This window comes from Zophobas morio, unplaced genomic scaffold (genome assembly GCF_036711695.1).
Source record: "Zophobas morio isolate AGI-343-1 ecotype UQ-CSIRO unplaced genomic scaffold, CSIRO_AGI_Zmor_V1 ptg000030l, whole genome shotgun sequence".
Lineage (NCBI taxonomy): Eukaryota > Metazoa > Arthropoda > Insecta > Coleoptera > Tenebrionidae > Zophobas > Zophobas morio.
The window spans coordinates 1,873,614-1,925,802 of NW_026972135.1; the positions used below are offsets into that span (position 1 = coordinate 1,873,614).

The 52,189-nt window shown below is 31.3% G+C and overlaps 7 protein-coding genes across 8 annotated transcripts; 2 read left to right on the plus strand and 5 right to left on the minus strand.

The window, feature by feature from the left end:
• Positions 1–3,970: 3,970 nt before the first annotated feature.
• Positions 3,971–4,800, minus strand: LOC135137882 (chymotrypsin-2-like). The gene is made up of 2 exons (XM_064067646.1): positions 4,749–4,800; positions 3,971–4,689 (listed from the first exon to the last, which is right to left on the minus strand). Exons 1-2 carry the CDS (start codon positions 4,798–4,800, stop codon positions 4,013–4,015), a joined length of 729 nt encoding a protein of 242 aa, XP_063923716.1. The 3' UTR covers positions 3,971–4,012.
• A 10,972-nt stretch (positions 4,801–15,772) lies between these two features.
• Positions 15,773–16,611, minus strand: LOC135138956 (chymotrypsin-2-like). The gene is made up of 2 exons (XM_064069008.1): positions 16,538–16,611; positions 15,773–16,481 (listed from the first exon to the last, which is right to left on the minus strand). Exons 1-2 carry the CDS (start codon positions 16,587–16,589, stop codon positions 15,805–15,807), a joined length of 729 nt encoding a protein of 242 aa, XP_063925078.1. The 5' UTR covers positions 16,590–16,611; the 3' UTR covers positions 15,773–15,804.
• Positions 16,612–16,866: 255 nt separating this feature from the next.
• Positions 16,867–17,697, plus strand: LOC135138957 (chymotrypsin-1-like). The gene has a single exon (XM_064069009.1). It carries the CDS (start codon positions 16,879–16,881, stop codon positions 17,602–17,604), a length of 726 nt encoding a protein of 241 aa, XP_063925079.1. The 5' UTR covers positions 16,867–16,878; the 3' UTR covers positions 17,605–17,697.
• A 3,299-nt stretch (positions 17,698–20,996) lies between these two features.
• LOC135137890 (uncharacterized) lies at positions 20,997–44,394 on the plus strand. The gene is made up of 9 exons (XM_064067659.1): positions 20,997–21,111; positions 23,807–24,235; positions 30,367–30,447; positions 30,497–31,185; positions 38,341–38,392; positions 38,446–39,132; positions 39,251–39,654; positions 43,544–43,595; positions 43,649–44,394. Exons 1-9 carry the CDS (start codon positions 20,997–20,999, stop codon positions 44,341–44,343), a joined length of 3,204 nt encoding a protein of 1,067 aa, XP_063923729.1. The 3' UTR covers positions 44,344–44,394.
• Positions 23,515–24,555, minus strand: LOC135138959 (chymotrypsin-1-like). Its single transcript, XM_064069011.1, has 2 exons — positions 24,299–24,555; positions 23,515–24,239 (listed from the first exon to the last, which is right to left on the minus strand). Exons 1-2 carry the CDS (start codon positions 24,345–24,347, stop codon positions 23,569–23,571), a joined length of 720 nt encoding a protein of 239 aa, XP_063925081.1. The 5' UTR covers positions 24,348–24,555; the 3' UTR covers positions 23,515–23,568.
• Positions 44,374–48,189, minus strand: LOC135138958 (chymotrypsin-1-like). Its single transcript, XM_064069010.1, has 2 exons — positions 47,796–48,189; positions 44,374–44,899 (listed from the first exon to the last, which is right to left on the minus strand). The coding sequence occupies exons 1-2, from the start codon at positions 47,996–47,998 to the stop codon at positions 44,380–44,382; spliced, it is 723 nt and encodes a 240-aa protein (XP_063925080.1). The 5' UTR covers positions 47,999–48,189; the 3' UTR covers positions 44,374–44,379.
• Positions 48,190–48,293: 104 nt separating this feature from the next.
• On the minus strand, positions 48,294–49,629 carry LOC135138960 (chymotrypsin-2-like). Of its 2 annotated transcripts, XM_064069013.1 has the most exons (3): positions 49,210–49,629; positions 49,089–49,155; positions 48,294–49,037 (listed from the first exon to the last, which is right to left on the minus strand). In XM_064069013.1, exons 2-3 carry the CDS (start codon positions 49,132–49,134, stop codon positions 48,367–48,369), a joined length of 717 nt encoding a protein of 238 aa, XP_063925083.1. In that variant the 5' UTR covers positions 49,135–49,155; positions 49,210–49,629; the 3' UTR covers positions 48,294–48,366. The 2 variants fall into 2 exon arrangements, with proteins under 2 accessions (XP_063925083.1, XP_063925082.1); XM_064069012.1 differs by having other exon boundaries at positions 49,089–49,629.
• Between the last annotated feature and the right edge of the window lie 2,560 nt (positions 49,630–52,189).

Sequence of the window (52,189 nt, forward strand, 5' to 3'; positions counted from 1 at the left end):
TCGATTTTCATTTTCCAAGTTTTGGTTTTTTATAATTTTTAAGTATTTTAATTTTTGATTTTCTTGTATTTTCTCACTTTTAGTTTTTTGATTTTACAATTATTCATTTCTTCAGTTATCTGAGTTTTTAACTTTCCAATTCCTAGTTTTGAAATTTTTCAGTTTTTCGATTATTCCATTTTTTAATTTTTTAGTTTTTCGAATTTTATTTTTGCATTTTTTTAATTAGTAGATATTTCTAAAAAAATAATTTTTGTTCCTGGATCATCAATTTTTCGATTTTTCAACTTTACAATTTTATATTAAAATGTTTCGTTTTATCAATTTTACGATTTTTCGTTTTCCGATTTTTAATTTTTCGGTTTTTCCATTTTTCTTTCCTTGAGATTTTCGGTTTTTTGGTTATTTTATATTCCCTCTTGCAATTTTTCAATTTTTCAATTATTCCATTTTAAGTTTTCAATTTCTCATTTTTTAATTTTGCGAACTTTTTCGATTCCTGGATTTTTTATTTTTGAATTTCTCGATTTTTCAATTATTCTATTTTTTGATTTCTTAGTTTTTCGTATCTTATTTTGCAATTTTTATAAGGTTTAGACATTTGTAAAAAACTAATGTTTGTTCATTAATTTTTCGATTTTCAGTTGCTGGATCATTAATTTTTCGATTTTACAATTTTTCAATCCTCAAATATTTAGATATTTTAATGTTTCGTTTTCCGATTTTAATTTTTCAGTTTTTCAATTAATAGGTCTTTCGATTTTTCTATTTTTCTATTTCTTAAATTTTGCAATTTTTCAATTTTTCAATTCCTCGATTTTAATTTTTCAATGTCTCGGTTTTAAATTTTGCTATTTTCTAATTTTTCATTTCTTTAATTTTAGGTATTTTAATTGTTCCTTTCTGCAATTTTTCAATTCGTCAATTAATACATTTTTCGGGTTTTCAATTTTTCTAATTCTTAATTTTTACAATTTTAGCATCTTTCGATTTTTCAATTCCTGCATTTTTTATTTGTATATTTTTCGTTCTTAAATTTTTTGAATTTTAGATTACTTAAAGTTATTTTCATAAATTTTTCAACTTTCACTTCTCGACTTTTCAAATTTACAATTTTATAATTTTTCGATTTTACAATTTTTCAATCTTCCAATTTTTAAATTTTGCTGTTTTAAAGTTTTTCGATTTTTAACTTGTCGATTTTTCAACTCCTCAAATTTTTTAGTTTTGCAGTTTTCAAGTTTTAAATTCTTGGATTTTAATTTTTCAATTGTTTGGTATTAAAGTTTTCGATTTCCCAATTTATCATTACTTCAATTTTTTGATTTTTAAAAGTAACAATTTTGTAATTTTTCAATTTTTCAATTAGTAAAGTTTTCAGTTTTTCAGTTTTTCTATTTCTTAAATTTTAAAATTTAGCAAATTTTCAATTTTTCAATTCCTGAATTTTCATTTTTCAATATCTCGGTTGTAAATTTTTCGATTTTACAATTTACAATTTTTTATTTTTTCATTTTTTCAAATGTTATTATTGTTTCCCTATTGAAATTTTTTATTTCTTCAATTAGTAAATTTTTCAGTTTTTGAATTTTTCTAGTTCTTAGTTTTTGCAATTTTGCAGTCTTTCGATTTTTCAATTCTGGATTTTTCGATTTTCAGTTCCTGGGTCATTAATTTTTTAACTTTACAATTTTATAATTTTTCGATTTTACAATTTTTCAATTCTCCAATATTTAGATATTTTAATGTTTCGTTTTATCAATTTTACGTTTTTTCGTTTTCCGATTTTTCATTTTATATATAATATTTCTTTTCTTGAGTTTTTCGATTTTTAGACATTTTAGTTTTATTTCTTGCAATTTTTCAATCCTTCGATTTTAATTTTTCAATTTCTCGGTTTTAAATTTTTTGATTTCCCAATTTTTCATTTCTTTTGAATTTTTCAGATTTTAGATACCTTAATTTTTTCTTTTGTGCAATTTTTCAGTTTTTGAATTTAGATCTTTCAGTTTTTCAAATTTTCTAATTCTTAAATTTTAAAATTTAGCAATTTTTTAATTTCTCAATATTTCGGTTTTAAATTTTTCGATTTTCCAATTTTTCATTTCTTTAATTTTAGGTATCCTGATTTTTTTTCGGTTTTCCAATTTTTCTATTTCTTAATTTTTACAATCTTGCAATCTTTCGATTTTTCAATTCCTGGATTATTTAGTTTTTCGTATCTTATTTTGCAATTTTTTATAATGTTTAGGTATTTGTAAAAAAATAATTTTTGTTCATTACTTTTTCGATTTTCCTGGATCATTAATTTTGCGATTTTTCAACTTTAAAGTTTTATATTTTTTCGATATTATAATTTTTCAATTCTCCAATATTTTAATATTTTAATATTTCGTTTTATCAAATTTACGATTTTTCGTTTTCCGATTTTTAATTTTATGGTTTTTCAATTTTTCTTTTCTTGAGTTTCTCGATGTTTAGGTATTTAAGTTTTCCTTCTTGCAATTTTTCATTTCTTTTGAATTTTTCAAATTTTAGATATCTAAATTTTTCCTTTTGTGCAATTTTTCAATTTTTTAGTCAACACATCTTTCGGTTTTTCAATTTTTCTATTTCTTAATTTTTTCGATTTTGCAATTTTTAATTTTTTTAATTTTAGGTATCTTAATTTTTTCTTTTTGCAATTTTTCAATTCGTTAATTAGTAAATTTTTCGGTTTTTCAATTTTTTCATCTCCTAATTTTTAAAATTTTACAACGTTTCGATTTTTCCATCAGTTCGTTATTAACTTTTGAATTCCTATATATTAAATTTTTTGCTTTTTCAATTATTCCATTTTTTGATTTTTTAGTTTGTATGTCTTATTTTGCAATTTTTTATCATTTTTAGATCACTTAAAGCTTTTTTCATAAAATTTTCGACTTTCACTTCTCAACTTTCCAAATTTACAATTTTATAATTTTTCAATTTTCCAATTTATCATTTCTTCAATTTTTCGATTTTTACAAGCAAATTTTTTTTAATTTTTCTAGTTCTTAATTTTTACAATTTTGAAATTTTTCAATTCCTGGATTATTTACTTTTGAATTTCTCGATATTAGTTTTTTTTTCAACTATTCCATTTTTTGACTTTTGTTAGTTTTTCGTATCTTATTTTGCAATTTTTTGTAATTTTTAGATTTGTTAACGCTTGTTCATTAATTTTTCGACTTTCATTTCTTCAATTTTTAATTTTTCGATTTTTCAGTTTTTCATTTCTTCAATTCTTCACTATAGAATTTTTCTTATTTTCAATTTTCATTATTTTACTTTAAAATTATTCAATTCTTCAATTGATAGATTTTGTATTTTTCGTTTGTTCGACATTTAACTTCAGTTTTTGGTGTTTTACCGTTACAATTCCACGACTTAATATTTTTTTAATGTTGTGATTTTTTAATTTTTGAATTTATCGATATTTGTTCAGTTGTGAGATTGTTGTGTTTCGAAATTATAATTCTTCATTTTTCAATTTTCCATTTTTCGCTTTTTACATATTTTGTAATTTTTTATTTTTATAACTTTTAGATATAAGTATATTTACTTATGTTTATTTTTCGATTTCTAGTGTCTCAATTTTCAAATTTTGGATTTTTCATTTCTACAAATCTTGGATTTTTCAATTTTTAGATATTTTAATTTGTCGTTTTTTGTTCAGTTTAAAATTTTGTAATATATTTTTCCAGTTTTCGATTTTTAGTTTTTTCAATTTTTCTTTCAAATGTGAGATTTCCCATTACCGAAATTAAATCAGTACTTTGTATATTATTGTTTCTATATAGAAACGTTTAATCAATATCTTTTTTCAACACTACCGGTTATGGATGCATTATGGACAGCCTAGATATTAAACGACATGACACTTTTTAATTATGGGAAGAGCGAATATTTGCCTACAAATATAAGAATAACAACAAAAATAAAAATACAATTTTTGTAAACTCCGTCAATATTTATTTATTTATTGATAATTTCACTTTGCCTGTATATTTTTATTGATCCAGTCAACATAAGGAGCCGTCTTAGTATAAAAATCAGGATTATCTTTCCCACAACCTTCGATAATAAACGACGCAATCCCAGCCAACTTCCCCTCACAAACCAAAGGCCCTCCCGAATCTCCAATACACAACCCTTTACCCTCCACCGAAAAAGCACAAGTCTGTCCCTCCGCCAAATCACCCCCTACAAAACTCTTACAAGTCTCAAAACTGAAAACGGTCTGCTCAACAAACTGCAGCTCTTCTGGAAATTCAACAGTGTCCGTCTCTCCCCAACCGGCAACACTACAAGTTGCGTTCACTGCCGGATCAACAAACTCCGTCGGTTGAGTGACATCGTCGAATTCGAACTCGTCTTCGATTTGGATTAAGCCGATATCGTTTATCAGTGCTGTGGGATCATAGTCCTCGTGGTTAATCCACTTGGCTACTTTATGGGTGGTACCACCGGAGTTGGCCAAGTTAGTACCTGCTATGATGGTCGTGGTGGATGTTACGACATCGACGCAATGGGCGGCTGTGACAACCCAGTTTTTGCTGACGATGGACCCATCACAGAATTGGACTGGGTCGTTGATGGACACTATGGAGGGGAATTGGCCAGGGGCGGCTGCATCACCGCCGTAAATGCGGCCCTTACGGGGTGCCCCTAGAAACGAGAGACGCTCTAATATTCAAAATATATAGTCAATAGGGTGTAGTTATTACCTAAGGTGGCACTGATTGTTATAGCTACTAGTATGAGACAATGGTGTTTCATTTTTGACTAGTACTTTATAGAGTTCTTTGTCCGATATATAGTACTAGTGGAATTTTTATCAGTCACGTGTTGTCCAAAAGTGATACATTGGACACCTAGAAGTGGCTTTTGTCATTGATAAGTGTAGGTGGTACTTAATAAAAAGTGAATATCGTATGTCGGATGTTTCGTATTTGAGTGTTAAATTTATTGCATTGTATAAATTTCACGTTCTTAAGTGGTAGCAATGTCTAGAAAATATTATTTGAAATTAAATATTTATAAATTGTTATCCACGCCACTGGTGGTGTTTCTTGACCTACCATAACGACTAGGATTAAGAACCAAAAAAGCGGTGCACTGGTAAGCAACGTGCAAAAAGACGATAAGGGCCAGTCATATAATTATTATTTGGTTGTTGTCGTGTTTTCGGTTAACGTCTTTGACAATGGTGATTTTTTCTAATCAGAGCGTGTCGACATGGTAATGCTTTACAGTGTGTCTGATTAAAAGGCCAGGTTGACCGGCATCTCCGAGATCATGGTACCTTCAACTCTCAAACTCACGATCGTGGCCATGATAGGACCGAAAGAATACTGCAATCTGAAGAACAAATTTTGGAACGCGTCGAAGAAGAGCCCGACATCAGTACTCGCAGACTTGCAACTGAAGTTGCAGTTTCACAGATTGCAGTACATCGTACATTAAAAGAACAAGGCCCAGATCCATACCACGTTCAAAAAGTGCAAGCTTTGGACCCAGCTGATTTTCCACGTCGTGTAGTTTAGCGCCAATGAAGAAGGGGTGGGTGGGCGGGGCTATTGCTTACTTATAAAAGAAAGACTCTCCAGGAAAAAGTTAAACCCCCGCCCACCCACCCGTTCTCTCATTTTTTCTACTGAAATAAGAAATAAATCTTATAGCAAATAGTATAACAACAAAATTACGATTAACGCTTTTCCTTAACAGCTTACGTTCTAGTAGTTCCATTCGCACTTTACAAAAGACCGCAGATGTTCGCTGACCGTCATAGAGTTCGGACGCTTGTCGGAACATCAAAGGCTTTACCTACTTCCGGCTAGCCGTTTGTGTTTAGCCGCGATGTCGGACGAGGAGGATGCTAGTAGCGATCCTCAAAAGTATACAAATTGCAAACTGTGCAAAAGTTATGTAGACAAAAGTGTAAGCAGAGTAAAGTGTAGTTTGTGCAACATTGTGATTCATACAAAGTGTTTTGATTCTCTATCAAAGATTGTGGCAATTGACAAAGAAAACTGGCATTGCAAAACATGTGAATCCAGCCTTGATGCTTCAAAAAAGTCTCCAACAACGTTAGTTCGAGAAATTGTATTTTTTCAAAAGCAAGTGTCCTTATTGGAAAAACTAGTAAATGAGCTAGAAACAGTCAACAAATTGCAAAAGGAAAAACTTGAAACTCAAACATCTGCACCGATACAACAACCGTCATACGCTGATTGCCTAAAAACAGTGAGTAAGAAATCAGTCGATGTTTTTATTAAGCATCAAGGTCCTGAAAAAGTAAAATTTGACAAAGTGTTAGAAAAAATTCGCAAAGATGTAAACCCTGTTGAACTGAATGTTCAAATTAACTCCACAAAAATATTAAACAGAGGTGTAGTTGTTAAATGTGCCAATGATTCTTCCTGCGATAAGCTCATAACCAAGTTAAAATCCTCGCTTGGTTCTGACTATAGTGTCGAAAAATCCCAAAAGTAGAACCCTCGTCTTTATGTTAGAGGTGCTGGCAAGAATGTTTCTACTATGGAAGACAAAGATCTAATTGACAACATCTTAATATTAAATGGTTTTGACATCGAAATGTATGCGAATCAAATCAAAGTTGTAAAAAGATTTGATTATAAGTATAATTGTAATTTCATTATTGAAGTAACTAGTGCCTTACGCAGAGAAATACTAAGTAATTGTAATTGTAGAATATATGTTGATTGGAGCTTGTGTTCATGTTCAGACCATCTGATTGTTAGACGTTGTTTTAAATGCTCCAAATTTGGTCATCTCAGCTCCAAATGTACAAGTAATACGCAAATATGTCACAAGTGCTCTGACAATCACTTTTCCAAAGATTGCAATTCTGACCACCTCAAATGCATAAATTGTATTGAATACGCGGAGCGTAATAAGTCATCAAATATCGATATCAACCACTATGCTGGAGATGAGCAGAAGTGCATTGTTTATAGGAATAGGCTAAAAGACTTACGCGACCGAATTGATTATGGTTCATAGTTCAGATCTTATTAACGATATGGGTTCAACAAAAAAAATAAATTTAAATTGTCTTAAAATTGCACATGTAAATGTAAGATCGCTTTTTACGGGGTTTGTTGAATTTACAAGCTTAATCACTTTCAATAATTTTGATTTGGTAGCTGTTACTGAGACTTGGTTGTCTGAGGATATCCCTTCTGCTGTGGTTGGTATTGATGGTTACAAATTATATAGAGCTGATCGGTCTAGAACGGGAGGCGGTGTTGGCATCTATATGAAGAATTGTTTGAATAGCGATGTAGTCCTTCATGACTACTGTGGTGTTGCTGGTATCGAATTTTTGTGTATCAGACTTCAACTAAATAAACATTCGCTGCTCATTTGTGTATTCTATAAATATGCTTCTTCTTTAAACGATGCCACCGAATTCTTTGACAACTTTTTATCTTTTGTTACTCCACAGTACGATAATATATTAATAACTGGCGACCTGAATGAAGATTTTCATTTCAATAATAAGCTAAATGATTGTTTTGTTGCCTATGGTTTTCAACAAATCATCTCTGAAAGTACCAGAGTTACGCGAAATTCTGAGACGTTGATCGATCCTATTTTAATCAATAATAATGCATTATTTCGTAGAAGTAGAGTTATAAATGCTGATCTAATATCTGATCATCGTCTAGCCTTTTGCATATTAGACATAAATATTCCTAAAATGACTCCTAAATATACTACATACAGAGACTTTAAAAACTTCTTGCATGATAAATTTATGTTAGACTTAAATAAAAAATCTTTGGATAACATTTATTACATCCTCAATATTGAAGATAAAATCAGGTACCTTAACACAACTGTGTTAGAATTATTTGACTATCACGCTCCGTTCAAAACCTCGTTCATTTCAAAGCCCTATGCACCTTGGCTCACCCCTTCTATTAAAGAATTGATGAAACAAAGAAATCGAGCATTAAGTTTATATAAGCAAACTAAATCTGCTCAGCTCTGGCTATTTTATAAGCAGCTAAGAAATTCTACGGTTGCTGCACTGAAACGGGAAAAAAAGCGTACTTAGATTATGAAAGTAATACTTCAAACAAAAAAAGACTATGGGTTGCACTAAAAAAGTTAAATATTCAAAAAAAAGTTAAAGGATGTGATCTATCTACATTCAGTGCTGATGAAATAAATGAATATTTTTTGTCAGTATTCACTCCTCCCCAAAACTGTGTTGAAGCTGTTAATAACATAAAAGGTATCAAATATAAACCAAATAGTAACTTTAAATTTTCATTGGCCACTGAGGAGGAAGTGTTTCAAATCATAAATAGCTTGAAATCTAATGCTATGGGTATTGATGGTATCTCTGCTTACATGATTAAATTATGTTGCCCTAATATAGTTCAGCCAATTACTCACATTATTAATTGCTGTCTGGAGACTGGATACTTTCCAGAATTATGGAAAGTGGCTTTAATTCATCCTATTCCCAAAATCGACGAGGTAAACTCTCCAGAAGACCTAAGACCAATAACACTATGCAACACTAAAAAAATCACAGAAAGTTCAGATAGTGTTTGAGGTTGGGTATACTCCATATACTAAAGAAAAAAATGTTTTATAGTCATATCACATCACAAAACATAGATAACGGGTGTTTTGTTTTTCTTACTTAATGGGACACTTGATTGCATTTAATCGTAAAAATATCGCTTTTATGTATCCACCCATGCTTGCAGACTTCTGTTGGTGTCTTCAGAGGGATACTGCGAGATCTGGCTACAATAGGAATGCCAATCGTTCGAAAAAAAGACCTTTTTCAATGAAAAATGAAGTATTGCTTTATTAATTTTGTATGATTTCAAAAAATTCAATAAGCACTTTTCATTTTGAAACCTGATATGATAGGTTGGGTAGCTATACTCCATATACTAAAGAAAAAAATGTTTTATCCTCATATCACATCACAAAATATAGATAACGGGTGTTTTGTTTTTCTTACTTTTTGGGACACTTGATTGCATTTAATCGTAAAAATATCGCTTTTATGTATCCACCCATGCTTGCAGACTTCTGTTGGTGTCTTCAGAGGGATACTGCGAGATCTGGCTACAATAGGAATGTCAATCTTTCAAAAAAAAAGACCTTTTTCAATGAAAAATAAAGTTTTGTTTTATTAATTTTGTATGATTTCAAAAAATTCAATAAACGCTTTTCATTTTGAAACCTGATGTGATACGATTCTTTCAAGTATAATCCTCAATTGAGTTTGAGGTAAGAAATTTTAACTACATACTGTGCATTCTGTGAATTTTATTTTTTTTTAATTTGTTGCATAGTGTAAGTATTCTTCCAACATTATCTAAAGTCTTAGAAAAATGTATCTATAATCAAATCTTTAATTTTATAGTAAAAGAAGAGATATTATCTGAAGATCAATCTGGGTTTCGCAAGGGATATAGCACAACGACAGCTCTAGCTTCTGTTATCGATGATTGCCTGATTGAACTTGACAAAAACCACGCAAGTATTGTAACTCTTTTGGATTATTCAAAAGCTTTTGATACTTTGGACCACCAACTCCTCTGCACAAAACTGGAATATTACGGGTTCGATCAAATTTCTGTTTCTTTTTTTAAATCATATTTACAAAATCGACATCAACAAGTTGTAACCGAGTCTGGTAAATCTAAAATTGGCTTAATAACATCAGGCGTACCGCAAGGCTCGGTCTTAGGCCCAATTCTTTTTACTATATATACTTCCCAATTGTTGCAGATACCTTCAGTTTCTAAAAAGAGAGCCTTTGCAGATGACACCCAAATGCAGCATCATTTCCTACCTAACGAAGTTGATATAGCATCTAACCATATAAATAATGACTTACAAAATATAGCAAATGTTTCATCTGATATTAACCTCCAACTGAATATGAATAAATGCAAAGTTATTTGCTTCGCTCCCCGAAAATTTAAAAATGTTCTTTTTGTCAATATTAATATTAAATTTGATAATATAAAACTACCAGTTTTACATACCGTAAGAAATTTGGGATTGGTGATTGATGACGATTTTCGTTTTAAGACCCATATTTCTAACATTATTAAAAAATCTTATGTAGCATTGAAACTTCTTTATTCAAATTACCTTTTACTCAATTTTAAATTGAGGAAGAAATTATGTGAGTCTCTTGTCTTGTCATATATAAATTATTGCCTAGTAATATATTACCCATGTCTTGACAGTATTGATAAATACCGTCTTCAAAAAATCCAAAATAATTGTTGTCGTTTCATTTTTGGTTTGAGGAAATTTGATCATGTGTCTCAGAAAATCTGTGAGCTTGGTTGGATGAAAATTGACAAATTGTTTCAGTATCACCTATCTATCTTTGCTTTCAAGTTATTTTCCTCTAACTCTCCGCCGTACTTGCGTTGTAAATTTCATACAAGAAAAAGTATGTTAAACTCAAGTCTTCCATTAAGGAATCTTAAAGAACTGTCAATGCCAAAGCATTATACATCTATCTTTCAGAGATCTTTCACGTACAATATTATCAAAGTTTACAATAAATTTTTATTAGAGTTTAATTCAAGTTCTTCCATCAATTGTTTTAGGAAAAAAATTAAAAAATGCTTGATTAATACTTAGGTTTAAGTTTATTATTGTGGTTCTCTTGCTTGTTGTTAACTTTTTGTTATTATTATTATTATTATTTGTATAAATTTAGTTTCTAATTATGGATTATTTAATTTAATCTTAATTTTAATTTAATTTAATTTAATTTTAATTTAATTTAATTTAATTTAATTTTAATTTCATTTCATTTCATTTAATTTAGATTTAATTAGTTTAAATTGTTTAATTTGATCATTACCTAGCTGACTCCTGTCTAGATATTTAATCCGTTTTTCTGTACAAACTGTTTGCTTAGTTTTATTTTCTTATAAATCTAAGGTTAAGTGGAATAGCCAATGGCTAGACTTCGCCTATTATTATTTAATAAAGTCCTATTATTATTATTATTAATATTATTATTAACATATATGTAATTAGCTCCGCCCACCCACCCCACCTCCATTTCATTGATTCATTTTATTTAGTCCCAATGGAAGGTGGATCTCATACTGAACACAGATAAAATCGTTAGAATGAGAACAGCGTGGATGGGTGGGTTAGTCCCATTAAGATAGAGCAATTTTTATAAACGACATACTCTTTAAAAAAATAAAGTGTGGGTGGGTGGGTGGCACTAGGATTCGCTAAGATAAGACTGATTGTGGCAAATCACATACCTTGCAAAAATAGAGGGCGGGTGGGCGGGGCTAGTTCTTGACAAGATAATACTGATTTTGGTAAATGATATATCCACTAAGAAAATAAAGGGTGGGCGGGCGGGGCTAAAACTGGCTAAGATAGAAATGAACAATATTGAGAGTAGTCACTGGAATGAAGAAGGGGTGGGTGGGCGGGGCCGCTGGTTTTTCAGTACTTGCCAAGATAAAACTGATTTTGGCAGATGACATACCCTTTGAGAAAATAAAGGGCGGGTGGGTGGGGCTAGTAAGTTGTAAAGATAAGATTGATTTTGGCAAATGACATACCTTTTAAGCACTCGCCCTCCGTTTTCTTAGACGATTTATCATTTGTCAAAATCAGTCTTATTTAGCAAGTACTAGCCGCACCCCCCTGCCTTCTATTTTCTCAGAGAGTATATCATCTGTCAAAATCAGTCATATCTTAGCAAGTACTAGCCCCGCCCACCCGCTAGTATTTTCTCAGAGAATATATTACTTGCCTTAGCAAGTACTAGCCCCGCCCGACCACCCTCTATTTTCTTAGAGTGTATGTAATTTTCCAAATTCAGTCTTGTCTTATAACAATTACTAGCCCCGCCCATCCGCCCTCTATTTTCTCAGAGAATATATCATTTGCCAAAATCACTTATATCTTAGAAAATACTAGCCCCGCCCATCCGACCTCTGTTTTCTTATAGGTTACATCATCTGTGAAAATCAGTTTTATTTGAGCAAGTACTAGCTGCGCCCACCCACCTTCGATTTTCTTAGAGAATGTCATTTTCCAAAATCAGTGTTATTTTAGCAAGTACTTTACAATACCGGATGTATTAATAAAAATCTAATTTTGGCAGATGATATATCTACTAAGAAAATAGAGGGCGGGTGGGCGGGGCTAGTACTTGCTAAGATAAAACTGATTTTGGCAGATGACATACCCTTTAAGAATGTAAAGGGCGGGTGGGTGGGGTTAGTAAGTTGTAAAGATCAGATTGATTTTGGCAAGTGACATACCTTTTAGGCACTCGCTTTCTGTTTAGAGGATTTATCATTTGTCAAAATCAGTCTTATTTTAGCAAGTACTAGCCTCACCCATTTGACTTCTATTTTCTTAGAGAGTATATCATCTGTCAAAATCAGTCATATCTTAGCAAGTACTAGGCCCGCCCACCCGCTCTCTGTTTTCTCAGAGAAAATATCATTTGCCAAAATCAGTCATATCTTAGCAAGTACTAACAACATTATGTATGTCATTTTCCAAATTCACTCTTCTCTTAACAAGTACTAGCCCCATCCACCCGCCTTCTATTTTCTTAGAAGCTTTATTATTTGCCAAAATCACACTTATGTTAGCACGTATTAGCCCCGCTCACCCGCCCCCTATTTTCTCAGAGAATATATCATTTGCCAAAATCACATATCTTAGAAAATACTAGCCCCGTCTAAAGCGAGTTTCCACATTTATAGCCCCGAAGTTCGGGAATAACAGTTTCTAGGACATCTAGGTTAGATCTTGTGAGTTATATTCTGTACTTTGACCAGAACTCTTGTACGAAGTCTTCGCCAGGCGTCTATTGACTTCCACTAATTTTTATGAGGGCTTAACTAAAGACTCTTGCAAACTTGCCGCAGTCGAGATGGCTGGGCGGGGGTTTGTCGATGTACCGTAATAAAGACAAACCATACTCAAAACAGAGGTCGGAGTAAGTAGACAAGTTTACAACGGTGGGTGGTTAACCCCTCATCAAAATTAGTGGAAATCAATAGACGCCTGAGGCGGACTCCGCACAAGAGTTCTGGTTAAAGTATAATACAGGGTTTCTTTAAATGATTATAGGGTCGAAGTAGGTCAAGGACTCACGACAAATACCAAATTCACCTGTGTAACTGGTTGCCTAAATGCTTCATATCTTATTTGAAAAAACCTTAATTTATTGCGGTTAAACATCACAATAAATGTTGAAAATGTCCACATTTTGTTCATGCTCACTCTCTTTTTAATTTCAAACATGTTCTGTAACATTCTTTCGTCAATACCCACTGATCAATTTCATGTTGCAACAGAACTCTTGACTGCTGAGGAAATCTTCCTCAGATACTGAAGGTCTTCCAGGAGATTTCCCTTTGTCCATACTGCCAGTTCGAACAAATATGTTGATTACATCTTTAATGTGGGCCTTTAACGATGTTTCTTGGATTATTAAATCACTGGCCAGATATTCCTGCTTGCAAGCGGTTACAGAATACACAGACTCTTCGTTTACGAAGTCCCATTGCGATAACAAGACTTAACGATGTCTAAAGAGTCTTGTTCAACAGAATAAACCAATTTTACAGTCTTCGTTTCCTAGCACAAAAACAATTTCCGTACTTATTCTAATTCTCACTTGAAAAACCTTAAAACAATAAAAACGACGACTTTAAATGACAGGTTACAAATGACACTAATGTGACAAGTGAGAAGTTGAGAACTGTCATAATAGTATACATAATTTCAGCTAAGCGGGGTTTTTGAAATCCATGGCGAACTACGCCCTTAGAGTCATTTATAAACATATATTCATATTCGGGCGGGAAAATTCCCTCCCAAAACTATACTTGTGTGTTTGGAGGTTAAGTTTTGTAGACTAGCGTATTTATTAAGTTCTTTAAAATTTAAGCGTGTATTGATCCGTTTCTTTCGGTGGTGGAATTGCCATGTTAAAAATTTAAAATATTTCCCCAAACGGGCACGTACAGCAATGATTGTGTAACAACGTACTTAATCGGGTGGTAATTTATGAAGATGTCTTGTGTTTTAATGAAAATTCTTTTAGAAGTCATAACAGTGCCTTTTCTGCAAAACGAATATAAAAAAAGCAATAAAAATTTTTTTCTCGTTTTCTCGTCTTTTCATGACCCCTAGAAAACGAAGAAATAGATCGCCCGTTTCCGTCATTCTGTCTGTCTGTCCATCTGCTCTCTGTCCGGATTTTTATTAGACAAATAATCTCCGAAACTACTGGACCGATTGTTATCAAATTTTATACGCTAACTTAAATTTGGATAATCATTTCCAGCAACAATTTGAAGACGTCCGCTCATGATATTGCATAATTAATAATTTCAAAACCCGCGAAAAATTCAAAAATTCAAAAATTTGGCCTTGGCTGTGATCATCTAACAAATGGAAGCCTACATTGTGTTTTTGAAAAATGACGGGATGCGTTCAGATGCAAATGGTGGACCCCAAGTTTGGAAAAGTACCGCTAACAAAATTTATGGAGGACACAAAATCATTTATTCCTCCACTGACAAAAAAAAACTGCGACTCAATTCCGCAGGTGGCACCAGAATGCTATAAGAGTGTGGTGATCGAACTATAGCAATTTCGTTCTAGACCACGAGAAAAATACCCCTAGGGGGCGTTGTAACACGAGCGAAGTTTGGGGCTCCTAATCGTGGCTGTTCTTCCATCGCGACGGTGATTCAATTCTATAGACAAGCACATGCCGCCCAGCACCCCTCTATGACCAGAAACGTACCACGCGGAAACAGGGTGTTACGGTCGCAATCTCGCGGTTGGGTCTCGACTATTGGGTCAAATCGACAGCGTCACGTCATCCAGACCTTCCCTGACTTCAATGCAAGACTGCATCTTTTGTGCAGCTCGACAGGGAACCGCGCACTCCGCTTCATGCTTCTGTCTTATTTAACTTCAATTCCATTTAAATGTTCACTTTCTCTAACTCTGATATTAAACTACAACTGAACAAGTGTCAAAGTTTCAAACGGAGCAATAAACAACATTTAAGTTCGCCATACAGTTTTGTGAAATTTGAAACACAAATAATTCTTATTTGAGATTAAAATTGGACATCAGATAATAATTCATGCAGTGGAAACATTCACCAACAAAATATATATTTACGTTAAAAAAAAAGTAGCAAAGATTTGCAAAAGCAATAAAAAGATCTGGTGTGAAGTAAAACTTGTGCAGATAAAAAGTTACGTGAGATTGGAAACTGCAGAGCATGAAAATTTACGTTCAATTTAAATTATACGGCAAAGAAAATTACTGAGGTTAAAAATAAGCATCCAGAAACTTATTTAAATTTATAAAAACAAAGGGTGTTATCCTGTCTGAGTGAATTTCACGAAATTTCCTAGCAAGTGATTTATCCAAATAAATTCCTGATTGTTAAATTCTGTTAGCTCTAGTTAACGATTAAACTCCTAACATGAACTGTGAATTTACAAACAATAAAACAAATTTACACACGGTTAAACGAGCCTTTATTATGTGACTTTGATAGAAGTATAGACAAACAAAAAACACTTCTTTACAAGTCACAAACTACCGGATTACATATACAGTCAAAATATATTCTTAAGATTTTTGTTTTAATTTTTACTTAGTTGGTTTTCATTTTGTTTCTTGTTCATTTCAAATAAAAACACAATTTTGCTGAATCCATCAGTATTTATTCAAACTTTACTTTGACTCTATATTTTTATTGATCCACTCAACATAAGGAATTGTCCTAGTGTAAAAATCGGGGTACCCCGACCCACAACCCCCGATAAAATACGTAACAATCCCAGCCAACTTGCCTTCGCAAACCAAAGGCCCACCCGAATCCCCAATACACACCCCTTTACCCTGCTGAGCAAAAGCACAAATTTGTTCCTCCACTAACTCATCCCCTACAAAACTCTTGCAAGTGTCAAAACTAAAAATAGTTTGGTCAACAAATTGTAATTCGTCGGGAAAATCAACAGTGTCAGTCATTCCCCAACCGGCAAGACTACAAGTTGCGTTCTCTACCGGATCAACAAACTCGGTTGGTTGAGTGACATCGTCGAATTCGAACTCGTCTTCGATTTGGATTAACCCTATATCGTTCGTCAGTGCTTCGTTATCGTAGTCTTCGTGGTTGATCCATTTGGATACTTTATGGGTGGTACCACCGGAGTTGGCCAAGTTGGTACCTGCTAGTATGGTCGTGGTGGATGTTACATAGTCGACGCAGTGGGCGGAAGTGACAACCCAGTTTTTGCTGACGATGGAGCCATCGCAGAACTGGTCTGGGTCGTTGATGGACACTATGGAGGGGAACTGGCCAGGGGCGGCTGGGTCACCACCGAAAATTCGGCCCTTACGGGGTACACCTACAAAACGACACTCTAATAATCAAATTATGTACAAAATATTGTGTTTTTATTACCAAAGGTGGTACCGATTGTTACAGATACTAGAATCAGACAATATAGTTTCATTGTTGAATGGTGTTTGACGGAGTTCTTTGTCCGATATATAGTAGTTTTTTATCAGTCACGTGTTGCCAAAAATGATACATTGGACACCAACAAGAAGTGGAAATTTTTAAAGTTCTAAGTACTATATCAGCAATAAAGTTGTTGACCTACTCTTATTAAACTTAGAGTATTGTGACTCATGCCACTAATTGCCCATCATAAACTATTTCTATTTTCGACAGATTATATATACAATCTTTTGTTATCAATTTGTATAAAACCAAGCTAACAATAATAATCGGAATCAATAATGAAACAGCTGTTGATAATACTTCTTGCTACCGCCACCACTTCAGGTTTACCACACCATGGGCGGATTTTTGGTGGTACCCCTGCCGCCTCCGGCCAGTTCCCCTTCATCGCCTCACTAAACAACCCCGACCAACTTTGCGACGCCTCCATCATCAACAAAAACTGGCTTCTAACCGCCGCCCACTGCATAGACCTTGTCACCAACACCACACAAGTCCTAGTCGGTACCAATTTCCAACACTCCGGTGGTACCAAATACAACATCTCCAAAGCCATTGCCCACGAAGGCTTTAGTTACAACACCTTGAAGAACGACATCGCTTTAATCAAAATCTACGGCGAGTTCCAGTTCGACAACTTGGTCCAACCCGTTGAGTTCGTGGACCCAGGAGTCAACCAAACTTGCATTGCTGCTGGATGGGGGGTTACCGAAAGCGTGTCATTTCCCGAAGAACTGCATTTCGTTGAACAAATTGCTCTGGATTTGGAGCTATGTCAAGTCATTATTGAAGATACGGAATCGTTTTTGGGGTCGGAGCAAGTGTGTGGGTTTGGGGTGGAAGGTACTGGGGCTTGTTTTGGAGATTCGGGGGGACCGTTGGTTTGTGATGGACGATTGGGTGGGGTTATGTCGTTTGTTTTTGGGGGTTGTGAGCAGAATTATCCAGATGTGTATACCAGGCCGTTGGATTTTGTTGACTGGATTAGCGAAAATATGAAGTGATGAGAGTGATATGATTCAATGTGTTTGTATTTCGTGTGTACAAGAGTTATTTTTACATTACTAATATTTCTGTTGTATTAAATTATTAAATATTACGTCTTGTGTTTCTTCGCCTTTCTTCCAAATTCTTCTTAAGTTCTTCATTAAAATGCTACGATTGCTATGGAATTTTCTGTTTGTCGGAAATTTTAGTCTGTTCTATTTTTCGATTCATGTAGAGGATATCTAGACCTAGGATTTTTTTGTTTTTTTAATGAATGTCTTTTCAATTTAACAAATTGTCACTTACAATTTTTTACACTTAGTGCAATGTTGGTTGCCTAACCTAAATGAACTTGACAATCAAATTAATGTTGTGCGTTCATTGTAGGAATTAATGAACAATTAGGAAAATTCTATCTTCATTTTTTGTTTTTAATTTTAATAAAAGAAAATCGTTCATTAAAATTCCAACCAAGAAATTGCTAAAATCAAGCGAATTGTTGGTTGCATAAACAAATTTCGATTTAAATCGAAATAACTAAATATGGATTTATACTACTTCTAATTCAAATTTAAACAGTTTTTTTCTACTGTTCACTTTTATGTAGTACAAAGAAAATTATAGTTATTTTTGGTTGGTAATAACTTTGACAGAACGAGCCAACTACAAAATGCTTCAAAACCAGCTTGTTCAAAATGGGTCTGTGTTGTGTTGTGAGTTGGATTTTTCATGGAAAAGCCGTGTTCAGGTAGGATTTTAGTTAAATTTACCATTTTCTACATAGCTTAATTAAAAATCAAATAATTTGGACTGTGTAACAGTCAAGTCTTAAAAACCTTACATCAAACTGATCTGTAGAGTTATATTTTGTAATTTGTAATAATACAAATCTTCATTTACAGATCTCTGCAACATTGTGATCTACTTGAATTTTTTTTGTTTCTAATTCGCATATATCTTTTAAAGCTAATTTCCACATCATGTTAAAATTTTATATGATTTCAATATAACTATGATGAGAAAGGGGCTATCATAGGCATGGGGGCGTCCAGGATGGTTGTAGACCAATGGTACAATACCTATCCGTACTATTAATATTAATCCCACACACAAGTGCAAACCGGACCATTCCAAAAATTGAGTTTTGACAATTAATACTAGTTGTGAAGATAGGCACCATCTCTCCACTGACGTATATCGGGTTGCCGATTTTATGCACGCAACAGTATAATTCGGTATTCATAGACCGCTAATCATTTAATTCTGAGATTACTAATTCGATTATTAACTTGCCATTTAACCAAATTATATTTTATCCTAGTCTTCAATTTTATTTATTTTTGGTTGGTAACAACTTTGACAGAACGAGCCAACTTCAAAACCAAGCTTGTTCAAAATGGTGTCTGTGTTGCGTTTTGAGTTGGATTTTTTCGCAGAAAAGCCGTGTTCGGGTAGGATTTTACTTAATTTTACCACATTTTATCGACTTTAAAACTTCTTACCGAACTTTTTACGAACCCTTTCGGTGTCGTGAATTTCAGTTTCAACAACGAAATTTCCCACTGTGTAAGTAGATTTATGAGGAATTAGGGTTAAATAAGTGTCGTTATTTTAACATTCAAACGTACTAATTTTTTATTAATGTCGTAGTAACTTCAAAAAGTTAAATATTTGGCCCATTACGACCTTGACGTATACAAATCCGTGTGATTTGTAGCAGGTGATTCAGTTGAACTTAAATCAAGTAGGTAGGATAAACGAAACGTCAAATCTAATCCCTCTGTTCCCCCCTTTCTGAAAGCTGTTTTAGTTATTCCAGTTCCAGGAAAATTGTATGTTTTATTTTAAAAGTTCAACTTTGTTTCCAATTTTTAGGCAACCAGTAATACTTACCTACGAAATAAGACAAATATTTAAAATAGCAATATGGTCAAACCGTTTACTTATCTAAAGAGCTCTCTGATTAAAGTTGATTTGAACCAACCGGTATATCTCCTTTAATTTTCTTTTAAACTCAGTTTTTACGACGTAAGTAATCTTCTAAGACAGCTAATCATGCATATTGTATTATTTACGGTATTGAGTTATAATTCTTGTTTCATATTTATTTTTGTTCTAGGTGGTCCCAAACACACAATTTTAAGTCGTCGCAGCTTTCACAGACCTTAACAGACAGCCGACTTTCACCTTTCATAATATTATTAACTAATTCATTTGCTATTTATTATTCAAACTAGCGCAATTAGTAATTAAGTTAGGTATATTAATAATAATTCACTCGTTTTCATTAATTTTAAGCTTAAACTGTGAACAGTATTAAGCAATTCATCGACTATTATAAAATCAGCTTTGCATTTGACACTAGACAGCTTTTAGTGTCACCTTTCGGTCCGCCAGACTCGTGTCCCCATCGCGGTCACAACATCTCTGCCATCGCTAGGGCTAAGCCTGGTTTAAACGTACCCTAAATGCTCGAAGTCCAGTGTTTGCCAGAATACGAGACCCACGTCCATGAGGGATCTGGACCGCTACTCGATAAACATTGTGCCTTCTCTGCAATTTATCTCCAACGGATCTCCGGATGATGGTTGTCTTGCTGGGCTATCATACCAGTCCGGGCTTAGCCCAGCTGACATTCGTTACAGAGAGATCTTGTTTAGAGCAAATCGAGGAGAAACGCATGGTGTATATCCAGTAACTGACCGCGGGGTGTATCCTACAGTTCTAGAAAATCAGTTGGGAACATCTCTCCACCTGCCTCCTTCGCGTAATGTCTGGCATAGAGTTTCATAAAAAAATACAAAATGGTCAGGTCGTGGAACTTGTTCGGATCATTTCGAGAAAGGGGTTAGTGGAGGGTGGACTCGAGCTGTGTTAAGGCTAGCAAATAATATTCTAACTCAAAAAAATATTATATTCTCATCATCCTTATTATTATTATTTTACTAGTTTTCTTATTTGTTTTAAAATTATTAATAAAATATTTCTAATATTATTATTGTTATCAATTTCCTAATTGTGGCTTCCTGTCAAGCGTCATGGGACTGTATTTGAAAGATGGTCGCTGTTGCAGTTCCTGATGATGAAGCTTTAAAGGTGAGAAATGTATCTTGGTTCTTATATTATTCTTGAATTTTACTTTATTTTTAAATATTTACCTTAACGTTTTCAATTGTCAATTTATTTTCTTTGGTATTTACACAGTATTTTTTCAGGCGGATGTTGCTATAAAAAAAGTTCAAATCTGCTTTTTCACTTTTAATCTCCCAGTGAAATTTCCTGCATGTTGTGCTTGATCATTATGCTTGGTGTAGCTGCTTGGAACACTTATTTTCATCCTAAGCACGAAATGTGTAAGTAATTTTCTCTACTTTGCTTGTGTTAAGTAAACTTAGATTGAAACATATTTATGTCAATCGTGTTTTCAAAATTTTCAGAAGCTTTGTATCTAATTTCGGTAAATTTATTTATATCTAAGAAAAATGGATGGCTTCCTCTCAAACAAAATTTTTTTGTATATATTTGTTTTAATCCCTGATATGCAACGGTGTTCGTTGTGCTTCAGAAGCGAGGGAAGTTCATTGTAAATGACTCCATAAATTTTTTGTTGCAGTTGCTGCGAAGTCGTCGATGATTCGGAATTTTCGACTTCCAAAATTTTCTATGCGATATTTGGTATTATTTATTTTTTAAATTTATAATTTGTGATTAATTGCTAATTTTAGTCAACTAAAGCACTCTTATACTGTCAATTTAACATTGGACAGTTTAAATTTGGTTCCAATGTGAAAAATTATGATTATGAACCTGCTATTTTCGATTAGATGCGTCCATTCAAAGTGTGTAAAGTTATTGTTACCAACTTTATTTAGAAATGGATATCTTTTTTAATTATTTAGGCTTAAATAGGCGGTATAACGTATTATTGACGCTGCTGTAGTTTTTATACAACTGTCCATGTTTGTAAATTTGTAGTTTGTGGAGATAATAAAGTTTCGTTGTTGTTGTTTTTTGTAAGAAGAGGAGAGCTATCGCTACATATTGTAGCAGAAGAAGAAGCCTGTAAATAGTAAGTGTGCACTTTTATTTTGTTTTCTGTGTTTTATTATTACTGTGATTGTTAACTTACTCATTCTTCCTTTAATTCTTTAATCTTGTCGTTATAACAATTTTGGCAACAAATGGTTAATTATTTAAAATTTGCTACACTCGGTCGTTTTTTATTAAGCTACAAACAATTTGTCAATAACCGCTTTTTGTTGAATTTAACTAATTTTGTGTATGTGAATTAATAATTTGATAATACAGCTATTACAAATAATTTTGATTTATCGATCACTTAACAATTTTATGTATCAAATTTTGTTAAACTGATTGGGGTTATTAAAAATTCTCAAGCTGTTATTTTATTGACCATGTGAAAGTTCTAGTTTTATAATGTTAAACTTTGTTTTACTGGTTGCCTAACGTGACAGACATGTTTATTAAATTGGTATGCAACCAACAATACTCTAACATTTCTGTCAAGTTTACTTTATTTAAATTTGTTTTACAATTCATTTTTAATTTTAAGAAACACCCTGTTAATTCAACTTTTAAATATCGCGTTAATTTAAAATCGAAATAACAAACTTTGTTAGATTGACAGGCAACCAACAATACATTGACATTTCTGTCGACTTTAATTGTTGAATAATGACACTCATTATTGATCAATTTTGAACACCAAATTTGTTCGTAATTTTCATACTAATAAACGATCGTCAAAAATATATATTTTTTTTATTAAATTGTTGGTATTTAACCGTGTTTGGTTCAAATAACCATAAATTTAGATTTTGCCTATGCAACCAACAATTCCTTCATAATAAAAAATATTTTAATTGAAATACTTGGCAATTAATGAGTCGTTTCTTTTTGGTATATTGTCGAATTTTGGTAGGTAACATATTTTGATAATTGTCATAAAAATATCGAATAATGGAATCACTCAAATTGTGAAACATTGAAAAAGTAAATTCTGATATAAAATAAAATATGATTTACCATGGTATTAAACAAAAATAATTGATTACAACTTATATTGAAGCAACTTATCACAATTCATAATATAAATTTATTTTAGGCAACTAAGAATACAAACACTTAACCTAATATTTAACTGACATTTTTGTTAAAAAATGACAATTTATCAAAGTATTAAGTAAATAATTTGAAAATGGTTATCGAGTGACAGATTATCAAAAATTAGAAAAAAGTACCTATCTGAAATTACAAAGCAAATTATATTTGATACAACGTGATTTCATCTTACACTACACTAAATTTAAAATGGCACAATACTAAATCTGAAATTTGACCCCACGTTAGTTCCTGTTTGTCAAAAAAGACATAGTTGGCAGCGATATCTAATTTACGTCAAAATATGTTGCTGATTATTATTAAAATGTTGTAACCAAACTTTCTTGACCGCGTTAAAGTGACATGGTGACAAGTATTTAATTCAGGTTTATTAGTAACACAAAAAAACTCAGTTTTGTTCAGTTGGTTAAAAATCTAACTTGCTATCACTAATACAGGGTTTCTATAAATCATTATAGGGTCGCAGTACGTCATGTAAACATGCCGCCTTTCAGATTTGAACTGTACTAAATGCCCAAAGACGCATGACAAAGATCACACGCATCTGTATAACTGGTTGCCTAAATGCTTCATATCTTAAAAAAAATAAAACGGATTTATTACAATTAAAAAAAAAAACAAATGTTCATCATTTTGTTCGAGGCACACTCTCTTTTTAATTTCAAAAATGTTCTGTAACAATCTACAAACATTGAAAAGTTAGTAAGCTTATGCAACCAACACTACACCACGTTGTAAAATTTTGAAAAATTCTACAAATCTAAAACCACCAATAAAAAACGTAATTTTTGTTTAAAACCATCAACCTTTATTTAAAGTATATTTTCATAACTTCAGTTTCACTGTATATTTGCGTTGATCCAGTCAACATAAGCAATTGGCTTAGTGTAAAAATCAGGGTTCCCCGCTCCACAATTTTCAATAATAAACGACGCAATCCCAGCCAACTTCCCTTCGCAAACCAAAGGCCCACCTGAATCTCCAAAGCACGCCCCTTTGCCGTCCTGAGCGAAAGCGCAAGTTTGTCCCTCCGTAAAATCATCCCCTATAAAACTCTTGCAAGTGTCAAAACTGTAGACGGTTTGCTCAATAAACTGCAGTTCTTCGGGAAAATCAACAACGTCAGTCACTCCCCATCCGGCAACAGTACAAGTTGCGTTCGCTGCCGGATCAACAAACTCCGTAGGTTGAGTGACATCGTCGAATTCGAACTCGTCTTCGATTTGGATCAAACCGATATCGTTTATCAGTGTTTGGTCATCGTAGTCCTCGTGGTTGAACCAGTTGGTTACTTTATGGGTGGTACCACCACTGTGGGCCAGATTGGTACCTGCTACTATGGTCGTGGTGGATGTTATGGCGTCGATGCAGTGGGCTGCTGTGACCACCCAGTTTTTGCTGATGATGGAGCCATCGCAGAACTGGTCTGGGTTGTTGATGGACACTATGGAGGGGAACTGGCCAGGGGCGGCTGGGTCACCGCCGAAAATTCGGCCCCTGTGGGGAGCACCTACGAAGGGGAGAAGCTTTAATAATCAAAATATATAGTGAATATGGTGTGTTTATTACCAAAGGTGGCACCGATTGTTATAGCTAGTATCAGGCAATATTGCTTCATTTTTGAATAATGCTTTACGGAGTTCGTTGTTCGATATATAGTACAAGTAATCAGTCACGTGTTGTCAAAAGTGATACATTGGACAGCTAGAAGTGGCTTTTGACTGTTGATAAGTGGAGGTGCTTAGTAAAATTGAAAAATGATGCAACATTGAATGTGCAATCTATCGAGTTCTGATGTTAAAAACGCCACTTAGCGAAACAATTTTCACTATAGGCAACCTGTATATGAATATAGAATTTTTAGAATTTTTAGAATTTTTGTAAATTTCTTGTAATGGTACGTTCAGCAATAAACTCTTGACCATTGTATTAAAAAGGATTCAAAGTACTCAAAGTCTAATAAGTGACATGGTAAATTTTGTCTATGCTTTGTATGTGGAGGGTCATCAAAAAAGTTATAATCAACTTGACTGTGAAAATACATAATTTTTTTATTATTTTTATTTATTAATTGTTTTGATCATGTCACTATATTTGAGATTATCTTAAAAAAATAAATAAAATATGCTTTAAGTACCTATCTACTTAGGTACTCATTTAGTTTTCTGATCATTTTTAAATACAAAAGATGATGAAATGTTCTGCATTTGTTGTAAGCAAAACAAAGATTGTCAACTTTACTCAAAGTCTTTTTGCGCCTTTGTTCCATCTTTTGTCTTAAATCTTCAACGTCTTTGGTCACTGCTCTTAAATCGGTATACAATTTTTTGTGTCAATAATATAATAAGAGACTCTAAAAAACCCATTTAGACATTTTTTTTATCGAAGAATTAGGTGCAAATCTTGTCTAATATATTAATGAATTTATCACAAGTCACCCATAACAATGAACGTATTGTTGGTTGCATAGCCAAAATTACGATACTCCAATCTAACATTAATTTAGCAAAACATAGCCATTATTTGAAACTATACATATGTATTAAAAAAATCTAATACAACATTGTGGTAACCGAATTTTAATCAAATTTTCGGGTTGAATTTAAATAATAGTTCCGCGAAATCACATTTGAATAATTTAAATTTGAAAAAAAAATTCAAACAAAAAAATCAACCATGTGCACGTTAGCGCTTGGGGGTAGTTCTGCTTATTAGTTAGAGGGCGGTAGTAGTAGACAAAACAGCGGCACGAGGATTGTTTGGTTCGGTGTTGTGTGAGCATGGTGAAAAGAAGCTGTAAGTTAGCTAGGTTAAATTAGTTGGTTTAGTAGTTAATAAAAGGGAAGGAGCTTTTGTTTAACGAAAATTAATCGTAACGATGGCGCCCAGTTTTCCCCAACCCGCGCAGCTAATTCTTCCGGCTTTCGAATCGGAAAAAGTGCTCATTTTCGACGGATGCTATACGTGCTGTAAATCTGTTTTATTCACCGATCAGGTTAGGATTTCAGTTTGGGGTAAGCAGTTCGCGATATTATAAACTCTCGAAGCTAATTGTTTTAAGTAACCAATCACTTGGATCAAGACATAATTCAACATGATGTAAACTCTTTGTTTGAATCGTTGATAAAGTCGTAAATTAATAAATTTACAAAAAGTAAAAAATAACAAACTTTGCAATTTTCACCTCATACAATATTTCTCTATCTCACAATTTTAACCTCAATAATCTTCTTTGTTGTATAATTTTAATTAAACGTAAATTTTCATGCTCCGCAATTTTAACCTTTGTAATTTATGTGCACAAGTTTATTTCACATCAGGGGTGGAATTTTGTTTCTACCGATACGTTATGAAGTGATAAATGACAAGGACGTAAATATAAATTTCAGATGCGAAAGAAAAAGATGACCACATTTTATCGGTACCGATATTTTATCGTTACAGAAACAAAATCCCACCCCAGATCTCTTGTTTTCATTAATCTTTGCTAGTTTTTTTTATGTAAATGTTTTGTTGATGAATGTTTCCATCATATAAATTATCTAATGTCCAATCTTAATCTCAAATAAGAATTATTTGTTGTTTAAAATTTCACAAAAATTATATGGCGAATTTAAATATTGTTTATTGCTCTTTTTGAAACTTTAACAGTTGTTCAGTTGTCGTTAATATCAGAGTTATAAGAAATTGAACATTTAAAATGGAATTGAGGGAAATAAAAAGAAAAACGTGGCAGAAGCGGAGTGTGCGGTTCCTAGTCGAGCTGGCGAGATTTATCGCGCCATCTGTACAACCTGCACGTACGGCTTATCCATAATCGAGAATTGCTTTGGGGTCTACCATTTGCATCTGAATGCATTCTATCATTTTTCAACAACACAACGTAGGGTTCCATTTTGTCAGACGATCACACCCAAGGCCAAATTTTAAATTTTTGAATTTTTCGCTGGCCTTTTAAACTTTTCATCTGACGATTATAATTTAAATTCCAAATATTTAAAATTATATTAAATTGTCACACTGGTTAGATTTGTATACATAGATTTAAAATATTTTCTTTTAGAGAAAAATAAAATTGTATTGTATAATTTTTGAAAATAGTTCTTCTTGATTTACTAATTTGCAAATACTTACCGTCATCTCGACGATCATTTCAAAGTATAGGTGATTACAAAATTTTAAATTAAGGCGTAATGTTGGTTGCATAAGCAAAATAACTTTTAAAACGATATACACACATAGTAATTATAGATTTATTGTTTAATCTTAATTAAGAGTTCGCTTCCATTTTAATAATAAACAATAACAAATTTTGACGCAAATTTTATTAAATGTCACTTTCTAAATTGCCATGTCAGTTTTTACAAAAGGAAGCAACGTGGAGTGACAGAGCTACCAATTTTAAGCAAAATTCAGTGATGCTAACTGAAGAAAAAAGATACTGGGCAACCATTAAGAATTTTTTTGTCAATAAACATGTTTCGAAAATGTTTTAGCAATATGAAAGACTGTCAACACATTTTAGTGTATTGCTGGTTGTATAAGCAACTGTATTTTACAAATTCACACTATACAAGATTAAAATATCCCGGAGAAGACTTTTAAAAATCTATTTACTGTCAAGGTATTTTAGTACGATTATCGCTATAAAATAACCTTCATCTAATATATAAATCCATTAATGCAATGTCAGGCAACCAGCAAAATTCACCAGTGATTTTATAAGAAAGTCGGACTGTGGGATACTGGGAGAAACGTCAATTTGTCTATGTTTTCCACTAAAATATTACGAAATTTAAATGGCGAGTTCAACATACATATTATAACAAACCATTATAAAAACCTAACCCAAATTTGAGCGGGGACAAATCAAACAAATATTACCACGTTGTTCATATAATTTTTATTTTTAATCTTATTTTAAGGAAATATTATTTTGAAATTAATTGTAGTGTTGGTTGCATAGCCAGAATTAATTTTTAAATTTAGAATGAGATTTTTTGAGGAAAAAAAAAACAGGTTAAAGAACAGCCAATACGTCTGGTGATGATTTAATTAATTTTTAGATAATTCAAGTTGATATTTGCAATTTATTTCGTACCTTACAACCAAAAAAAAGATGAAATTAATCGACAAAATGTTATGCAATCAGTAAATCAATTGAATCTGAAACAAAAATTTGCTTTATATTTTAAGATTATTTTTTTAAGTTTTGGAAATCTATCACTCCATAACCATTTTCAAATGCTTAATTAATTTAATGTTTTACAATGCATCTGTTTAGAATGTAGGATAACCACTAAAATAGTTTTAATTTTAACTATTTACGTTACGTTAACTCTTTATTACATTCTGATCTTCAAAATCAAAAGCATTGTTTGGCATTTCAAATCCAATTCTTATCTGAATGACTGGTGTTTAGGATTGGATTATCGGACGTTTTAGATGAAATTTCTAAATAGAAATCAGCAGAAAGTAAAATAATACGTTTCTCCCCACATCTTTTTTTTCCATTTATTTAAGCCATTTTTAACCTGTTTTTTCATCTATTTTAAGGTACCATATAATTTTTTAAACAAACAAACCAATTTTGACGTTGAAGTTTTTATTGCCTTGTTATAAAATAAAAAGTCAGTTTTTGTCGCGAATTTTTTTAACATCACCTAATTTTTAAGAAATACAGAAACCGCTCACTTTGAGAATTTTACAAAAAAAAAAATATTAAAAAAACCGTTCAACGACAAAATTGGCTTGTTTTCTTAAAAAAATATATACAAAGCACCGTTTTTTTGCTTTTTTCACATCCTAGATTTAATTAGTTTCCACTCCCATTCGACAGAAGAACATAATTTTCCCCGCCCACCCACCCGGCCTCCATTTCGGTGATTGGTTTTATCCGCTCTGAATGGATGGAATGATCTTATACTGAACAGAAATAAAATTAATTGCAAAATTACAAAATTGAAAAACTGGATAATTGTAAAACCGACAAATTATTAAACCGTAGAACTAAAAAATTGCAATAAACATCAAAAAATTGGAAAATACGAACAATGAAACTTGGACAATTGAAAAATCAGAAAACTGGACAACTGAAAAGACGACAAACTTTAAAAACAAAGAATTATAAAATTGAAGACTTGGTTTATTAAAAACCGGACAATTGAGTAATCGAAAAATTGTAAAAATATAAAACTGAACACAAAAAAAATTGAAAAATTACAATTCTGAAAAATTGTAAAAATTAAGAATTGAAAATCAAATAATTTTAAAATCGAAAAATTGAAAAATCACACAAATGTGAAATAGAAAAATAACAAAATTTAATAATCGAAAAATTGGGAAATTATAGAATTAGAAAATCAAAAACTTGAAAAATTGAAAGACGAAATTTCGAAAAATCAAAAAAAAAAATTAAAAAAACAGTTCAACGACAAAATTGGCTTGTTTTCTTTAAAAAATATATATAAAGCACATTTTTTTTGCTTTTTTCACATCCTAGATTTTATTAGTTCCCACTCCCATTCGACAGAAGAACATAATTAGCCCCGCCCACCCACCCGGCCTCCATTTCGGTGATTGGTTTTATCCGCTCTGAATGGATAGAATGATCTTATACTAAACAGAAATAAAATTAGTCGTTAGAATAAGAAGAGGGGGTGGGCGGGCGGGGCTAATATTTGCTAAGATAAGACAGATTTTGGCAAACGACATATCCTACAAGAAAATAGAGGGTGGGTGGGTGGGTGGCCCTAGTATTTGATAAGATAAATATGACTACTTTCGAAAATTAATTGAATACAATTTCTTGTAGATTTCGATATCCAGAAGTGATTTTCGGCTTCGTTTCTTCGAAAATTCCTATCGTTTTCCAAAATCGCTAATTGAAATGTAGCAAATTTTCTAGCTCCGTCAAAATAGTTGGGTATAAAAATTTTGTAGATAAAAAAGGAAATTTTTATTAATTTTTGTTTTACAAAATACAATTGTTTTAAGAATGTCCTTTGTGGTTTTTATATAATCACAGAAATGTTTGAAATTTGTTTATTTGCGACAATTGAGAAGTTAAGAATTAAATTTTATAGCAAATAGTATAACCAAAAAAATGTTTATCTACGATAAGTGCTATTGCTTCACTTTTTCACATCCTAGATATTATTAGTTTCCACCCCCACTCGACAGAAGAACATAATAAACCCCGCCCACCCACTGGGAAAAAACTGATTATGAATTACTTGTTCAAGTACTTTCCTCTGCGTTGACAACACAAAATCAACCAAATTTCATTTTCTTTTAACCGCTGATGCTTGTAATCTGAACGTGCTAATAGTTGAATTTGGTCGAAGTATAAACATTAACAGTCGAAGTCAAATTTAAAATAACACAAAGTACTCTCTGGTACTAGGTGTACCAGACAAATTACTCAAACCAAATTTACTTAGATAAGTACCAGACAAATAAAAACTTATTTTATCAATGTTTGACATTTCATAGAATTTGATCTATTGATTGTTAGAGATCCTTTTGATAATTCCGTGCACATAAACAATACATCTACTTTTCTCTTTTGACAAGCCACAACAAACTCTCAGATAACCGATAACCTCAAGATAATAGAATAGTCAAAGGTATTTGAGTTTCTGTACTGACAACAACAACAACAATGAAGCCACCCTTCCTTCTGCTCGTCAGCGTCACCCTTCTCCACACCACTACTGGTAAGACTCCTTCCAACAACCCATTTCACTCTAACACCACCCATCGCAGCCTCGCCAACCAATGGCCGAATTTTCGGTGGTACTGCCGCAGCAGACGGCCAATTTCCATTCATAGCCTCTTTGAACAACCCCGACCACCAGTTCTGCGCAGGCGTCATCATCAACACCAACTGGGTACTAACGTCCGCCGAATGCATCTTCGAAGTAACCAACACCTCCACGGTACTAGTGGGCACTAACTCCCAAACCTCGGGCGGTACCACCTACAACATCGCCGCAACCGTCCAACACGAAAACTTCATTACCATAACCGAAGGAGACGACATCGGGCTAATTCAGATCGATGGTCAATTCGAGATGGGCGACACAGTCCAAGTCGCCGAATTTGGTGATCCTGATGGGGTTAATGCCACTTGTATGGCCGTGGGGTGGGGGTGGCTACCTGATTGGAACTACTCTGCGGAGTTGCAGTTTGTTGAAGTGGCTGCTTTGAGTAATGCGGATTGTGTGACGATTTCTGGGGTTCATCTTGGGTCGATTAAAGTGGGGGATGGGCAGGTTTGTAGTTTGGGGGCTGAAGGAGAAGGGGTGTGTTTTGGGGATTTGGGAGGGCCTTTGGTGTGTGGGGGGAAGGTGGCAGGGGTGGCGTCGTACCCTATAATGGCGTGTGGGATGGGGTTCCCGGATCTTTATACCAGGGTGTCTGCTTATCTTGACTGGATTAATAGTCACGCGGTTTGAAAAGTCTATTTTTTAAGAGTGTATATGTAGAAAATTATATATATGTATATGGTTGTTATTAGTTTAATAAATAATGTACAGTAAAGGGAATCGGTTTTTTAACTTTGAAAACAAAGCAGATGGCGTTTCAAGAGAAGTGAAAAAAAATTGGAAAATTGGAAAATTTGATAATAGAAAAATCAAAAATTGATTAATCAAAAACCAAGTAATTGAGATATCGAAAAAATGTAAAAATATAAAACTGAAAAATAAAAAAATTAATTGCAAAATTATAAAATTGAAAAACTGGATAATTGTAAAACCGACACATTATTAAAGCGTAAAACTGAAAAATTGCATTAAACATCAAAAAATTAGAAAATACGAACAATCAAATTTGGACAACTGAAAAATCAGAAAACTGGACAACTGAAAAGACGACAAACTTTAAAAACAAAGAATTATAAAACTGAAGACTTGGTTCATTAAAATCAGGACAATGAGTAATCGAATTGTAAAAATATAAAACTGAACATTAAAAAATAGCAAAATTACAAAATTACAATTCTGAAAAATTGTAGAAATTAAGAATTGAAAATCAAATAATTTTAAAATCGAAAAAATGAAAAATCACACAAATGTGAAACAAAAATAACAAATTTTAAAAATCGAAAAATTGCGAAATTATAAAGTTAGAAAATCAAAAAATTGAAAAATCGAAACAATGAAATTCGAATAATTGAAAAAACAAAAATAGTAAAAATGTAAAATTGGAAAATCAAAGTGTAAAACCGAAAAATAAAGTGAAAAATAAAAAACTTGAAAAATTACAATTGAAATTTTGAACAATTGAAATCGAAAATTGAAAAACTGATTCATTAAAACCTGGAGAACTGAGAGGTCGAAAAATTGTAAAAATATAAAAGTGAAAATTACAAACTGCGAAATTGTAAAATTCCAGAATTAAAAATGTGAAAAATCAAACATTTGTAAAATAGAAAAATTCTAGAGCTGAAAAATTGCAAAGTTATGAAAAATAAAAAACTTGAACATTTGGAAATCGACATTTTGAAACATGTATTAAAAACCAAAGAATTAGAATATCGAAATAATGAAATTCGGAGAAATGGAAAACTCGGATACTTATATCAACGAACAATTGTAAAATAATTAAATTGGAAAATCAAAAACTTAAACAATTAAAATTGAAATTTTGAACAATCAAAAATCACAAAATTGAAATTGTAAAATTACAAAATCGAAAAATTGGATAATTATTATATAATCGAAAAATAAATGAAACGTAAAAATGAAACATAGTATACTCCAACAATTGAAAAATGAAACACTGAAGGTTTCCAAATCCGAAAAATTGAAAAAACGGGAACTTCATAAATTTGTTATTCGAAAAATCAAAAATTGAAAATTGATTAATTAAAAACGAAGTAATTGAGATATCGAAAAAATGTAAAAATATAAAACTGAAAAATAAAAAAACTAATTGCAAAATTACAAAGTTGAAAAACTGGATAATTGTAAAACCGACAAATTAATTATTATTAGACCGTAAAACTGAAAAATTGCATTAAACATCAAAAAATTGGAAAATACGAACAATGAAATTTGGACAATTGAAAGACCAGAAAACTGGACAACTGAAAAGACGACAAACTTTAAAAACAAAGAATTATAAAATTGAAGACTTGGTTCATTAAAAACCGGACAATTGAGTAATCGAAAAATTGTAAAAATATAAAACTGAACATAAAAAAGTTGCAAAATTACAATTCTGAAAAATTGTAGAAATTAAGAATTGAAAATCAAATAATTTTAAAATCGAAAGATTGAAAAATCACACAAATTTGAAATAGAAGAATAACAAAATTTAAAAATCGAAAAATTGCGAAATTATAAAGTCAGAAAATCAAAATATTGAAAAATCGAAACAATGAAACTCGAATAATTGAAAAAACAAAAATTGTAAAAATTTTAAATTTGGAAAATCAAAGTGTAAAATCGAAAAATTGAAAAATAAAGTGAAAAATAAAAAACTTGAAAAATTAAAATTGAAATTTTGAACAATTGAAATCGAAAATTGGAAAACTGATTCATTAAAACCTGAAGAACTGAGAGTCGAAAAATTGTAAAAATATAAAAATGAAAATTACAAACTGCAAAATTGTGTATGTAATTCCAGAACAAAAAATGTGAAAAATCAAACATTTGTAAAATAGAAAAGTTCCAGAGTTGAAAAATTGCAAAATTATTAAAAATAAAAAACTTGAACATTTGGAAATCGAAATTTTGAAATATGTATTAAAAATCAAAGAATTAGAATATCGAAACAATGAAATTCGGAGAATTCGAAAAATCGGACACTTATATAAACGAACAATTGTAAAATAATTAAATTGAAAAATCAAAAATAAAAAAAAATAAATTGAAATTTTGAACAATCAAAAATCACAAAATTGGAAATTGTAAAATTACAAAATCGAAAAATTGGATAATTATTATTATATAATCAAAAAATAAATGAAATGTAAAAATGAAACATAGTATACTCCAACAATTGAAAACTGAAAAACTGAAGGTTTCCAAATCCGAAAAATTGAAAATACAAGAACTTCAAAAATTTTTTATTCGAAAAATCGAAAATTGAAAAACCGATTTATTAAAAGCTGGACAACTAAAAGTCGAAAAATTGTAAAAATAAAAACTTGAAAAATTAAAATAAAAATTTTGGATAATTAAAAATAAAAAAATTGAAAACTTGTAAAATTACAAAATTGAAAAATTAAACTACAAAAATCGAGAAACTGAATAACCTGATAATTAAAAAATCAAAAATTGTAAAATTACGAAACTGAAAATCGTATAATTTTCAATTGAAAAAATGAAAAATCAGACAATGTTAAACAGAAAAATCACAAAATTGAAAAACTGCGAAATTATGAAATTGAAAAATCAAAACTTTGAAAAATTGAAAATCGAAACAATGAAATTCGATTAATTGAAAAATTAAATATGTAATTGAAAAAATGAAAATTGGTATGCTTAATTAAAACCAAGTAATTGAGCCATCTAAAAATTGTAAAAATGTAAAATTGAAAAATCAAAAAGTGTAAGATCTAAAAATTGAAAAATCGGATATCTTTAAAAACGAAAAATTGTAAAATAAATAAACCTAAAAATCAAAAACTTGAAATTTTGAACAATTGAAATTCAAAAAACTAAAAAATTGCAAAATTACAAAATTGGAAAATGAAATAACTGTAAACTGGAAAATTTATTAAACAGTAAAAATGATAAATGCAAAATTATTAAATAGAAAAAATCTAAAAATAAAAAATCGAAATATTGATAAATCGAAGGATTCCTAAACCGAAAAATAGAAAAATCAAGGTTTTGTGAAATCTTTGAAAAAAATTGAAAAATTGAAAATTGAAAAAGTGATTCATTGGACAACTGAGAGGTCGAAAAATTGTACAAAAATAAAACTGAAAATTACCAACTGAAAAATTGTATAATTTTAGGAAAAAAAATGGAAAATCAAACATTTGTAAAATAGAAAAATTCCAGATTTGAAAAATGACAAAATTGTGAAACTGAAAAATCAAAAAACCGGAAAATTTGGAAATCGAAATTTTGAAATATGTATTAAAAAATCAATGAATTAGAATATGGAAACAATGATATTCGGATAATTGGAAAACTCGTACACTTATATAAACGAACAATTGTAAAATAATTAAATTGAAAAATCAAAAATTTTAAAAATTAAAATTGAAATTTTGAACAATCAAATATTGGAAATTGTAAAATTACAAAATCGAAAAATTGGATAATTATTATGTAATCGAAAAATACATGAAACGTAAAAATGAAACATAGTGTACTCCAACAATTGAAAAATGAAAAATCGAAAAATTCAAATCTGAAGGTTACCAAATCCGAAAAATTGAAAAAACGAGAACTTCAAAAATTTGTTATTCGAAAAAACGAAAATTGAAAAACTGATTTATTAAAAGCTGGACAACTAAAAGTCGAAAAATTGTAAAAATAAAAACTTGAAAAATTAAAATTAAAATTTTGGATAATTAAAAATCAAAAAATTGAAAACTTGTAAAATTACAAAATTGAAAAATTAAACTACAAAAATGAAAAATCGAGAAACTGAATAATCTGATAATTAAAAAATCAAAAATTGCAAAATTACGAAACTGAAAATCGTATAATTTTCAAATTGAAAAAACGTAAAATCAGACAATGTTAAACAGAAAAACTACAAAATTAAAAATTGCGAAATTATGAAACTGAAAAATCAAGAATCTGAAAAATTAAAAATCGAAATTTTGAAAAATTGAAAATCAAAAAATTTTAAAATTGAAACAATGAAATTCGATTAATTGAAAAATTGAAAATTAAGTACGTAATTGAAAAAATGAAAATTGGTTATATAAAACCAAGTAATTGAGGCATCCAAAAATTGTAAAATTGAATAGGTAATTGCAATTCAAAAAAATTAAAAACTTGAAAAATTAAAATTGAAATTTCGAACCATTGAAATTCAAAAAACTGAAAAATAGCAAAATTACAAAATTGAAAAATGGAATAAGTGTAAACTTGAAAATGTATTAAACAGTAAAAATGAAAAATTGCAAAATTATTAAACAGAAAAATGAAAAATCTAAAAATAAAAAATCGAAACATTGATAAATCGAAGGATTCCTAAACCGGAAAATTTAAAATTGAAAAACTGATTCATTAAAAACTGGGCAACTAGAGGTGGAAAAATTGTACAAATATAAAACAGAAAATTACCATCTAAAAAATTGTATAATTTTAGAACTAAAAAATTGAAAAATCAAACATTTGTAAAATAGAAAAATTCCAGATTTGAAAAATTACAAAATTATGAAATCAAAATCAAAATCAAAAAACCGGAACATTTGGAAATCGAAATGTTGAAATATGTATTAAAAATCAATGAATTAGAATATGGAAATAATGAAATTCGGATAATTTCAAAAATCGGACACTTATATCCCTAAACGAAAAACTGTAAAATAATTAAAGAAAAACTAAAAACTTGAAAAATTAAAATTGAAATTTTCAACAAATAAAAATCACAGAATTGGAAATTGTAAAAATTTAAATTACAAATTTGAAAAATTGGATAATGGTATAATCGAAAAATTAATAAACTGTAAAAATAAAACCTTGTAAAATCCAACAAAACGAAAAATCGAAAAATTCAAAATCGAAGGTTTCCAAAACCGAAAAATTGAAAAGGCGAGAACTTCAAAAATTTGATATTCGAAAAATAATTTTTGATTCACTAAAAACTGGACAATTGAGAAATCGAAAAATTGTTAAAATATAAAACTGAAAATCTAAAATTAAAACTGAAATCTTGAACAATTAAAAATTAAACAATAAAATTGAAAAATTGTAAACTTTTTTAATTAAAAATCGAACAATTGAAAAATGAGAAATCGAAAAATTGAAAAATCGAGAAACTGGAAAATCTGATACATAAAATATCAAAAATTGCAAAATTACGAAATTGAAAAATCCTATAATTTTCAAATTCAAAAATTAAAAATTAGAGAATGTTAAACAGAAAAATTACAAAATTGAAAAATTGCGAAATTATGAAATTGAAAAATTAAAAACCAGAAAATTTGAAAATCGAAATTTTGAAAGTTGAAAATTAAAAAATTGGAAAATTGAAACAATGACTTTCGATTAACTGGAAAATCAAAAATTAAATGTGATTACATAGAAAAATAAAAATTGGTTAATTAAAACCAGGTAATTGAGACATCCAAAAATTGTAAAAATGTAAAATTGAAAAATCCAAAAGTGAAAACTCTAAAAATTGGAAAACCGAAAAATTGTAAAATGATTAGACCGAAAAATCAAAAACTTGAACAATTAAATTTGAAATTTTGAATAATTGAAAATCAAAACATCGCAAAATTACAGAATTGAAAAATGGAATAACTGCAAACTTGAAAATTTATTAAACGCAAAAGTGAAAAACTGCAAAATTATTAAATTGAAAAATAAAACAACTAAAAATAAAAAATCGAAAAATCTGATAACAGAAAATTTTAAAAATCGAAAATATGGAAAATCTAATAATTGAAAATTGAAAATTGAGAAACTGATTCAGTAAAAACTGAACAATTCAGAAATAAATTTTAAATTGTAAAATCGAAATTGAAAAATCAATTAGGAATCGAAATTTTGAAATATTAAACACCAAAGAATTAGCAAATCAAAACAATGAAATTCGAACAAATGGAAAACAAAAATTGAAAAATCGGAAAACTAAAAACTCTGACAAGTGAAAAATCAAAAATTGAAAAACTGGACAATTGAACAATGAAACAATTTTAAAAATTGAAAACTGAAAAATCGAAACATTTTAAAAATTTAAACTGAAAAACGAAAAAATTGCAAAATTACGAAACTGAAACATCGTATAATTTTCAAATTGGAAAATCAGACGATTATTGGTAAATAGAAAAATTACGAAATTGAAAAATTGCAAAATTATGAAACTGAAAAATCAAAAACTCGGAAAATTGGAAATCGAAGTTTTGAAATACTAAAAATCAAAGAATTAGAAAGTCAAAACAATGAAATTCGAACACACGTGTATCGATGCAGATAGCATACAAAATTTGACAACAATCGGTCCGGTAGTTTAGAAGATTAACTGTCTAATGAAAATCGACGGCAGACAGACAGACGGAAACGAAATACCAATGTTTGCGTATTCTAGGGGTCATGAAACGTCGAGAAAATATAAAAGTAGCCTTGCGTGTTAAGTATAAGTACCAACATAAGCAATTTTATTTATTGTTACATCAGTGTATCCTCTAATTTGAAAAGTACTTACATATTTAAACAAAGATAAATAAAACTTTACACTATCAGACACTCGTAAAAATTTCCAGCACAATGCATGTCGCAAGTACCTAGTTCTTCATTTTGATTGTTCTAAAAATGTGGTAAAGATAATTCTGTCTCACACTCGAAACGAATTCCACGTATTGGTGGCCATTCATTTAAATACACCTAGTACCACAGGACGTACTTGTCTATTCGATAACAAAGATAACTAGTTTAATATAAAACGAAACCCGAATCACCTGACAGTCAAACATGAAGTACCTCCTCACTATTATAGCACTAGCCGCCGCTGCCACAAGTAAGTACCCACCATTTAGTATAAGTACTAACTACATTTCCAACTAAATCTAGGTGCCTCCCACCGAAATGTCCGCATTTTCGGTGGCCAGAACGCCACCTCCGGCCAGTTCCCCTTCATAGTAGCCTTAAACGACCCCGACCAATTCTGCGATGGTTCCATCATCAGTACCAGCTGGATAGTCACCGCAGCCCACTGCATCCTCGAGCTCAGCATCGACACCACCACGGTACTCGCCGGTACTCACATCGAACACGTAGGTGGGGTTGAATACACCATTGCCAAAGTCGTAATACACGAAGATCACGATCCAAACACCTCCGAAAACGACATCGGTTTGATCCAGATAGATGGTGAACTGGAGTACAGTGACACCATTCAACCCATCGAACTTGGTGATCCGGAAGTGAACGCAACTTGTGTTGCTTTAGGGTGGGGGGTGACTGACACCGTTGATTTTCCAGATGCCGTTCAATATGTCGAGTTGACTACTATCGATATTGACTATTGTTTGAGTCTTTCTAAGGATTATCTCGATGGGTACTACTTGGGGCCGAAGCAGGTGTGTACGTTGGCTCCGGAAGGAAAAGGGTTGTGCTATGGGGATTCAGGAGGGCCGCTGGTTTGCGACGGGAAGTTGGCGGGAGTTGTGTCGTATGGAGTAGTACCGTGCGCTATGGGGTACCCTGATGTTTTTACCAAGGCGACGGAGTATGCAGACTGGATACAAAGTATCATTGGCAACTAGAAACTATCTAATAAATAAAAATAAAAGTACTGGTTTTTACATGTTCTTTTTAATCCAGTCCCAGTGGTACGATACGTCGGTGTACATATCTGGAAAGCCTAAACCACAAGACTCCACGCTGTATGAAGCAAGGGCCACGAGTTTCCCTTCGACCATTAAAGGGTTTCCCCAGTCACCGAAGCAGAGTCCGACACCCACACCTCCGTATCCACATACTTGTCCCGAAGACGACTTTTCCCTTTCGTTGGCATCCTCTTCCAACTTCTCACACTCCTCCGAAGACAAGATTCTTACATTTATAAACTCTGCTTCGTCTCTATTTTCATCCCATCCGACAACCACGCCTGAGGAATTGACCGAAATTTTTGACACCTCAGCGGGTTTGAGGTTATCACTAAAAGTGAATTCTTTTTGGGGTTTTACCAAAGCAATGTCGTTGTGTAAATTTTTCTGGTCAAAATCTGGGTGTACTTTGATGGTGGTGATGTTGATTTTAGTACCGTTGCTGAGGTGGGTACTGCCGACGACTAGATGGTACTCTCCGGGTATCATATTTCTGTGAATAATTAAGTTTATGGTGAAACAAAAAAAATTGGCCGAAGGTTATTTCGACAGAACTTCCCTCACCCCTGAAGTGGACTACAACAAACTAACCTCTATAAAGTAAAAACCACAATTCTCGAGTTCTTCAATTATCCAGTTTTTGAATTTTTCAATTATTCGATTTTATAATTTTTTGCTTTTTCAATTTTAATTTTTTCATTTTTCCGTTTCTTCAATTTCTTGAAATTTTTGATTTGCAATTTTTCATTTCGATATTTTATTTTTTTTATTTTTACAATTTTTCGACTTTTCAATCTTTCGAGTTTATAAATTTTTGTCTAATCAATTTCAGTTCTTCCAATTTTTCATTGTTTTTTGAATTTCTTCAATTTTACGAGTTTCTAATTTTTAATTTTGAGATTTTTCTGATTTTCAAGTGTTCAATTTTTTGTCTCGGTTTTTTATTCCCAATATTTTTTCAATTTTCCGGTCTTTCAATAGTCTGATTTTATAATTTTTCTTTTTTTTCATTGTGAAATTTTTCTACTTTTCAACTTATAGGCTTTAATTTTTCGTTTCCCAGTTTTTGATTTTTCAATTTCATGATTTTTCAGTTTTTCGTTTTTTTTTTATTTGTTTTTTCAATTTTTCATTTTTTTTGTTTCTTCAATTTTCCAACATGTAACTCTTCGAGTTTTCATCTTTTAACTCTTCGTTTTTTTCTGTTTTTTAAGCTTCAATTTTTCAATTTCAAAATTTTTTGGTTGGTTTTCTTATTTCCAATATTTTCTCGGCTTTTCAATATTTTGATTTTATGGATTTCCTTTATCCATTGTAAAATTTTTGAATTTTTCAACTTTTAGGCTTTTTAATTTTTTGTTTTTTCAGTTTTAGATTTTTCAATTTTATGATTTTTGAGTTTTTAGTTTCTTCAGTTTTTGATTTGCAATTTTTCTAGTTTTCGTTTTAATTATGTAATAATAATAATTTTTAAATTAGTTCACTTTTCCAATTTTACGATTTTGATTTTTTTCATTTTTCAATTATCGAATTTTATAACATTTTCATTTATTCGATTGTTCAATTTTTCATTCCTTCAAATTTTCTAGTCAATTTTTTGTGGCGGTTTTATTTTCTTTATTTTTACAATTTTTTGATTTTTCAAGGTTCGGATTTTATATTTTCTTGTATTTTCAATTTCAATGTTTTCGATTTTTCGATTTGCAATTTTTCAATTTTTCATTTTTTTGTATTTTTTTTTATTTAAAATTGCAAATCTCCTATTTTGCAATTTTAAATTTTTTGCTTTTTTAATTTTCCAATTTTTGGATGTTTTAGTTTTTAATTTTTCAATATTTCGACTTGCAAATTTTTCGTTTCAGTTTTTTATTTTCTATATTGTTTCAGTTTTTCGGTTTTAGAGTGTTCTGATTTTATTTTTTTCTTTTCATTATATTTTTTTTTAATTTTTCGATTTGCAATTTTTCGGTTTTCAATTTTTCAATTTTCATTTTTAAAATTTTCAGTTTCTCGATTTTCCAATTTTACATTTCTTCAATTTCTGATTGGAAAATTTTCTAGTTTACATTTTAAATATGTAATAATAATTAAGAGTACAATAAAAAAAAAACTTTTTTTCGCTTTTACGATTTTAGAATTTTTTCATTTTTCATTTGTTCGACTTTTCAGTTTTTCGATTCTTCAATTTTTCATTTCTTCAAATTATCGAATTGCAATTTTTCGTTTCCGTTTTTATTTATTTAATTTTACAATTTTAGAATTCTTCAGTTTTTCGATTTTTAATTTTTCAATATCTTTTCGGATTTTTTTAATTTTTAATTTGTCGGTTTTTCAGTGTTCTGATTTTGTATTTTTATCTTTTGTGAAATTTTTCGACTTTCAATTTTTCATTTTTAGAATTTTCAATTTCTCGATTTTCCAGTTTTTGGTTTCCTCAATTTTTGATTGGAAATTTTTCTAGTTTTCATTTTAAAGATGTAATAATTAGGAGTATAATTTAAAGAGAATCACTTTTTCAAAAATCGAAAAATTCAAAATCGAAGGTTTCCAAAACCGAAAAATTGAAAAGGTGAGAACTTCAAAAATTTGATATTCGGAAAATAATTTATTAAATTAAAAATTGAACAATTAGAAAATGAGAAATCGAAAAATTGAGAAACTGAAAAATCTGTTAATTAAAAAATCAAAAATTGCAAAATTACGAAACGGTAAAATCGTATAATTTTCAAATTAAATAAATGAAAAATCAGATAATGTTCAACAGAAAAATTACAAAATTGAAACATTGCCAAATTATGAAATTGAAAAATCAAAAACCAGAATAATTGAAAATCGAAATTTTGAAAAATTGAAAATTAAATAATTGGAAAATCGAAACAACGAAATTCGATTAACTGGAAAATCAAAAATTAAATATGATTACATAGAAAAAATGAAAATTGGTTAATTAAAACCAGATAATTGAGCCGTCCAAAAATTGTAAAAGTGTAAAATTGAAAAATCAAAAAGTGAAAAATCTAAAAATTGAAAAATCGGATATCTTTAAAAACGAAAAATTGTAATATAATTAAACCGAAAAATCGAAAACTTGAACAATTAAACTTGAAATTTTGAATAATTGAAAATCAAAACATCGCAAAATTACAGAATTGAAAAATGGAATAACTGCAAACTCAAAAATGTATTAAACGTAAAAGTAAAAAACTGCAAAATTATTAAATTGAAAAATGAAACAACTAAAAATAAAAAATCGAAAAATCTGATAACTGAAAATTTTAAAAATCGAAAATATGGAAAATCTAATAATTGAAAATTGAAAATTGAGAAATTGATTCAGTAAAAACTGAACAATTCAGAAATAAATTTTAAATTGTACAATCGAAATTGGAAAATCAAAAACTCGGACAATTAGGAATCGAAATTTTGAAATATTAAACACCAAAAATTAGCAAATCAAAACAATGAAATTCGAACAAATGGAAAATAAAAATCGAAAAATCGGAAAACTAAAAACTCTGACAAGTGAAAAATCAAAAATTGAAAAACTGGGCAATTGAACAATGAAAAAATTTTAAAAATTGAAAACTGAAAAATCGAAACATTTTAAAAATTTAAACTGAAAAATGAAAAAATTGCAAAATTACGAAACTGAATCATCGTATAATTTTCAAATTGGAAAATCAGACAATTATTGGTAAATAGAAAAATTACGAAATTGAAAAATTGCAAAATTATGAAACTGAGTAATCAAAAACTCGGAAAATTGAAAATCGAAGTTTTGAAATACTAAAAATCAAAGAATTAGAAAATCAAAACAATGAAATTCGAACACACGTGTATCGATTTAGATAGCATACAAAATTTGACAACAATCGGTCCGGTAGTTTAGGAGATTAACTGTCTAATGAAAATCGACAGCAGACAGACAGACGGAAACGAAATACCAATGTTTGCGTATTTTAGGGGTCATGAAACGTCGAGAAAACATCAAAGTAGCCTTGCGTGTTAAGTATAAGTACCAACATAAGCAATTTTATTTATTGTTACAGCAGTGTATCCTCTAATTTGAAAAGTACTTACATATATAAACAAAGATAAATAAAACTTTACACTATCAGACACTCGTAAAAATGTCCAGCACAATGCATAAGGCAAGTACTTAGTTCTTCATTTTGATTGTTCTAAAAATGTGGTAAAGATAATTCTGTCTCACACTCGAAACGAATTCCACGTATTGGTGGCCATTCATTTAAATACACTTAGTACCACAGGACGTACTTGTCTATTCGATAACAAAGATAACTAGTTTAATATAAAACGAAACCCGAATCACCTGACAGTCAAACATGAAGTACCTCCTCACTATTATAGCACTAGCGGCCGTTGCCACAAGTAAGTACCCACCATTTAGTATAAGTACTAACTACATTTCCAACTAAATCTAGGTGCCCCCCACCGAAATGTCCGCATTTTCGGTGGCCAGAACGCCACCTCCGGCCAATTCCCCTTCATAGTAGCCTTAAACGACCCCGACCAATTCTGCGATGGTTCCATCATCAGTACCAGCTGGATAGTCACCGCAGCCCACTGCATCCTCGAGCTCAGCATCGACACCACCACGGTACTCGCCGGTACTCACATCGAACACGTAGGTGGGGTTGAATACACCATCGCCAAAGTCGTGGTACACGAAGATTACTACCCAAACACTACCGAAAACGACATCGGTTTGATCCAGATCGACGGCGAACTGGAGTACAGTGACACCATTCAACCCATCGAACTTGGCGATCCGGAAGTGAACGCAACTTGTGTTGCTTTAGGGTGGGGGATCACTGACACCGTTGATTTTCCAGATGCCGTTCAATATGTCGAGTTGACTAGTATCGATATTGACTATTGTTTGAGTCTTTCGAAGGATTATATCGATGGGTACTACTTGGGGCCGAAGCAGGTGTGTACGTTGGGTCCGGAAGGAAAAGGGTTGTGCTATGGGGATTCAGGAGGGCCACTGGTTTGCGACGGGAAGTTGGCGGGAGTTGTATCGTATGGAGTAGTACCGTGCGCTATGGGGTACCCGGATGTTTTTACCAAGACGACGGAGTATGCAGACTGGATACAAAGTATCATTGGCAACTAGAAACTATCTAATAAATAAAAACAAAAGTACTGGTTTTTACATGTTCTTTTTAATCCAGTCCCAGTGGTACGATACGTCGGTGTACATATCTGGAAAGCCTAAACCACAAGACTCCACGCTGTATGAAGCAAGGGCTACGAGTTTCCCTTCGACCATTAAAGGGTTTCCCCAGTCACCGAAGCAGAGTCCGACACCCACACCTCCATATCCACACACTTGTCCCGAAGACGACTTTTCCCTTTCGTTGGCATCCTCTTCCAATTTCTCACACTCTTCCGAAGACAAGATTCTTACATTTATAAACTCTGCTTCGTCTCTATTTTCATCCCATCCGACAACCACGCCTGAGGAATTGATTGAAATTTTTGACACCTCAGCGGGTTTGAGGTTATCACCAAAAGTGAATTCTTTTTGTGGTTTTACCAAAGCAATGTCGTTGTGTAAATTTTTCTGGTCAAAATCTGGGTGCACTTTGATGGTGGTGATGTTGATTTTAGTACCGTTGCTGAGGTGGGTACTGCCGACGACTAGGTGGTACTCTCCGGGGATCGTATTTCTGTGAATAATTAAGTTTATGGTGAAACAAAAAAAATTGGCCGAAGGTTATTTCGACAGAACTTCCCTCACCCCTGAAGTGGACTACAACAAACTAACCTCTATAAAGTAAAAACCACAATTCTCGAGTTCTTCTATTATCCAGTTTTTGAATTTTTCAATTATTCGATTTTAGAATTTTTTGCTTTTTCAATTTTAATTTTTTCATTTTTCCGTTTCTCCAATTTCTTGAAATTTTTGATTTGCAATTTTTCGTTTCGATATTTTATTTTTTTTATTTTTACAATTTTTCGACTTTTCAATCTTTCGGGTTTATAAATTTTTGTTTAATCAATTTCAGTTCTTCCAATTTTTCATTGTTTTTTGAATTTCTTCAATTTCACGTTTTCAAGTGTTCAATTTTTTGCCTCGGTTTTTTATTTCCAATATTTTTTCAATTTTCCGGTCTTTCAATATTCTGATTTTATAATTTTTCTTTTTTTTGCATTGTGAAATTTTTCTACTTTTCAACTTTTAGGCTTTAATTTTTCGTTTCTCAGTTTTTGATTTTCAGTTTCATGATTTTTCAGCTTTTCGTTTCTTCAGTTTTTGATGTCCAAATTTTATAGTTTTCGTTTTAATTATCTCATAATAATAATAATTTTTAAAATAGTTCACTTTCTCAGTTTTACGTTTTGTTTTATTTGTTAATTATTGGATTTTATAACTTTTTCATTTTTCGATTTTTCAATTTTTCATTCCTTTAAATTTTCTATTCGAATTTTTTTTCGGTTTTTTATTTTCTTTATTTTATCTACAATTTTCGATTTTTCAATGTTCTGTATTTTTTTTCCCATTTCGGTTTTCTTAATTAATTAATTTTAATTTTTTGTTTCTTCAACTTTACAACATCTAACTTTTCGAGATTTTATGTTTTAACTATTCGATTTTTCTGTTTTTAAGTCTTCAATTTTTCAGTTTGCAAATTTTTTGGTTCGGTTTCTTATTTACAATATTTTTTCAATATTTCGGCCTTTCAATATTCTGATTTTATGAATTTCCTTTTTCCATTGTAAAATTTTTTTCGGCTTTTTAATTTTTCCATTTTTTATGACTTTTGAGTTTTCAGTTTCTTCAGTTTTTGATTTGCAATTTATCTAGTTTTCGTTTTAATTATCTAATAATCATAATAATAATTTTTAAAATAGCTAATTTTTTCAAGTTTGCGATTTAGATTTTTTTCATTTTTCAATTATCGAATTTTGTAACATTTTCATTTATTTGATTTTTCAATTTTTCATTCCTTCAAATTTTCTAGTTCAAGTTTTTGTTACGGTTTTTGTTTTCTTTATTTTAACAATTTTTCGATTTTTTCATGTTTTCATGTTCGGACATTATATTTTTTGTATTTGCAATTTCAATGTTTTTTTTATTTAAGAGATGCAAATCTCCTGTTTTGTATTTTAAAATATTTTGGTTTATCGATTTTCTTCATTTTTTTCGGTTTTTCAGCGTTCTGATTTTCTTTTTTTCTTTGTGAATTTTTTTAATTTTTCGATTTGCAATTTTTCGGTTTTCAATTTTTCTATTTTTCATTTTGTAAAATTTTCAGTTTCTCGATTTTCCAATTTCACATTTCTTCAATTTCTGATTGGAAATTTTTCTACTTTTCATTTTAAATATGTAATAATAATAATTAGGAGTATAATTTAAAAAGAATCATTTTTTCAACTTTACGATTTGAGAATTTTTTCATTTTTCAATGATTTTTCATTTGTACGACTTTTCAAGTTTTTGATTCTTCAATTTTTCATTTCTTCAAATTTTCGAATTGCAATTTTCCGTTTCCGTTTCTATTTTCTTATTTTTTCGTTTCTTCTATTTTTCGATTTGTAATTTTTCAATTTTTGATTTTTTTGTTTGTTAACTTTTACGACATGCAACTTTCGAGTTTTCACTTTAAAATTTTTTAGTTATCTATTTCCCAACTTTTGGATGTTTCAATTTTTAGATTTTGCAATTTTTCTATTTTCAATTTTTAATTTTTCATTATTTCGACTTGCACTTTTTCGTTTCGGTTTTTCAATTTCTTAATTCTTTCAATTTCTCGGTTTTTCAGCGTTGTGATTTTATATTTTTCTTTTTTTTTAACGTGAAATTTTTCAAATTTTGGATTTTTAATTTTTTAGTTTGCAATTTCAATTTTTGTTTGGAAATTTTTCTAGTTTTCATTTTTAGTATGTAATAACTTACAATTATTCGATTTTAAAACTTTTTGATTTATTCGATTTTTGAATTTTTCGATTCGATTCGTTTTTTCTTCTTTCCAGTTTTTCGATTCAATATTTTTTTTGGTTTTTAACTTCTTTTTTTTTGTTCAATGTTTCAAACTTTCGTTTCTTCAGTTCGTTTTTCAGTTTTTTCCGATTTTTTGGTTTTCTCATGGTTAATTTTTCGATTTTGCAATTTTTTGATTTTTCAACTTTTCGAATAAAAAAAGTACAAAATTGTATGCTTTGAAAAAATTTAAGAAACAAAAAATTCAAAAATCGAAAAAACCAAAAATTGTGGTATAAAATCGAAAAAATGAAAACTAAAAATTGAAATATATCGAAAAATTGCAAAATTGAAAAATTAATGAAAATGAAAAAGTGAAAAATTGTGATATCAAAAAGTTGGTCGTAGGTAAATAAATTCAGATTTTTCGAAAAAATGATAAGATTTGTTTTTTGCGAATTTTATTTTTTTCACATCAACTTTACGAATTCCTAATGTACATACAAAATTTAGTAGTAGTAGTTTCGGAAATTTTGTCTAATAAAAATTGACACAGACGACAGACAGACAGACGGAAACGGGGGACCACTTTTTCGTATCCTGTATATCTTGATTACGCCCAGGAAATAAAAAGTACTTACGTTACACAACGAGCGGCCGTTAGTACCCATTTTTTGCTAATGATGACACCTCCACAGTAATGCTGGGCGTACTGAGCAATGCTAATTGACACCACTGAGGGAAACTGGCCAGGGGTGACAAGGTGTCTTTCATGGCCGTGAATAAAACCCAAACTACTTTTAATTGTTATCAAAAGTACGACAATCTTCAAGTATGTATACATTTTGAATATGATATAGGTACTCACTGTGTGGAGGTCGTGCGTTTTCTTATTATATGTACGATTAATGTTGGTAGTACCCGGAATAGTTAGCTAAGTGTGCAATTTTTGGCGTAATAAGCGATCTATATGGAAAGTAAATATGAAAACAGGATGTACTTAGTTAATGTATCCGCTAGGTACTAAAATAAGTTTCGTTACGTAATGTCATTGCCAACCTTGGTACTATTTTTGATACTATTCGTGGGTCATGAGGTTATTACTCTTCCAAGTGTCATTCAGAATCAAAGTCAACCACTTTACCAAAAACCTTTAATACTTAACCATAATCAAACAATACCTACAAGTACTTAATCAAAAACGTCATCACTCTACTCAATATGTTCCTTAATCCAATCCACATATGCCGAAGGCCTGGTATAAACATCCGCCCCTTCCCCGCACTCCGCCAGCCCGTACGAAACAACCCCCACCAACTTCCCCCCACAAACCAACGGCCCTCCCGAGTCGCCCCCACACGCCCCCTTCCCCTCAACCCCTTCAGCGCACACCTCCCTATCATCCACACTTGGATCAATCTCCTTGCACTCATCCAAACTCAAAACCTCCATCTCCACATACCGCAGCTCCTCAGGGTAGCTCCCGTCGTCTATAGTACCCCAACCGGCGGTAACACAGGTCGTCCCTGCCTCAGGGTCGCTAAATTCCACGGGCTGGACTAAATCGTCAAACTCAAATTCTCCGTCGATTTGGATCAAAGCTATGTCATCTTTTATGGGTGTCCACGAGAAGTTCTCGTGCTTGATCATTTGGGTTATGTTGTACCGGGTACCGCCGGAGTGTTGAAAAGTGGTACCCACGACGATGACGGAGGTGGGACGGGCGAACTCGATGCAGTGGGCTGCTGTCAGGAGCCAGTTTTGGGTGATGATGGAGGCGCCGCAGAGCTCCTCTGGGTCGTTTAGGGAGGCGATGAAGGGGAATTGGCCGGGGGAGGCGGTGGTACCGCCGACGATGCGACGATGGGGGGGTGACGCGAGGGCTAGAAAAGTCGACAATTTATTTTTGATGAATTTATGAAGTAATTTGTAACCTGCGTAAATCGCAATCGCTACGATGATCAGCTGAATCTTCTCCATTGTTGACTGAGTGTTTATTTGCTAAAATTTTGTTATACTTGAGTATAAATTATCTTTATCGAAGTAGATAGGTACTTGAAGTGGACGTGCTTGAGCATTTGTTCACAGGTCACTTTTACAACTCCATCTGTTCGGTAAACGCTACCAAATGAAATAACCAAGGCTGCAAATGCAGAAAAAAAGATGTTTTCTGGCCATATAACTTCCTTTTTTTAACAATGGGCTTTAAGGAAATGGCCCCCCCGAGAAGGTTTTACATGTTTAAAAAAGACAACTGGGAGCCCCGAGAAAGTTTCACATTCTAAAAAAAACACATTTGGGCCCCCCGAGAAGGTTTTACATTTTCAAAAAAGACAATCTGGGACCCCCGAGAAGGTTTCACATTAAAAAAAAAAAAAATAGGGTAAGTAGAACTTCAGTTTTAATTTATCAGGTTCCGTGATTCGTTTACTCGAGAAAGTTTAAATTTTGGGGAAATTTTCAAAACGATTGAAGTTGGTAGATCAAAGCTATAAATTTTCACGATATAATTAAATAATATTTAAACATAATTAATATTATTTATAATGTTTAAATACGATAAGTATTAAGTAATATATGATAATAATTAAATCGAACACCGTTTTCTCCAAAACGCAAAGTTACTAAAAACAAAGCAATTTGTTTAAATATTATTAAATTAACCCCGAAAATGTGCAATTTCCCAGCCAAAATATGAAAAATAATTTTTGCAATCTCATCGTGACGTACGATGAGCTACCTATTCAAAGATCACATTTTCCGGCCCCTTGTGTTCAGTTTAGATTTCGGTCTGATGGCAGTAACATTGGAGCTCTGGTTTGGCTTAAAAGACACGAAAGAAAATGGATATTTTTCCGAAAAGGACCGAAAACAGGGTAAGTACGACTTCAGTTTTAATTTATCGGATTCGTTTATTCGAAAATGTTTAAATTTTGGAAAAATTTTCGAAACGATTGAAGTTGGTGGGTCAAAGCTATACATTTTCGCGATATAATTAAATAAAATTTAAACATAATTAATAATGTTTAAATATGATAACTATTAATATATGATAAGTAAACCGAAAATCATTTCCCGAAGAAAACGAGGTTAGCAAAAACAAATTAGTTTGTTTAAACATTGTTAAATTAACCCCGAACATGTACAATTTCTGAGCTAAAATATGAAAAATAATTTTTGCAATCTCATCGTGACGTACGATGACGTCACTGTCACGTGAGCTTCCTGATCACATTTTTTGGTCCTCTGTGTTTAGTTTTGATTTCGGTTTGGTGGCAGCAACATCATAGCTCCGTTTTGGCTTAAAAGTAGGGCTCTTTTCACGAATTTCCAATTTATTATTAATAAATATTAGTGAAAATGTGTTGTGTTGGTGCTGTGAACACAAAAGAAAATGGATATTTTTCCGAAAAGGACCGAAGGTTTAATAAGTATTTTTAAAAAAGACAGTTCGGATCCCCGAGAAGTTTTGACAAAAAAAAGACATTTGGGGATCCCGGGGAGGTTTTACATTTTCAAAAAAGACAACTGGGAGCCCCGAGAAGGTGTCACATTCTAAAAAAAAAATACATTTGGGGCCCTCGAAAAGGTTTTACATTTTTAAAAGACAGTTGGGACCCCCAAGAAGGTTTCACATTATAAAAAAAAACATTGCCCCCCCCCCCCCAGTAGGTTTTACATGTTTAAAAAAGACAACTGGGAGCCCCGAGAAGATTTCACATTCTAAAAAAAAATACATTTGGGACCTCCGAGAAGGTTTTACATTTTTGAAAAAGACAAATGGGAACCCCGAGAAAATTTCACATTCTAAAAAAAATACATTTGGGACCTCCGAGAAGGTTTTACATTTTTGAAAAAGACAAATAGGGGCCCCGAGAAAATTTCACATTCTAAAAAAAATACATTTGAGGCCCTCGAGAAGGTTTTACATTTTCAAAAAAAAACAATTGGAACCCCCGAGGTTTCATATTTAAAAAAAACATTGGCCCCCCCCCGAGAAGGTTTTACTTGTTTAAAAAAGACAACTGGGAGTCCCGAGAAGGTTTCACATTCTAAAAAACAGTTTGGATCCCGAGAAGATTTGACTGAAAAAAAAAGACATTTGGGGATCCCGAGGTTTTACATTTTTAAAAAAGACAAATGGGAGCCCCGAGAAGGTTTGACATTCTAAAAAAATACATTTGGGCCCTCGAGGTTTTACATTTTCAAAAAAGACAATTGGGGGCCCCGAGAAAGTTCCACATTCTAAAAAAAAAAATTTGGGGCTCTCGTGAAGGTTTTACATTTTTAAAAAAGACAATTGGGACCCCAGAGGTTTTACATTAAAAAAAAAACTGTGGCTCCCGAAAAGGTTTTACATTTAAAAAAAGGCAGTTGGGACCCCCGAGAAAGTTGTACTTTAAAAAAAGACATTTGGGGCCCTCGAGAAGGTTTTAATTTTTAAAATTTGAAAAGCTAATGTACTGAAATATTGCAAACGTTTTAAGATTACATTATTTGATAAGATAATACTAATTTTCGCACTTTTGACACTTCCGACTATTTTTCAATTATTTCCGAAAACACTGGTCAACAAAATTCAATTTTTTCTCTCTAACTTTGACATAATTGTAATGTTTTCGTTTAATTTGTCTCTGTGTTTGTAACAAAGGGCATAAACCTTACAACTTAGCTCAATTAAAAATAAAAATGCATATTTGATGTTAAAAACAAAAAAGCAGGTAAAACAATTTAATTTTTGTATCTTTAACGGCAAAAAGTGATGTATTAACAAAAGAACAACCATAATTAAGAAAAAAACAACGATTGTAGTTTAAAAAACGAAAAAAACAAAAGAAACAGCTAAGACCGACGTTTTTTCGCTTGCCTCCTATGGATTTCATTGGAGATCTCTCGCTTGATGGTCCCGCAGTATTCTGCGGTGTTAGGTGTTCCATCGATCTTGGTAACGTTTTTGTATCCACAAAATGCCCAGATGGAAGCGTTCTCTATGTCCGACACTCACGTCGTCATAATTTTTGGGGAAAAAATCAAG

Coding starts and splice junctions, on each gene's coding strand:
- LOC135137882 (XM_064067646.1), bottom strand. CDS start 4,800: ATGAAACACCATTGTCTCATACTAGTAGCTATAACAATCAGTGCCACC. Junction 4,690..4,748: donor AACAATCAGTGCCACCTTAG/GTAATAACTACA, acceptor TCTCGTTTCTAG/GGGCACCCCGTAAGGGCCGC.
- LOC135138960 (XM_064069013.1), bottom strand. CDS start 49,134: ATGGAGAAGATTCAGCTGATCATCGTAGCGATTGCGATTTACGCAG. Junction 49,038..49,088: donor AGCGATTGCGATTTACGCAG/GTTACAAATTAC, acceptor CGACTTTTCTAG/CCCTCGCGTCACCCCCCCAT.
- LOC135138957 (XM_064069009.1), top strand. CDS start 16,879: ATGAAACAGCTGTTGATAATACTTCTTGCTACCGCCACCACTTCAGGT.
- LOC135138959 (XM_064069011.1), bottom strand. CDS start 24,347: ATGAAGCAATATTGCCTGATACTAGCTATAACAATCGGTGCCACCTTT. Junction 24,240..24,298: donor AACAATCGGTGCCACCTTTG/GTAATAAACACA, acceptor TCCCCTTCGTAG/GTGCTCCCCACAGGGGCCGA.
- LOC135138956 (XM_064069008.1), bottom strand. CDS start 16,589: ATGAAACTATATTGTCTGATTCTAGTATCTGTAACAATCGGTACCACC. Junction 16,482..16,537: donor AACAATCGGTACCACCTTTG/GTAATAAAAACA, acceptor GTCGTTTTGTAG/GTGTACCCCGTAAGGGCCGA.
- LOC135137890 (XM_064067659.1), top strand. CDS start 20,997: ATGTCAATCGTGTTTTCAAAATTTTCAGAAGCTTTGTATCTAATTTCG. Junction 21,112..23,806: donor AAATTTTTTTGTATATATTT/GTTTTAATCCCT, acceptor TCAAAACTGTAG/ACGGTTTGCTCAATAAACTG. Junction 24,236..30,366: donor AAATTCGGCCCCTGTGGGGA/GCACCTACGAAG, acceptor AAGGTATTTGAG/TTTCTGTACTGACAACAACA.
- LOC135138958 (XM_064069010.1), bottom strand. CDS start 47,998: ATGTATACATACTTGAAGATTGTCGTACTTTTGATAACAATTAAAAGT. Junction 44,900..47,795: donor ACGGCCGCTCGTTGTGTAAC/GTAAGTACTTTT, acceptor AATTATTCACAG/AAATACGATCCCCGGAGAGT.